The following is a 72,089-nucleotide window of genomic DNA, read 5'->3' as shown; positions in this document are numbered from 1 at the left end:
CAGCATCCCAAGGTACTACTGACCCCTTCAACCCTTCTTTGCTTGGCAAGCCTATGCGGGTCAAGTCGCACTCCCAGATCCAGCTAGAAGACTCTTCTGGCAGCCGACAGTCGATAGGAGGGAAGTATGTTGCCTTCTCACCATCTTTTTCTGGTGCAGATCTATCCCCTCGCTGGCCAGATCTTCAGCCATACGCTCGGGCCATGCTGAAGGCGGTCCCAAAGGAGGAGAAGGAGGCGATCCCTGGGATCAACACCTTCAATGCCGACCGGGTCATGGCCGGCTTGGCCGATGCATGCTCTTCAACTTTGATCTTTCATTATCTGTTAAAAATTTTTTACCGTCTGACCCCTCTTAACACCGTTTGGGTTTTTGCAGTCAATGCTGCGCGTGGAGGGCTCAAGAAAGCCTACGCCCGCAAGTGTGAGGAGGTAATACGGGCTAAATGGGATGCGTCTGATGCTCATAACGTTGCCCAGTATTCCGTAATTATGCATGAATTGAAAACTAAAAGCATAATCATGCAACAGGCGGATTCCATCAAGGCGCTCCAGAAGGCGCTCAATGAAGCCGGCACCAAGCTCCACAATCTCCAGGCGGAGAAGGAGAATGCCGAGGCGGAGGCGAACAAGGCGTCAGATTCGGTTAAGTTCCTAGAGCTTGCCAAAAAGGAGAATACGACGCTCCCGGCTGACAATGTTCGCCTGAAGAAGGAGGCGGCTGCTGCCAGCCAGAACTTCCAAACCACGCTGGAAGCTGACCAGAGCCGGCTCGTTGAAGAGAATGAGCAAGACTGCGCCAACCGAATGCAATTGGCTTGGTCCCTGGTGCACCCGGATACGGAGTACGCCGTTTGGGAGCTTGCCTACAAATACGCAGATCTTGCCATTGATGCGCAGGAAACGAACCAGCCGGCTCCAGAGCCTTATGAGGAATGGGTTAAAAAGCAGATCGATGCCATGCAGGAGAAGATCGACTCAGAGGGGGGAGAGAACCAGGATGAAAATCAAGAGATAGTCCCCCCTGCTCCAGAAACCACCTCCAAGGATCCGGCTGGGCCTCAACCTTAAGCTTTATGTCTTCTACTTTTTTCTCTCCGGTTTGCGAGTCGTGTATTTCAATGTATCTTTCACCGGACAAGGGGTCCGGTTAACACTTGAATAAATTTGATGTTATTTATATATATATATATATGCCGACTGAGTCGGTTTTCTTTGCAATACTTGTTCAATTTCCTTCATTTTTGCAACTTATTGAATTTCTGCTATTTTGCGTGTTGTTAATATTGCCGGATGTGTTGGCTATGTCTGCCCCTGGACGGGTGGTTGTTTAGTGCCAACACTAAGCAAGTAGCCGTCCATAATTATCCGGATCAATATATAACTGGTTTGCCCGGCTGAGTTCAGGCGGATTAGAGTCAGACGCATGCAAGGACGCTGATTGCCACCTGAACTGGTCTATTGACCGTTTGCACGGGGAGTCAGGGCCGGCTGGGGTGCCTTTGGGCAAAGGCCGGCTGACGGCAGAAGTGTACCTTACCGCCTGTTTTGCCTTGGAGCAATGAGCGGTTGCCACTTGAAATGTGATCTTCCCGGCTGGGTTATCCTGGGGAAACAACCAGTTGAGATTTTTCGATATTACTTGGAAGTCGATGTTTTGAAGTCGACTAATGGGCGTGGTAGCCGGCTGGGGTGCTTTTGGGCAACAGCCGGCTGCCCAACAAGATTTAATTTACCCTCTGTATTGCTTTGGGCAATAACCGGTTCTATCTTGTTTGCAATAGGTCAATCATACGGCCATAAACTTAACCAAGGCGGTTAAGACCGTTTGAGTTTTTGACGCTTAGAACAATGTACCACCCGGAAGGGAGATGTTCTCTTCGACAAATTCACTCGGAAGGGCGTTGTCGGATGCCTGCTCATGGGTAGAGCAGGCGGTTTAAATATGTTGGCTCTGTGCTTTTAAACGGCTAAGTTAGGTACTTAGCATTTTGTTTTTAGTTTGGGCAAATAGATGCCCGGTTGTGCATTTGCACAAGTAGGTTTTAGAAAACGCCCGGATGTGTTGTTCACATTAGGACTTAGAAGATGCCCGGATGTGTTATTCACATTGGGACTTTGGTACACAAAAAGAAATTGGAATAAAGTATTTTTCTCATTCATTTACTCTATTTACAAAAAATGATTACATCTCCTTAGAAGTAGTACTTTTTCAAGTTATCTACGTTCCAGGTTCTGGCTTACTGCCTGCCGTCAGGTGTTTCCAGGCGGTAGGTGCCGCCTCTAACTTCTTCCGAAATCCGGTAGGGGCCTTCCCAGTTGGGGGTTAGCTTTCCCTGCTCGTTTGCCCTACCGGTTGCTTCCATTTTTCGTAACACAAAGTCCCCAACTTTGAGGGGCCGCTTATGTACTCTTTTGTTGTAAGCCCTCGTCATTCTCGGACGGTATATCTCATGACGCAAGGCGGCATTGCCCCTGCGTTATGGGAGTGAATCCAATGCAAGACGTGAAAGGAATGGTGTCCTTCCAACAAGTGTATTCTTCCGATAGAGGGTTCAGAATTATTACAAAGTTAATTCTTCAGTAAGATCAAGTGATCAGAATGCCTAGGTGGAGGCCGCTTCCGGTCAGTAATATCGAGGTACAATTGATATTACAGCTTAATCTTAACTGAACCCTTCGGGTCGAACCCAATCGAATCACCGATCCGAGACGACGAATTAATCTGAAAGGATTTAATGAGTCGACAGAGTTTTACGAATGCAGACGTCGGATATCGAGCCTAGGGCGTCGAGACCGAGCATCACGAAATCACAAAGCGACAAGTATGAACATAGCCCTAGCACCACACTAGCCTAGCCATGTGGATGCTAGGCTAGTTCGAGCTAGCATGCACCTAGCATGGCTAGGCGCAAGCCTAAGCACACTTGGTGTGCTAGGCGCACCATCGCAGCCTAGGCGCACCTTCGCTAGCCTATCGCAAGCAATAGGCGCACCATGCGCACCTGGCAGCCTATCGCAAGCAATAGGCGCACCAGGAGCACCTAGCAGCCTATCGCAAGCAATAGGCGCACCAGGCAGCCCATCGCAACATGCGTGCTGGCTTGCGTGCTAGCCTTTGCATGGCAGCACCAAGCAGCGCACCATGCGTGTGCGAGGGCCTGGGCGGCAGCACATTGCTAGGCCACGCACAGCAGCCCAACATCGCTACGCACCAAGGCTGCTAGGGGATGCGTGGGTGTGCGTGAGATGCTAGTGCATGTGCGTGTGCGAGAGGTGCTGCGAGGCTGATACGTATGGTGCGAGGCAAGGGGGCCAGCATGCGTGGCTCGCTAGCGGCACACATGCTGGCTATGCGAGCATGTGCGAGAGGTGCAGCGGGGATGCGTGTGGTGCGTGGGATGCTGGGGCCAACGCCAGCACAATGTGCTAGCAGCGCCAGGCGCTAGCACAAAGCACCAGCACCAGCACAGCCCAGCACCAGTGGCACTGGCTAGCTAGGATGCTGGGCAGCAAGGCAGTGCTAGCTGGCAGCACTAGTTGGCACGCTAGCTGGCAGTCAGCTAGCCCTCCTAGACCCATTTTTGTGTATGCATGTGGGGACCAATCAAGGGCCTTAGGGAGCAAGGCAAATGGTCCCCCTTAGCCTTGGCCATCACTCATTTGCATATGATTGTGCCACTTGTCGCAATGTGATTAAGTTGATTATTTATTTAATTTGGAATTAAATAAATTGTTGATTTTACCAACTCTCCCACATTGATGGGAGATTGGAAATCAGGGGTGCATTTCCCTATAAATATCAAAGGCATGGTATTGGGAAATACACAACCTTGAGTGGAATTAAAAAGGCAACTCTTGTAATTAGAGTAAACCTTTGATTCGTAAAACTCATAGTTTTGTTTTGTCTGGGTCTTGACTAAACTTCAAGACTTAGGACGCTCGGGTCGGGTCGAGGGTACGATCCGTCGGAGATCTCATAGTTTCGGGTTTTGAAGTAAGAGCTCTTCGGGAGTGAAGCACGCAACAAAGGTATAATTCTTGTTCTTAATATTGTTTGATTAAGTTTATTATGCTTGTTAATTGCTTTAATTAAGGGGCGGGTCTTGGGGGGTTTCCTTCCGCGTAGTGTTGGGTCACTACGAAACCCTACAAGACGCATGGCCTCCCAGTTAGCCTCTTCATCATAGAGCATGACTCAGAGTGTTGGCTCATAAATTTCAATTGGCAAGACAACTTCTGTGCCGTATGTCATGAGAAACGGGGTTTCACCAGTTGCCCCCTTTTCAGATGTTCTGATGGCCCAAAGGACGTGAGGTAACTCATCCGCCCAAAGACCACCGGCTCTTTCAATCTTCTTTTTTATGCCGTCTGAGATGAGTTTGTTGAAGGCTTCAACTTGACCGTTTGCTTGGGGCCGGCCAACGGATGCCAATGTGAGATCCCCTGATCTCCCAACCAATCCTTGAGGGCAGACGTTTCAAATTGAGGACCGTTGTCAAAAACCATAGACATAGGCACCCCAAACCGGGTGATAATGTCCCTCCAAATGAAGGAGATGACGTCCTTTGTCTTGATGCCTTTGACCGCCTCGGCCTCAACCCATTTGGTGAAGTAATCTACAGCCACCAGAATGTATCTTCTGCCGCCTGTGGCAGGCGTATAAGGACCCAAGATGTCCATGCCCCATTTTGCAAAGGTAATCGGGCTGTAGATAGCCGTCAGATCTGTTGCCGAACGGTGTATGAGCCGGCCAAACTTCTGACACTTGTCATACTTCTTCACTAAGTCTATGGTGTCTGCCTCAAGAGTAGGCCAAAAGTAGCCTTGCCTCCTGGCTCTCTTTGCTAGAGTCCTGCCGCCTATATGTGAAGAAAAAAAGCCCGCATGCAGATCCTCTAGCACCTTTTTTCCCCTCTGGGGTAACGCACTTCAGCAACGGTTGGAGGTAACCCTTTCTGAAGAGTTCCCCCTTGTACATTTCAAAGCTTAGAGCTCGCTTTTTAAATGCTGCCGCTTCTGATGGGGCATCCGGTAGAGTGCCGTCTACCAAATAATCCCGGATGGGGTCCATCCAGGTAGAGCTTTGGTCAAGGATTCCAACGGGATCATGTTCAATGCTTCTTTTTTCCATGACTTCCAAGAAGACTGACCTAGGCGTATCACAGGTGGCGGATGAGGCCAGTTTGGACAAAGCATCCGCCTGATTTTTCTCTGATCGGGGCACCTGACATTTATGGAACTCGTCAAATGTCCCCGCCTCATCTTTGATCGCCTGCAAGTATTTGATCATTGCCGGATGGGTGGCTTCATAGTCACCATTTAATTGGCTAACAATCAATTGAGAGTCCGAGCAGGCGTCAACTTTTCTTTCCCTTGCCGCCTTACACATGCGTATACCGGCTAGTACGACCTCATACTCAGCTTCATTGTTTGAAGCTTGAAATTTGAACCGTAGTGCATATTCGTATGTATCCCCTTCCGGAGATTTGCAAATCATGCCTGCACTACAGCCGTTTACTGTAGAGCTTCCGTCTACGAATAACTTCCAAACCTGATCGGTATTTTCTGGCAGAGCTGGCCTAGTCATTTCGACAATGAAGTCGGCAAATGCCTGACCTTTCACTGCCTGCCTAGGTTCAAAAGTTATCTACAGGCTTTGCATTTCAACAGCCCACTTGATCATTCTGCCGGATGACTCTATGGTAGTCATTGGACGCTTGAGTGGCTGATCAGTGTAGACAGTCATCGGATGGGCTAGGAAATATGCCTTCAGCCGCTTGACTGCCTTGTAGAGAGCCAACCCAAATTTTTCAATCATTGGGTACCGGAGCTTAGAATTTCTGAGAATGTGGCTAATGAAGTACACCGGAAGCTGCTTGCCGTCTCTCTCAGCAAGGAGAACGACACTAAGGGAGTGATCTGAGACGGCTAGGTACATGTAGAGAACCTCCTTGGGCAGGGGGCTCACTAGCCTTGGCAAAGAGTGCAAGCATTGCTTTAACCTCTGAAATTCCGCCTCAGCCTGTTCTCCCCATTCAAATCTAAAACTCTTCCTGATTGCTTGGAAGAAGTAAAGGCACTTGTCACCTGACCGGCTGAGGAATCTTCCTAATTCCGCCAGGCAACCAGCTAATTTCTGGGCCTCCTTGACGGTTCATGGTGATTGCATGTCAATCACTGCCTGTACTTTTTCCGGATTGGCCTCTATGCCTCTTTGATCAATCAGAAATCCGAGAAAATTCCCAGACTCAACACCAAAGACACACTTCTTGGGGTTAAGCATGACCTTGTGCCGCCTGAGTGTGGTGAAGGTTTCTCGGAGGTCGGCTAGGTGACCCGCTTGGAGCTTGGATTTGACTATCATGTCATCAATATACGCCTCTACATTCCTTCTGATTTGATTAGTGAAAACCGTGTTGATCATTCGTTGGAAGGTAGCAGGCGCATTCTTCAACCCAAACGACATCACCGTGTAGCAGTACAACCCCTGATCAGTGACGAAGGCCGTCTTCTCCTGATCCTTCTTCCATAGGGGAATTTAATGGAAGCCTAAGTAGGCGTCCATGAAGCTCATCAGGGCATGGTTGGCTGTAGAGTCAACCAGGCTGTCAATCTTAGGAAGCGGGTAGCTATCCTTCGGACATGCCCTGTTCAGATCTGTGTAATCTACACACATCCGCCAGGTACCATTCGGCTTTTTGACGAGAACATCATTTGCTACCCAATCTGGGTAGTAACAGTGCCGAATGAACCTAGCATCCAGGAGTTTTTTGACCTCGGCGGCAGCCGCCTAAGACCTCTCCTCGCCATGATCCCTCTTCTTTTGCCTAACCGACTTCATCTTGGGATCCACGGCTAGCTTGTGGACGGCTAGATTCGGGCTGACGCCTGGCATCTCCTCCACTTTAAAGGCAAAGAGGCCTTTGAACTCTCTCAGAATTTGAAGCAAGTCTGCCCCCAACTTTTCAAAAGCAACCGTCCCAACCTTGACTGTTCTGTCAGGACGGCTGTCATCCAGGACGACATCAATGCTCTCACCAGCCGGCTGGGGTCGGGAGTCATCCGGCCTTTCCCCGGCTAGTGATTGCTATTTCATTTTTCTGGCGGGGGCCAGTTGGTTCGCCTTTCTCTTTGTACCGTCTGCCTTAGGGGCAGGCCCATCTTCTTTGTCAACGAGGTTAGTAGGTTCCTCGCTGGGGCCAGCTGCATGGGCAGTCGGCTTGACGTCTGAGAGATAGCACTCTCTTGCCGCCTTTTGGTCCCCGTTTAGGGAGCCTACTGACCCATCATCCCTCTCGAATTTTATCAGCATGAGAGAAGGGATGATAACAACTTTGGACTCGTTGAGGGTCGGACGACCCAATATGAGATTGTAGGCTGTCAATTCCTCGACCACCAAAAACTAAACGACCATGTCGCGTCCTTCCCCTTTGCCTCCCAGCCGGATGTGTAGGTTAATCCTACCCACCGGATGCACTACCTCACCCCCAAAGCCGACTAGAGGGTGGGGAGCCTTGTGCATGTTGTTGGGCTTGTACTTGAGCTTCGTCAAGCAGCGATAGCTTATCAGGTCAGAAGAGCTCCCTGTATCGAATAAGATCCGGCCAACTCGTTAATTGGCGACTTTACATTCGATGACGATAGGGTCATCATGGGGCAGCATGACCGTACCGCTGTCCTTCTTAGATATGAAGACCTCATGGAAGGTGTCATTCGACGCCTGGCCTTCATCCTCTGAGCTAGACAACTTTCTGATGTTGTCCTTGGCACCCCGGATGGAGGGACCCCTGCTAGCGAAACCGCCTGCAATGGTGTAAATTTTCTCCTCATTAGTGTTAGAGCTTACAACCGGCTTCTTTGACGGTTGTCCACTGTTTTTGGGATTACCCTTGGACTTCGTCAGATAGGACTTTAAAGCCCCCTCATCAGCCTGACGGTCCAATAGCCGCCTGAGGCTGTAGCAACCATTGGTGTCATGGCCAATGTCGTCATGGAATTGACAATACTTGCTCTTGTCTTGATTCTTGACAGAGCTCTTCAAAGGAGCCGGTTTCTCAATGGTCAACCGGTCTTTTATCTCCAAGAGGATGGAGGAGCAGTCCTTGTTGAACTCGTAATTGGGGACGTACGGTTCCAACTTCTTTTGCTTTTTCTGGGACGACCGACCTGGGCGGTTAGCTGCCCAGACTTCCTTTCTTTTCTTTTCTTCTTTGGGCGGTCACCTGGGCTCTCTTTTTTGTCAGATCGCATGGGTTCTGACGAATGCTTGATGACACAGAGTTCCGTTGCCTGTATGTAAGCTTCGGCCTCCATTAGTGCCTCTTGGAGGGTAGCAACCCTCTTGCGGACCAGGTCAAACTTGAATGTTGACCCATCCTTCAGACCCTTGAAGAAGTTTGTGTACGCAATTTTGTCAGACAGTCCTTGTATCTGAATTCTCATCAGATTGAACCGCCTTACATAGGACCGGAGTCCCTCCTTGTCTCCTTGCTAGATAGCCCCTAGGTCGAGGCTAGTCTTCTTGGCAGGGATATTCATGGAGAAATTGGACGCAAACAGATATGCAAGCGTCTTGAAATTATTGATGCACCCAGCTGGCAGGTTACCAAACCACCATTGGGCTATGCCCTTTAGCATTGCTGGGAAGCATCAACACCAAGCGGCATCATCCAACCCTTGTAGGTACATGAGGTTGGTGTATGCCATTAGGTGGTCTTCCGGGTTGGTGGTACCGTCGTAGGTACCTACCAACACGTTCTTAACTTTGGCCGGCTGTGCCGCCTAGGTTATTTCCCGGGAGAAAGCCGAAGGATGTTACCCTAGGTTTAGCAGCCGGAGCTGCCAGTCCATGAGCTGGACTATGTTTGCTGCCAGTCCTCCAAAGGGGACAACTGCATATAGGGTGATCCGGGTCCATATGGTTGTTAGGGCACATATGGAGCCTGATGGATCACATGAGGAGCAATACGTACGGACGTGCCGTGTGACTGGCTCCCTGGGTTGGTTTCCGAATGCTTCATCAAAGTATTGCGGAAACTGTCTGGGTAGGTCGACGTAGAAGCCGACTAAGACATGCTCTGACTTCTATTTTCTCATGGATTAAAAACCGGGCGTCAGAGAAAGTCTTCTTTGACCCATCCGGCTGTATATGCCGGATGGCCTTTCGCTGCCCTGATTCAGGGAAACGAATTATTTGAAAGGTCGATCACCCCTTGGGCTTCGGGTGAGGAGTAGGCACCCGGTCTTTAATTGGCTTCTTCCCGGAAGCCTTCTTGGCCAACTAACCCTTGCTGGAGCCAGCTGACTTCTTGATAATGTCTTTAATTTCCCCTTTGAAACTAGTCATGAGATTCATGAGTTCGTCTCTAGTGACGGGGGAAGGCCCCTCCGCCGCTTGGGGTTGTCCAGGGTGCTTGCCGCCTGGGTTGTTGGGACAGGCTTTGTCTTGGCCCCATTCCCTCTTTTCCTTGGAACGGGTGTGCCTAGAGCGGAATGACCCGTCTGGGGCCATGTAGGTTTCGACATTGTAGTCGTCACCACTGCCACTTTCATGGTCCGTATGGACCTCAGGGTCAGCCGTGGGCCGGCTGTCCTCTGCAATTGGTACATTGTCGGATGTCATCTCAGTGGTACTCTCCCCACAGACAACGCCAAATGTTTTGGGGTTTCCTGAGGTGTCCTGCGGGAGAGTTACAACACCAAGTATGCATGCCTGACTTCTGTACCTGCAAAACCACGAAACTCCGGTTGGGTGGAGTTCCGCCTCCGAATATCAAGTTAGTATGATTCCGGATGAGATTACGTGCGGAAAGTAAACGGGTATTTCTCTCGGATTCTGGGAGATTCTGCAATTAATATTGCTTGGGTTTGGTGTGCGTATTTATGAATGCCAATAAATGAGGATAATTCCTCTATTTATAGCAGATGAGGATCTGCTCCCCCATTGGGGGTACAATGCCACGTGGCATCCATTGGTTGGATGCCCATTGTGTTATAGGAGGGTGACACGTGTCAGGCCCTCATTGGGCCACGTGTCTAGGGTAATTTTTACCCTTAACACAAAGCATATCATTAATATTCATCGCCCTTCTGCCTTTGTGTTTCTGGAAACAAAATATGATGATTTACGTGCGAGGCAAGTTATGTTACAATTAGGGTTTCATGATTTCAAGAAGAGGAGGTATTCGGGTTTTCTGGAAAAATGTGATGGATTTGGTTATTTATTTTTGATAGAATATATGATAAGATATTTTGTTATTTAGGATATATGTGATATATTTTGTATAATTATATATTGAGGGATCCTAACACTGTTGGGACTGATATTATAACCCTATATATATTGATCAATGGAAATCACTCCAATTTGAACAGTTTTCACAAATTCTAACATGGTATCACAACTTTAGGTTTCTATCTAGCTTCCTTAAATTATTTTTACTAGATGAAAGCCCGTGCGATGCACGATTTTTCATACATATATCTCAATAAAAGATATTTTTCTATATACTCTAAGTTTGTATATATATATATATATATATATATATATATATATATATATATATATAATTATTTGATTTATTTACAATTTAATAATTTCAGAAAAGAATAAAAAACAATTAATAATTTAATTAAAATGATATTGCCAATTACAAAAGTATAATTTTTTTAATGTAATTTATATTGCGACTTAATTTATTGTTGTTTTGTATTTTATTCGTTGTTGTTAGTTATATGACAATAATATGATATCTTTCAAAAAAAAAAAAAATTGTAAATATGATATTTCATTGATTACATATTAGGATAAAATCTTTAATGTGGAAAGATAATAATTTTTTATTTTAAAAATAATTTTGAATCCTAAATCATTATTCATTGCTTTTTACACTTGAAATTAAACTGTCAAATCTATATATTATTTTTAGAGAAATAATTTTTGTAATTATATCATGCTCATAATATTTTTGATTACTTTGCTATTGTTTGTTAAGAATAATTTTTTATTAATTTTATGTAATATATTCCCCTAATAAATATTTTGATAAGAACATTAAAAATAATAGTTATTAGATGTAATATTTCGATGTAAAAAAATTTGTATTAAAGAAAAAAATCGATAGGATCACCAACTTTGTTCACAACCATATCTCTTCCATCTAATAAAAGTGGATAAATAGAACATGTTAGCAAAAATAAAATTTATATAAAATTAATCTTTATAGTCTTATAAAATAAATTAAAATATTTACCGGAAAGTGAATAATTGTTGTGGAATTAATCTAAAAATTGTAATTATACAAAATTAAATCTATACATTGGAATTTTTTCATCGTCCCCAACCGCCCAAACAATAGCATTTTGGAAAATTGAATCATTATTTTGTTGTCGCTAACAATGCAAGCGATATTGCTTCTTATTTGTACCGTCTGAAAAGTATCTAATGGAGTAAACTTTTCCTTCAATCAATTTTGAACAAAATTGTAGAACAAAGTTGACTTTAATTGAGGCATGAACGTAATCACCCTGTAATTAAAAATAAACAATTAAGTTAATTTTATGACTTAATTAAGCTACCTAAATCACAAAATTTGTTTTAATCATAAAAATAATTGATAAAAACTAAAAGGTTCATGAAAAGATTTAATAAATGTAAACGATTTATAAAGATATAATACCTCCTCATCCAAATCTGATTATCAGGCGAGAAACTCGTACTTTGATATTCCAAAGATTTTTGCTCGAATATAATTCTCTGATTAAATTAGATCTGCATGTAAAAACAAAATTCAATAAACAAAATATAAATATAAAATCATTAAGTATCCCAAATAAACACAATTTAAGCAATAATCACAAATATACATTTAAACATAGGTTTTAAAAATTAGGCTAAGAATTACCCAGTCATTGATGACCTAGTAAAACTGACACAAAATTAATGACACAAAATTTGCTTGGTTTACTTTTGTATTGATAAGAAATTTTGTTGGTGTCATATGATGCGTCAATTTATAATGGTAAATATCAAAAATTTTAATTTAATTATAATTAAGGAATAATTTTTATTTCTTATCATAAACACTCTCAAAATTAAAATTTATCTTATAATAGTAGGTATATAAATCCTATATCTAAAGATGATTATTTTAAAAGATAATTTTAGTTTTTTTTAAATAAATTAAATCCTAATAAATCAATATTTGTTGTTTTTACTTACGTGACAAAATTCTTAAATCTCATTTGTCACTTTTGTTTAGGTGGCAAATGAATTTTTTAATTCCAAAATAAAATAGATCTAATTTTTAATTGGTCGAAAATATACCTTTGCTTATGTGGCGCGCCGAATGCTCTTAAAAAATGCCTACTTTATTTATAAATATTAGATTTTTTCTTTAGCCCATCCCAATTTCCATTCATAATCTTCCAACTTTTCCACAGCAAAAGTTAATTTAGTGCGCCTAACTTCTCTCCTTGTTCCCTATTATTGCTTTTGTGTTTACTTTAGTGCACCTAATTAATTTCTTGCTGCCACCATGGGTAAAGACGGTTAAGATCGTAACAACATCAAGAATGCTATTCCACTTATTCTTGATTGGGAGAAAGTCCAATATTCGAATTGGGCTGAACTATTTGAATGTCATACTCATGCGTTTAATGTTCTAGACCACATTGACCCCAAAACACCTAAGCCGTCGGGATTATCGGATGCTTTGTGGAAAATACTTGATCCAGTCGTCAAGAACTGGATCTATGGTACTATTTCGACCGATTTGTTACAAACAATCATGGCTAGAGGGGATAAGACTCAACAAATTTGGGACAACATAAAGGCCCAGTTTCAAGATAACAAGACTACCCGTGCCGTATATCTTGAAAATCAATTTAATACTTTGCATATGTCAAAGTTTTCTAACATCTCTTCTTATTGTTGTGAGTTAAATATTTAAAAGATCAACTAGCCAATGTTGATTAACCCGTCTCGGAGCAAAAATTGGTAATTCGCTTAGTCTCGGGTCTTGTGAATACCGATCTTGATACAGTTTCAACCATGATTCAACAAACAGAGTCGTTAAATAAAAGAAATAAGGAAGCTTTTCCAAAAGAAGTAAAACAAGTTAGATTACTTAAAGAAACGAGTAGATAAACATATGACAAAAGATACAAATGCATTCCATTAATTAAAGGATAGAGTCAGGTCTACAATTGTACAAGTTGAAGGAGAGGTTATTTCCATGGTCATACAATTGGAAAAGACGAACGATATTCGATACATGCTATGTGATAAACTACACCGTCGATTGGCTAATAAGCCCAGGGAGACCACGAAAGCTAAAAGGAAAGCTTAAAAGAAATGAAATGCTTGTTGTTGAGTTATTTGCTAATGTCCTTCTTTCTGTCCCTGCACCTCAATTTACAGGAAAAATTGAGCGGTTATGGCTGACTCCCATAACTGTTGTACAGTTATGCTTCTTGGCGCCAACACTACTTTGAAAATTAAAATCATCCATTAGCCTTCTTATCCAGTCTATGTAATATTGGGCCTTAGTGCGATATCAACCCAGTGGCTGTTATGTTTTAATCAAACTAGCCCAAAAGACCCTTCACTAACTCTGGGACTTCTCAACTCGGTCAAAGTCAAGAAAGTCAATTAATAGTCAAAAATCTAATTTTTTGGTGTAACATGCTCTTTCTCTCTCTAAGGCCCATCCTTATCCTTCTACCGCTTCCCTTTTTTCTCAGGCCCTGCTCGCCGGCGATTGGTGTCCATCTCCTTGCCATCGCCGGTGAGCTTGGTTCTGTTTAGTTTGCTTTTAATTTTTGCCTTTTCTTTTAGTATTTTCAATAAAGAAAACAAGGCAAATTGCTCCGTCAATTTCATCGAGCTTTATTTTAAGTATTTTGGTGCGGCTGTCGTCAGTGTTTAGTTTCAATTAACTAACAAAACAAGAAGCCAAAGGCTAGTCTTAACGCCACCGTCGAAAGGAATTTTGTCAACCGTTTTCCCGGCGGTAAGGGTAAAGTTAAGGTTAGGGTTTTCCTCCCTTAATTCAAGGTTAGTTTTAGGTGAGGCGATTCTTCTTGCTTTTGCCTTTGACGGCTGATCTTAGTGGTTGGTTCTGAGTTGGACGGTGAGGTTTTTCTTGCAATCTTCTTCTAGTTGACTCACTAATAGTTCTTTGGGTGTTTTTTGTTTTCTTTGCTTTTCCTAGTAGTTTTTGTTGTTGCTCCAAGTTAATTTATGTTTTCCTGAGATAGTTTGGTTTATTTGATGTTCCTTTTTTCGGCTTTCAATAACAGCCCTACTACTGCTTTGGCTTTTTGTCTTTGGGTTGGTTTACTTATGGTAGCTATAGTTATGGAGGTTGAAGGAGTGTTGTCTTTGGAGTCTTGCTGGCGAGTTTTGCCCTTGGTTTTAGGGGATGCAAGTTTTCTTACTATCGTGTTTGTTGGGTTGGGGGTACTTTTAATTGCCTTCGTGGGGTATGACTTAGGTTTTCTGGGAGTTTCAAGAATTCGGGTGCGTGAGAGCTCTCGAATGAATTTAGTTCCTTCTTTCGTGAGTAGTATTGCGAGCTTTCTTGGTTTTGTCTTCTAGGGAGTGGTGTTGTTTGTGCAGAGGGAGGGGTTACCCTACATTTGGAGTTTGCAAGAGGAAGGGGTTGTTGAGGAGGAAGGTGTTTTGGCTTATCCTTTTGTGTCTTGGTTGTCGGATGATATAAGTATTCATTCAGTTTTTTTCATTCCATTGTTAGTCTTTGTGAAGACAAAGTCGGTCATCGCTGGTAATCAAAATCTAGAAGGAGGCTCCCCATCTTTAATGTTTGGGGTGAGCAAAGTCCTACATTTTCTTGTACTCTCTGTTGGTAGAGTTACATGAAGAGAAACTGTAATTCAGTATACAGTTTCTCATGGTAGAGTCATTAAGAATGATGACTCCCTTAGGTTTACTGCTAGACTCCTAGGTAGCAAAGGTTTCCGATCCCTGGGAGTGAAACGGTGTCGCAGGTCTGTTTTTGATGAGTGGGCATTTATGCCACAGTTTCACCCTCTTTCATTAGAGAATTCCCCCGATTTACCACTTGTTTATGCCTCTTCTTAACACTTTTTTGTTGGGTTTCGTAGTGACCCTCACTACGCGGAAAGAAACCCGCCAAGACCCGCCCCCATAATAAATGCAATTAATCAAGCAAAACATAATTAAACACAATAAAGGATAAAAGATTATACCTTTTACGTGTGCTTCGCTCAACAATGAGCTCTTCCTTGAACCCCGAAAATACGAGGTCTCCAACGGGATCGTACCCTCGAACCCGACCCGAGTGTCCTAAGTCTCGAACGTTAGTCGAGACCCTGACAAATAAAACTATGAGTTTTACGAATCAAGGTTTACTCAAATCAAGAGTTTCCTTTCAATTCCACTCAAGGTTGTGTTTCCCAAATACCCAAGCCTTTGGTATTTATAGGGAAATGCACCCTTGATTTTCATTTCCCAACCAATGTGGGAGAATGAATAATTTTGACAATTAATTTAATTCCAAATTAAATTAATAATTAAATCAATCACAATGCAAAAAAGTGTCAAGGGGAGAGAGAGAGTTAAGTGAGGACCATGAAGAGGTGGGGGGGATCATTGCCTTGCTCCCCAAGGCTTTGCCCAAGCTTGGTCCCCACCCTCACAAATCGCCTCAAGCAAAGGGCTGCTAGGCTGCTGCCAGCTAGCACGCCAGCTAGCAGTGCCAGCTAGCCCAGCTAGCTAGCACCAGCCCAGCCAGCAGCCTCGTATCCCCAGCCAGGCAATGCGTGCTGGCGCTGAGCGATGCTTGTGCTGCTGCTGCGTGCCAGTGCTAGGCGCTGCTAGCTGCTGGTGCTGGTCCTTGCCTCTCTCGCCATCGCACACGCACACACCCTCTCGCATAGCCAACACAGCTAGGCCAGCATACGCATAGCCCAGCCAACGCACTTACGCACGTAAGGCCTAGCATGCGTGCTGCTAGCGAGCCACGCATGCTGGGCTTGGTGCTGCTTGTTAGCTCTTCCTCGCATACACTCGCATTTTGCTGCTGCGATGCCCTCCACGCATACGCACACGCACACAAGGCCTAGCGTAGTGTTGTGCTTGTGCGAGAGGCATGTGATGGTGCCTAGCACCCTAGCACGCATGCTGCGATGTAGTGCCATGCGAAGGCACGCATGTGCGCAGCCATGCTGCTGTGATGGTGCGGTAGGCTAAGGCACAAGCACACGCACACACGCACAAGCCTAGACATGCGATGGTGTTGTGCTTGTGCTGCGATGGTGCGATGGGCTGCGATAGTGCCTAGGCTTGCGCCTAGCACGCATGGCGCGCCTAGCACACCATGGTGCGCCTAGGCTTGCGATGAGCTAGCCTAGCCTAGCTACGACTATGCTCGTACTTGTTGCTTGTGATTTTGCGACGCTCGGTCTCGACGCCCTAGGCTCGATATCCATCGTCTGTATTCGTAAAACTCCGTCGACTCATTCGTCGTTTCGGATCGGTAGTTCGATTGGGTTCGACCCGAAGGGTTCAGGTAAGATTAAGCTGTAATATCAATTATACCTTAATATTACTGATTGGAAGCGGCCTCCACCAAGGCATTCCGATCACTTGACCTTACTGAAGAATTAGCTCTGTAATAATTTTGAACCCTCTATTAGAATAATACACTTGTTGGAAGGACACCATTCCTTTCAATCTCCCACTTGTCCTTTCGGACAAGTGTGCATACAGTGTATAGCCCATTTCCTATGTCACTTAATGTCTCTTCGTGAACTATAAGGTAAGATTCATCGTCATCCTTATTACGTTCAGAAGTGTTTCTCGATCTCCGAGTTCGACTGTCAGTAAGCAGATGATTTCTAAAATCCATCTGCGCACGGCCATGTATTTTCACAGTCTCGCTCATCGAGCGGCCTTGTAAACAACAAATACATATTCCCTATTGTTAATAGGGTGATATTCCCAGTCTTGCATTGTAAGTTTCTCTTACTAAGAGGACCTAATCTCCCGAGTGTTCCCGTTATGATCCCCAGTTACGGCAGACGTTAGGCAACATCAAAGAGGCTAGTTCTCAAACAAGAAACTTCACAATACTCATGGTCGAGGAAACGAGTTCCGATAGCTATAATGAGAAATGTACTTATGACAACTTTAAATCTCTTAAAGTACTCTCATAGGTCGATCCAGTGCAGTTCCAAACATGCACCTGTGCAAATGATTTATGACCATCATATCCTTGCAGCACAAGAAACGGTGCTGTAAACCATACTACACTAATCTCTGGTGGTCATCAATCGTCCATCAGTTAGATGACCTCGATTAGGGATAACTTTTGATTTAAATATCCAATGTTCACTTAACAGGTGTTTCTTTATCCAAGACATGGTCTTGATAACCTGTTTTGAATATTTCCATAAATCGAATGGACTCATTATTTAATTTTAAACCACAATTAAATAGCAATGGAGTGAATGATAATTTTCCAAAAAAATTAATTACTCCATTAATGAATGGTTTCAATACAGTCTTACATTAAATCAACCAGTTTAATTAAAACACATGTACAGGGAATTTCAAAGCCAATCTCCAACGTGCTTGATTCCCATTGCCTCAACGTGCTTGTTGTGTTTCACTTGAGGCAAAGGTTTAGTCAAAGGATCGACCACATTATCATCCGTGCCGATCTTACAAATTCTTATTTCACCTTCGGACTTCCATTCCCTTATCATGTGAAATCGCCTTTGGACATGTTTGACCTTCTGGTGCTCTCTTGGCTCTCTAGCCTGAGCGATAGCTCTATTGTTGTCACAGTAGAAATCTATTGGACCCTTGATGGAGGGTACAACACCAAGTTCACTAATGAACTTGCGAATCCAAACAGCCTCCTTAGCAGCTTCCGAATCAGCCAGGTATTCGGCTTCAGTTGTAGAGTTTGCAGTTGTGCTTTGCTTGGCACTCTTCCAGCTAAATGCTCCTCCATTTAGGCAAAATATGTACCCTGACTGTGACTTGAAGTCGTCTCTGTCAGTCTGGAAGCTAGCGTCGGTGTAACCTTCAACAACCAGATCTTTGTGGCCACCATAAACCAGGAATTTATCCTTGTTCCTTTTCAGGTACTTCAGGATATTCTTGGCCGCAGTCCAATGCGCCTCTCCTGGGTTTGATTGGTATCGGCTCGTAGCACTCAAGGCATACGAGACATCTGGCCTGGTACATATCATGGCATACAAGATCGACCCAATTAGCGAAGCATATGGAATCTGATCCATTCTCTCTCACTCAACAGATGTCTGTGGACACTGTTTCTTGCTGAGAGTTACGTCATGGGACATGGGTAGATGCCCTCTCTTGGCATTCTCCATGTTGAATCGTGCCAGTACTTTATCAATGTAAGTACTCTAGCTCAATCTAATCATCCTCTTAGATCTATCCCTGTATATCTTGATGCCCAATATGTACTGTGCCTCTCCTAAGTCCTTCATTGAAAAGTCACTCCCACTGACCTTCTTGTATACACAAGATTCATCTAGATTCTTGATAAAGCCAAACTTGCAGATGGCTTCATTAAATCGCAGATTCCAACTCCTACTGGCTTGCTTTAGTCCATAAATGGACTTCTTAAGCTTGCAAACCTTTCCGGCGATGCTCGGATCGACAAAACCTTCTGGCTGTGTCATGTACACACTTTCTTCCAAAATCCCATTTAGGAAGGAGTTTTTGACATCCATCTGCCATATTTCATAATCGTAATATGCAGCAATCGCTAGAATAATTCGGACAGACTTTAGCATTGCAACTGGTGAAAAGGTTTCATCATAGTCAATCCCGTGGACTTGCCTATAACCTTTTGCCACCAGTCTAGCCTTGTATATCGATACATTTCCATCCTTGTCTGTCTTCAATTTGATGATCCATTTGCAACCAATGGGTGTGTAACCCTCAGGCAAATTCACCAAGTCCCAGACTTGATTTTCAGACATGGAGTCCATCACGGATTTCATGGCTTCTTGCCATATAGCAGAGTCGGGGCTCGTCATAGCTTGCTTGTATGTCGCTGGCTCATCTCCATCCATAACTAGGATGTCCTGATTATCGGTTAAGACAATACCAAGGTATCTATCTGGTTGAGATCTTTGCAGTTGCGACCTATGAAGGGTAATAGGTTGAGAATTGACATTTGAAAGGAATGGTGTCCTTCCAACAAGTGTATTCTTCCATTAGAGGGTTCAGAATTATTACAGAGCTAATTCTTCAATAAGGTCAAGTGATCGGAATGCCTAGGTGGAGGCCGCTTCCGATCAGTAATATCAAGGTACAATTGATATTACAACTTAATCTTAACTGAACCCTTCGGGTCGAACCCAATCGAATCACCGATCCGAGACGCCGAATTAATGCGAAAGGATTTAATGAGTCGACAGAGTTTTACGAATACAAACGTCGGAAATCGAGCCTAGGGCGTCGAGACCGAGCGTCGCAAAATCGCAATCGACAAGTATGAGCGTAGCCATAGCTAGGCTAGGCTAGATCATCATAGGCACTAGGCGCGCCATTGCAGCCCTAGCAGCATGCCTAGGAGCTGTCGCAGCCCTAGCATGATGGCTAGGCACCATGGCTGGCTATCGCTAGCACCAGGCGCGCCAACACAGCCCTGGCATCGTGCCTAGGCGCTATCGCAACCCTAGTATGATGCTGGGCACCATCGCAAGCCATCAGCCCATCGCAGGCCTATACGCATCACTAGGCGCACCATGCGTGGCCTAGGATGGCTGGGCGCCATCACAGCCAAGGCAGCATCACTAGGCGCACCATGCGTGCCCTAGGATGGCCTGATGCCATAGCAGCCCTAGCATAGTGCTGGGCGCATGGTTGGGCCACACACACCAAGCATAGCTAGTGCTAGGCACTAGCTCATGCATGGTGCGTGGTGCCTGGGCGAGGCATGTGCGTGCATGGTGCACAGTGCCGGGGCTGATGCGTTCGGATGTGCGAAAGTGTGTGTGAGGTGCTGGCAAGCTAGCAAGCAACGTCAAGCCAAGCATGCGTGGCTTGCTAGCAGCACGCATGCTAGGCATTGTGTGCGAGAGAGATGCGTGGTGCGCATGGTGTGGGAGTGCGGTGCGTGGCGAGAGGCTAGCATGCGTGGCTCGCTAGCAGCATGCATGCTGGGCCATGCAAGCAGCGATGATGCGTGGGATGCTAGCACCAGCCCCAGCATGCACCATTGTCAGCGCCAGCACGCACCAGCCAGCACCAGCGCCAGCACGCACCAGCACGCGTTAAAGGTATAATTCTTGTCCTTAATCTTGTTTGATTAAGTTTATTATGCTTGTTTAATTGCTTTAATTAAGGGGCGGGTCTTGGTGGGTTTCCTTCCGCGTAGTGTCGGGTCACTACGAAACCCTACAGCGGTATCGGAGCCACGCTCCTTTTAATTTTTGCAATTACTGTTTAATTAAGGTGTTTTAAAGAATTTAATTTTCTGGTTCATGTTCATCTAATTAGATTAGATACTCGTTTTAATTAATTTTTAAAACTCGATTTTATTTTCGATTTGGCTGTCGAACCCAGATTTTGGCTCAAAAATAGTGATTTTTGGGTGGAATCGACATCCTGGAACTGTTTCATTCCTTTTAGGATTGTCCAGAAGCCAAATGCGAACTAGAAACCCAATTTTTCTGGGGTTTTTCGTTTTTCAACGAAAATTTTAATTCTTTTTAAGCCTTGATTAATGCAAGCATTACAAAGTTAGATTAAATGCACATTTGCATCAATAATCTACTGGTTTTAAAATATCCTTGAGCATAATAATGGAGTGTTTATTAGTGCTTAAGTTGATATACCAATTTATCACATAAACTTGTTTTTCACAAATTTTGCAAATAAATTGCAATAAGGTGTGAAAGCTTGTTGTGATTTTGTATTTTAAGATCCCAAGTAATGTTAAAGTTCTAATCTTTAAAGGTTTAAATGATTGGAACCCTAACCCTAAATTTCACGTTGAACAAAGTTTGGATTTTTCATGTTTTGGTTGATTAAAATCCATTAAGTTCAATTACTTGTGAGTGAAATTTGATTAATCTTCATATTGGAAGATGTAATCTTGGTATTTTACACAAGTATGCAAGTTGGAAAATTTTATCATTGGATAGTTAATTTATTTTTCCAACTCCCATTTGTCAAATCCATTGTTAATTTGCATATTGGCAAGATCAATTTTGGACATATTTCATTTTTTTTAAGCATAAAGTTTGACCTAATTTTGTTCAAAAAAATTGAAATTTTTGGATAAATTTAGGCTTGTGCACCAATAAAATAAATTTGTTTAAGTTAGACTTAATATTTGTTTTATTTTATTTTCCCTCAAAAATTAATTCTAAAATTTGATTTAGAATTGATTATTGTCACACACAAATCGGAATTAAATTCCGAGTAAAATGCACGCAAAACAATGCAAACCGCACGCGTCACCTAGGCTAGCCGGGCTGCCTATCAGCCCACATGTAGGTTGCCTGTGGTGCGCATATGGCTGTGCATCGCTTGGTGCGTGACTGTGTGGCGAGGAGGGGTCTGCTGTGTGGTGTGTGTGTTGGCGCATGGGGCCTTAGGCTGCTGGTACGCTTTTGCTGCTGGGCAGCGAGGCAGCAAGCCCCAGCCAGCTAGCCCTCTGATGCTTGTGCCAGCAAGCTACTAGCATGCGTAGCATACGTAGTATGCTGCTGGTGCTAGCTGCCAGCACCACGCACCATGGCGCAGAGGCCATGGGCTGCCTAGCAGCCATGGTGCGCCATGCATCATAGGATGATGCCCTTTTTTCTTAGTACTTGAGCTATGATTTTGCGATTTTTCCCGTGTTAATAATTTTAATTAATTATTTTAACGAGGCTAAAAACCTCGATTTTCGTTTTTGCAAATTTTGACAAATTATAGGTTATGCCGACTTAATTAATCGGATTAATTAAGTACGGATGCGGAATTTAGTGGGAGCTTAATTAAATGCGTTAGCTTTTTGCGTTTAGAAATAATGGATTAAACCACTTTGACTAGTTTTAATTAGGCGCGTTAATTGGATTAACGACCTAAGTTAGTTACTAGTTTTGCGTGTTTAATTATGTATTTCGTAAAAATTGCATGTGCCGTTCACAAATCGTGAACGGGTGGATGAAAGATTGCTTTCAAAACAGGTTCTTTGAAAATGGCAACTAGTGGGGCCCGACTAGGATAGAAAATACGGACTACGTTCCGTATGTATTTTTGTAAATATAAATACGGTCTGCGAACCGTTAAGTATTTTTGTCCTAATTAGATTAATCTTAGTCGTTCTAGCTAGCTTCTTTTATTTCATTTTGGCCAAGATGTCTCAAGATGGCGTTTCGACGAAGACGAGCCAAGATGAAGACCCATGGAAATTGAAGATTTCAAGGGGTCATGCTAGTTGCCAAATGCATCTATTTTATGCCTTATATATTGCTATTATATATAAGATTGCTGGATGCATGTCTAGGATTTCTATTATGTTGCGATGATTAGTTAAGTTCACTTAAATCAACCAACATAGAAACCCTAGATCCCTTAATAATATTGAGCTAAAATTTGCCGTTCCAAGAACAACACTTACCGAACTAATGCGCGTATGTGATGGATTACGCCAAAGCGAGGCATCACTACTTCCCTAGGAACATAAGGTATACTAGGTATACAAGTTGTCTTGGTTAAGCTCAACGATATCAGTAAGGAGTCCTTAGATGTCGTGGCAAAAGAGATAAAATGTCAAGAATGCATTAGATGCGACATTTTATCAAACCGAGAGTAGCTTGGAGCTATTAGCGATTGGATTGCTTACCTTAAGATATTTAATGGTTAAGACAAGCCAAAGCATGCTTGACCATTTCTTGATCTTTGGGATCTCGGAATCATTTTATTCTCGCCCATGAGGGACAATCTTAAAATGCGTGGATAAAATGTTCAATAAGTTCGAATATGTGCATCAACGCTTTAAATTTCAACTTATTGATATATGAATGGTTTTTCACTTCAAATTCTATCAATTGTAGAACAATGTCTGCAAGTAACTCGAACAACAACCAAATGTGCCCGGAACTCCCCGAAAAGTTTGCCTTTCTCTTAAACTTGGTCAACTTTAAGGAATGGGAGGAGGAACTCAGGAGAACTCTCCGGAATTGTTCCTTGGAGTATACTCTTGATACTCCCTTTCCAAGCTTCTTTGCCAAAGGGATCATGACCGACGAGGCTCATGAAGAATGGTCTTCCAATTGCAAAAGGGTATCACGACTCATGGCAAATTCCATCCCGGAAGACTGGAAAGAAACTCTTTCCTCCTACCTTCCGGACATGTTCCTCAAAGCACTTGAGGACGTTGTCAATGTAAGAGTCACCAAGAGTGACAATGGCAACTTTGATGGACTCGTGTTTGACTTGACTAGGTCACTCTCAAACATGAGGATTAAGCCACCAAACGTTGGATATCTTGCTAAGGAAAGGCGACGGCTTTGGACCAAGGTCTACAATGCTAAATTGAGACCCGGCATGCCCCTCCGACCTCATGTGCTTGGTATGACTAGGCTCTTCAAGCACATGCAGCTTCTTGGAATTCCATTGGAAGATGAGATGGCGGGGCATATCTTGCTTGCTTCACTCCACTCGGGCTATGATGCACTTAGAGTGCATATCGCTGCGGGAAAGGAGACACACTCCCTCAAGGAGGTGGTGCAACTACTTAGCCAAGCCACTGCCTATGTAATGACCAAAAGGCCCTTGAGAGCTAAGAAGAAGGAGTTCAAGAAGGTCAAGGCAAAGATGAGATGCTTCCATTGTGGCATGCAAGGCCATTAAAAGAGGGAATGCATGCTCGTCAAGGAAGAGGGGATCACTCCGACCACCTCAAGTATCTTCCTTAACACTTGTGGATTAAGCTTATCATAACTATTAGATACCAAGTATGACTCACTTAAATGTTGCCTTTTCAGGGACCAAGTGAGAAGCTTATCAAGTAATGGTGCAAGAGCAAGAAGACGACGAAGATGGTTTTCGGTCGTGCTTGCATGCACTATTTTGTCTTTGACATTTAATTGAACTATTTCTAGTTTTCATCATGCTTTGAACATATTATGATCCATGGTGTTGGACACCTAGGAATTTCAAGTGTAAGACTTTGACAATAGTTGTTTCAAGTTTGTCTTACAAATTCATGTTCAATTAAATTGCATGTTTTACCTATGATTAGACAAAAGTTGATACCACTAAGCTAAGACCATCGAGTCAAATCAAACCTACTTGTGGCATTGTCGTCTTGGCCATATTAACATCAAACGCATCAAGAAACTTCTTCAAGAAGGTGTTCTTGACTCATTCGACTTAGAGTCGTTTGAAAATTGCGAAGGATGCTTATTTGGCAAGATGATAAAACAGCCATTCTCCAAGTTGGGAGAAAGGGCAAGTGACTTATTAGGTCTAATACACACGGATGTATGTGGACCTATGAGCACACCCGCAAGGCAAGGTTACCGATATTTCATCACTTTCACCGACGATTATAGTAGATATGGCTATATCTACTTAATTTCTAATAAATCTGAATCCTTTGACAAATTCAAAGAATTTCAAAAAGAAGTTGAAAATCAACTTGGCAAGAAAATTAAAGCACTTTGATCGGATCGAGGTGGCGAATATTTGAGCCATGAATTCGACGATCACTTAAAAGAAAATGGCATTCTTTCAGAATTGACACCTCCCGGAACTCCTCAATTGAATGAAGTGTCCGAGCGGAGGAATCGGACCTTGTTAGACATGGTTCGGTCAATGATGGGTCTTAGTGAACTCCCTATCTCGTTCTGGGGACATGCGCTACAAACAGCAGCACTAACACTGAATAGAGCTCCGTCAAAAGCTGTTGAAAAGACTCCATATGAATTATGGACTAAGAAACCTCCTAGGTTGTCTTTTCTCAAGATTTGGGGATGCGAAGCATATGTCAAGCGATTAATTTCGGACAAACTTCACCCCAAATCGGATAAGTGTTTCTTTGTGGGATATCCAAAAGAAACCAAAGGGTATTACTTCTACAATAAATCCTAGAACAAAGTGTTTGTTGCTCGTGATGGTGTCTTTTTGGAGAAGGATCACCTTTCCAAAATGACAAGTGGGAGGAAAATCGAACTCGACGAAGTTCGAGAGGACGAGCAACAATGTCAACCTGACAAAACTGACAACCTAGATACTTTGGAAGCATTTAAGAAGATTGGTCAGAGTCAAACAGGCAATGTAAATGCTCAACCAACTCCCCCTACGTAGGTCGCAACGGCAAAGATCTCAACCAGACAGACACCTCGGTATCGTCTTAACTGATGATTAGGACATCCTAGTTATGGATGGTGATGAGCCGACGACATACAAGCAAGCTATGACGAGCCCCAACTTTGCAAAATGGAAAGAGGCCATGAAATCTGAGATGGATTCCATGTCTGAAAATCAAGTCTGGGACTTGGTGAATTTGCCCGAGGGTTATACACCCATTGGTTGCAAATGGATCTTCAAAGTGAAGATAGACAAGGATGGAAATGTATCGATATACAAAGCTAGACTGGTGGCAAAAGGTTATAGATAAGTCCACGGGATTGACTATGACGAAACTTTTTCACCAGTTGCAATGCTAAAATCCGTCCGGATCATCCTAGCAATTGCTGCATATTACGATTACGAAATATGACAAATGGATGTCAAAACCGCCTTCTTTAATGGGATTTTGGAAGAAACTGTGTATATGACACATCCAGAAGGTTTTGTCAATCCAGGCAACGCTGGAAAGGTTTGCAAGCTGAAGAAGTCCATTTATGGAGTAAAGCAAGCCAGCAGAAGTTGGAATCTGCGATTTGATGAAGCCATCAGCAAATTTGGTTTTATCAAGAATCCAGATGAGTCTTGTGTATACTAGAAGGTCAGTGGGAGTGATATTGCATTCCTAGTCCTGTATGTCGATGACATACTGCTCATTGGAAACAGCACAAAATTATTGGAGTCCGTAAAGGGCTTGTTGGGAAAGTGCTTTTCAATGAAGGACTTAGGAGAGGCATAGTACATATTGGGCATCAAGATCTACAGGGATAGATCTAAGAGGATGATTAGATTAAGCTAGAGTACTTACATTGATAAGGTACTGGCTCGATTCAACATGGAAAATGCCGAAAGAGGGCATTTACCCATGTCCCATGGCATAACTCTCAGCAAGAAACAGTGTCCGCTGACACCTGTTGAGCGAGAAAGAATGAATCAGATCCATATGCTTCGCTAATCGGATCGATCATGTATGCCATGATATGTACAAGGCCGGATGTATCATATGCCTTGAGTGTAACGAGTCGATACCAATCGAACCCAAAAGAGGCGCATTGGACTGCGGCCAACAACATCCTTATGTACCTGAAGAGGAACAAGGATAAATTCCTGGTGTATGGAGGCCACAAAGAACTGGTTGTTGAAGGTTACACCGACGCTAGCTTCCAGACTGACAGAGACGACTTCAAGTCACAATCGGGGTACATATTCGGTCTGAATAGAGGAGCTGGAAGAGTGCCAAGCAGAGCACCACTGCAGACTCTACAACTGAAGCCGAGTACTTGGCCGCTTCGGAAGCTGCCAAGGAAGCTGTTTAGATTCGCAAGTTCATTAGCAAACTTGGTGTTGTACCCTCAATTAAGGGACCGATAGACCTCTATTGTGATAATAATGGAGCTATCGCTCAGGCCAGGGAGCCGAGAGAACACCAGAAGGTCAAACACGTGCAAAGGCGATTTCACATGATAAGAGAATGGAAATCCGAAGGTGAAATCAGAATTTGTAAGATCGGCACGGATGATAATGTAGTCGATCCTTTGACTAAACCTTTGCCTCAAGTGAAACACAACAAGCACATTGAGGCAATGGGAATTAAGCATGTTGGAACTGTCTTTGAAATTCCCTGTACATGTGTTTTAATTAAATAGGATATTTAATGTAAGACACTGTATTGAAACCATTCATTAATGGAGTAATTAATTTTTGTAAAATTATCATTCACTCCATTACTATTTAATTGTGGTTTAGAATTAAATAATGAGTCCATTCGATTTACGGAAATATTCAAAATAGGGTATCAAGACCATGTCTTGAATAAAGAAACACCTGTTAAGTGAACATTGAATATTAAATCGAAAATTATCCCTAATCGAGGTCATCTAACAGATGGACGATTGATAACCGCCATAGATTCGTGTGTAGTATGATTTACAGCACCGTTTCTTGTGCTGCGAGGACGTGACGGTCATAAATCATTTGCACAGGTACAATTTGGAACAATACTGGATAAGACCTATGAGAGTAATTTAAGAAAATTTAAATTTTGTCATATGTACATTTTTCATTATGACTATCGGAACTTATTTCCTCCGACCATGAGTACTGTGAAGTTTTCTTGTTTGAGTACTAGACTCTTTGATGTTTCCAAATGTCTGTCGTAACTGGGGATCATAACGGAAACACTCGGGAGACTATGTCCTCTTAGTAAGAAGAACTTACAATACAAGACTAGGATTGTCCCACTACTAACAATAGGGAAAATGTTTTGTTGTTTACAAGGCTGCTCGAAGAGTAAGACTGTGAAAATGCATGGCCGTGCTCAGATGGATTTTAGAAATCATCTGCTTACTGACAGTCGAACTCGGAGATCGAGAAACACATCTGAACGTAATAAGGATGACAAAGAATCTTACCTTATAGTTCACGAAGAAACATTAAGTGACATAGGAAATGAGCTATACACTATATGCACACTTGTCCAGAAGGACAATTGGGAGATTGAAAGGAATGATGTCCTTCCAACAAGTGTATTCTTCCGATAGAGGGTTCAGAATTATTACAGAGCTAATTCTTCAGTAAGGTCAAGTGATCGGAATGCCTAGGTGGAGGCCGCTTCTGATCAGTAATATCAAGGTACAATTGATATAACAACTTAATCATAACTGAACCCTTCGGGTCGAACCCAATCGAATCATCGATCCGAGACGACGAATTAATGCGAAAGGATTTAATGAGTCGACAGAGTTTTACGAATACAGACGTTGGAAATCGAGCCTAGGGCGTCGAGATCGAGCATCGCAAAATCACAATCGACAAGTATGAGCGTAGCTATAGCTAGGCTAGGCTAGCTCATCATAGGCACTAGGCGCCCATCGCAGCCCTAACAAGATGGTTAGGCACAATGGCTGGCTATCGCTAGCACCAGGCGCGCCAACACAGCCCTGGCATCGTGCCTAGGCGCTATCGCAGCCCTAGCAAGATGCTGGGCGCCATCGCAAGCCAGCAGCCCATCGCAGGCCTATACGCACCACTAGGCGCACCATGCGTGGCCTAGGATGGCTGGGCGCCATCGCAGCCCAAGCAGCATCACTAGGCGCACCATGCGTGCCCTAGGATGGCCTGATGCCATAGAAGCCCTAGAATAGTGATGGGCGCATGGCAGGGCCACACGCACCAAGCACAGCTAGTGCTAGGCACTGGCGCATGCGTGGTGCGTGGTGCTTGGGCGAGGCATGTGCGTGCATGGTGCATAGTGCCGGGGCTGATGCGTGAGGCTGTGCAAAAGTGTGTGCGAGAGGCTGGCAAGCTAGCAAGAAACGTCAAGCCAAGCATGCGTGGCTTGCTAGAAGCACGCATGCTACGCATTGTGTGCGAGAGAGATGCGTGGTGCGCATGGTGTGGGAGTGCGGTGCGTGGCGAGAGGCCAGCATGCGTGGCTCGCTAGCAGCACGCATGCTGGGCCTTGCGAGCAGCGATGATGCGTGGGATGCTAGCACCAGCGCCAGCACACACCAGCCAGCACCAGCGCCAGCACGAACCAGCAAGCATCAGCGATGCTGCTGGGCTAGTGCTAGCATGCTGAGCTAGATGGCACAACCAGCTGGCACGCTAGCTGGCAGCTGGGCAGCAGCCTAGGGTGAGGCGGTTTATGAGGAGAGTGGGGACCAAGGCTTCGGGAAAGCCTTGGGGAGCAAGGCATTGGTCCCCCCCACCTCCCCATGGTCCTCACCTAATAGTCTCTCTCTCCTTGACACTTGTCGAATTATGATTGCATTTATTTATTGATTTATTTTAGAACTAAATTAATTAGCAAATAAAACATTCTCCCACATTTTTTGGGGAATGAGAATCAAGGGATCATTTCCCTATAAATACCAATTTTGGTATTAGGATTTGATACAACCTTGAGTGGAATTAAAAAGGTAACTCTAAGAAAGAGTAAACCTTTGATTCGTAAAACTCATAGTTATTTTTGTCCGGGTCTTGACTAACCTTCAAGACATGGGACGCTCGGGTCGGGTCGAGGGTACGATCCGTCGGAGATCTCGTCTTTTTGGGATTTTGAAGTAAGAGCTCTTTGGGAGCGAAGCACGCGTCAAAGGTATAATTCTTGTCCTTAATCTTGTTTGATTAAGTTTATTATGCTTGTTTAATTGCTTTAATTAAGGGGCGGGTCTTGGTGGGTTTCCTTCTTCGTAATGTCGGGTCACTACGAAACCCTACAACATTGTCTGTTTGATTCTGACCAATCTTTCCAGCTGCTTCCAAAGCACTTAGATTGTCAGTTTTATCAGGTTGACATTGTTGCTCGTCCTCTCGAACTTCGTCTAGTTTGATTTTCCTCCCACTTGTCATTTTGGAAAGGTGTTCCTTCTCCAAAAAGACACCATCATGAGCAACAAACACTTTGTTCTCGGATTTATTGTAGAAGTAATACCCTTTGGTTTCTTTTGGATATCCCACAAAGAAACACTGATCTGATTTGGGGTGAAGTTTATCCGAAATTAATCGCTTGACATATGCTTCGCACCCCAAGTCTTGAGAAAAGATAACCTAGGAGGTTTCTTAGTCCATAATTCATATGGAGTCTTTTCAATAGCTTTTGACGGAGCGCGGTTAAGTGTTAGTGCCGCGGTTTGTAGCGCATGTCCCCAGAAAGAGATAGGAAGTTCACTAAGACCCATCATTGATTGAACCATGTCTAACAAGGTTAGATTCCTCCGTTCGGACACTACTTTCCGTTGAGGAGTTTCGGGAGGTGTCAACTCTGAAAGAATACCATTTTCTTTCAAGTGATCGTCGAATTCATGGCTCAAATATTTGCCACCTCAATCCGATCAAAGTGCTTTAATTTTCTTGCCAAGTTGATTCTCAACTTCTTTCTGAAATTCTTTGAATTTCTCAAAGGATTCAGATTTATTCGACATTAATTAGATATAGCCATATCTACTAAAATCGTCGGTGAAGGTGATGAAATATCGGTAACCTTGTCTTGCGGGTGTACTCATTGGTCCACATACATCCGTGTGTATTAGACCTAATAAGTCACTTGCCCTTTCTCTCAACTTGGAGAATGGTTGTTTTATCATCTTGCCTAATAGACATCCTTCGCAATTTTCAAACGACTCCAAGTCGAATGAGTCAAGAACACCTTCTTGTAGAAGTTTCTTGATGCGTTTGACGTTAATATGGCCAAGACGACAATGCCACAAGTAGGTTTGATTCGACTCGATGGGCTTAGCCCTTTTGGCGGTATCATCAATGTTATAGACTTGTTTGTCAAGAGAAAGCACATAAAGACCATTTTCTGAATATGCTTTACCATATAAAACATTATCGAAATAAAATGAACAACTATTGTTCTTAATTCGAAATTCAAAACCTTTGGCGTCCAACGCCGATATTGAAATAATGTTTTTGGTAACTCTAGGAACATGATAACAATTGTCAAAATCTAAGATAAGCCTAGAGGGCAATGAAAAACTGAGAGTTCCAACGGAGACGACAGACGTTCTTGCTCCATTGCCGACCCGAAGCTTGACCTCTCCCTTTTGTAGCCTCTTATTTATCCTTAGTCCCTGAGCATTGGAACAAAGGTGTGAGCCACATCTGGTATCTAATACCCATGATGTTTTGCTAGCGAAGTTTAAGTCTATAACAAAAATACCTGATGAAGAAGCAACGGTGCCGTTCTTCTTATCTTCCTTGAACTTGAGGAAGTCCCGTTTCCAATGTCCCTTCTTCTTGTAGTAGAAACATTTGGAATCGGACTTGGAAGAGGCTACCTTCTCGTCCTTGCTGCGCTTGGCAGTGTTTGACTTATGCGGAAAATTTCTCTTTTTCCCTTACTATATAGGCAAGAACTCACTTCAAAAATGGATGCGAGCGACACGCTTCCGTTCCATCCGACTACATTGAACTTAAAGCTCTTCTTCTTGCCCGGACATTTGAATGGCTTGCCCTTCCTCACCATGAGCATGTCATGCTTGACCTCATCCTTGAGGGTTTGCTCGGCTTGCTTCAACATACCATGAAGCTCGGTGAGGGTTTTCTCCATGCTTTGCATATTATAGTTCATTTTGAACTGATCATAGCCTTTGTGAAGCGAGTGGAGAATGATGTCAATTGCCATCTCGGTTGAATACCTAACATCAAGGCTTTCCATGTTCTCAAATAATCCAATCATTTTGAGGACATGCGGGCTGACTGGCTCTCCTTTCTTGAGCTTGGTCTCAAGGATCTGCCTGTGGGTTTCGAACCTTTCAGTTCGGGCCTGCTCTTGAAACATATCCTAAAGCTCAAAAATGATCTCCAAAGCCGTCTCTTTTTCAAAGAAAGTCTTTTGATGGTCCGGAGACATAGTGGCCAACATGATGCATTTGACATCCCGATTGGCACTTTGCCATCGGTTAAGGGCAGCCTGAGTGACCTCCTCATTGGGAGCGTCGGGCATTTCCTCATCAAGGACGTATTCCTTTTGCTCTTGCATTAGTACAATGGCAAATTTCTTTGCCAATCAAGAAAATTTGGCTCGCTCAACTTCTCCTTGTCGAGAATTGAGCGTAAAGAGAATTGGTTGTTGTTTGAGTTACTTGCAGACATTGTTCTACAATTGAAAAACTTTTAAATGAAAAACCATTCATAAATCAATAAGTTGAAATTTTAAAAGCGTTCATGCATATTTTCAATCTTATTGAGCATTTTATCCACGCATTTATAAATTAGTCCCTTTTAGGCGAGAATAAAATGATTCCGAGATCCCAAAGATCAAGAAATGGTTAAGCATGCTTTGGCTTGTCTTAATCATTAAATATCTTAAGGTATGCAATCCAATTGCTAATAACTCCAAGCTACTCTCAGTTTGATAAAATGTCGCATCTAATGGATCCTTGACATTTTATCTCTTTTGCCACGACATCTAAGGACTTCTTACTGATATCGTTGAGCTTAACCAAGACAACTTGTATACCTAGTATACCTTACATTCCTAGGGAAGTAGTGATGCCTTGCTTTGGCGTAGCCCATCACATACGCGCATTAGTTCGGTAAGTGTTGTTTTGAAACGACAAATTTTAGCTCAATATTATTAAGGGACCTAGGGTTTCTATGTTGGTTTGATTTAAGTGAACTTAACTAATCGTCACAACATATATGCATCTAACATTCATATATAACAACAATATATATATATATATATATATATATATATATATATATATATATATATATATATATATATATAGCATAAAATAGATGCATTTGGAACCTAGCATGACTCCTTGAAATCTTCAATTTCCATGGGTCTTCATCTTGGCTCGTCTTCATCGAAACGCCGTCTTGAGACATCTTGACCAAAATAAATAAACTAGCTAGAACGACTAAGATTAATCTAATAGTACAAAAAATACTTAACGGTTCGCAGACCGTATTTAGATTTACAAAAATACATAACGAAACGCAGTCCGTATTTTCTATCCTAGTCGGGCCCCACTAGTTGCCATTTTCAATAACCTTTTTTGAAAACAGTATTCCATTCATCCATTCACTATTTGTGAATGGCCCATGCAAATTACGAAATACATAATTAAACACGCAAAACTAGTAACTAACTTAGGTGGTTAATCCAATTAACGTGCCTAATTAAAACTAGTCAAAGTTGTTTAATTCATTATTTCTAAAAGCAAATTGCTCACGTAATCAAATAAGCTCCCACTAAATCTCGCATCCATACTTAATTAATCCGATTAATTAAGTCGGCATAACCTATAATTTGTCAAAATCAAAAATTTTGCAAAAGCAGGAGAAATCGAGGTCTAACCTCGTTAGAATAATTACATAGATAATTTAAAACGGAAAAATTTTCGCAAAATTACATAGCTCAAAATTAAGCAACGAAGCCTCATTCAAGCATGGTGCATTGCGCACCATGGTTGCTAGGCAGCAGTGGGCTGGCTAGCTGGGGCTTGCTGCTTTGCTGCCCAGCAGCAGCACAAGCTCGTTAGCAGCCTATGCCACATACACACCAGCAGCATCAAGGGCTGTGCTGGCGCCTGGTGCTAGCATGCTACGCCCGGCACAACACACTACGCTGGCCAGCACCACGCATGCCTGCTCGCATGCTGGCGCCTGCCAGCAAGTGGGGGCTGGCTGGTGCTTGCTATCACGCTGCCCAGCAGCACCCCAAGGAGCCAGCAGCCAATGCCACTTCCCTAAGCCCAGCCTTAGCACCCCTCGCCACACAGCCACGCACAATTGATGCTCAGCCATGTGCGCACCACATGCAGCCTAAAAATGGGCTGCTAGGCAGCCCGACTAGCCTTGGTGACGCTTGCGGTTTTACATCGATTTGCGTGCATTTCACTTGGAATTTTAATTCCGATTTATGTGTGGCATAAATTAATTCTAAATTATATTTTTAGAATCAATTTGAGGAAAAATAAAATAAAATAAGTCTAACTTAAATAAATTCAATTTACCGGTGCACAAGCCTAAATCATCAAAAATTTATTTTGAATTAATTTAGGTCTTCCTTTATGCTTAAAATTGAAATAGCTATGTCCATAATTAATTTTTCCAATATGCAAATTAATAATGGATTTGACAAATGGGAGTTGGAAAAATAAATTAACCATCCAATGATAAAATTTTCCAACTTTCATACTTGTGTAAAATACCAAGATTACATTTTCCAATATGAAGATTAATCAAAATTTTACTCACAAGTATTTGAACTTCATGGATTTTAATCAACCAAACATGAAAAATCCAAACTTTGTTCAATATGGAATTTAGGGTTAGAGTTCCAATCATTTAAACCTTTAAAGATTAGAACTTTAACATACTTGGGAACTTAAAATTACACATTCACATCAAACATTCACACATTATTGCAATTAATTTGGAAAATCGTGAAAAATCAAGTTTATGTGAAAAAGGCATATCAACTCAAGCACTAACTAATACTCCATAATTATGCTCAAGGATAATTAAAATAGCAGTAGATTAGGGATGCAATAATGCATTTAATCTAACCTTGTAATGCTTGCATTAATCAAGGCTTAAAAAGATTTAAAATTTTCGTTGAAAAAACGAAAAAACCCCAAAAACTTGGGTTTCTGATTCGAATTTGGCTTCTGGACAGTTTTCGAAGAGGGATGAATCTGTTTCAGAATGTCAATTCCACCCAAAAATCACTATTTTTGAGCCAAAATCTGTGTTCGACAGCCAAATCGATAAAAATACGAATTTTAAAATTAATTAAAACGAGCTTCTAATCTAATTGGAAAAGCAAAACCAGAAATTAAATCTTACTTTAAAACACCTTAGTTAATCAATAATTGCAAAAATTAAAAGGAGCGTGGCTCTGATACCACTTTTGGGTTTCGTAGTGACCCTCACTACGCGGAAAGAAACCCGCCAAGACCCGCCCCCATAATAAATGTAATTAATCAAGAAAAATATAATTAAACACAAGAAAGGATAAAAGATTATACCTTTGACGCGTGCTTCGCTCAACAATGAGCTCTTACTTGAACCCCGAAAATATGAGGTCTCCAACGGGATCGTACCCTCGAACTCGACCCGAGCGTCCTAAGTCTCGAAGGTTAGTCGAGACCCGGACAAATAAAACTATGAGTTTTACGAATCAAGGTTTACTCAAATCAAGAGTTGCCTTTTAATTCCTCTCAAGGTCGTGTTTCCCAAATACCCAAGCCTTTGGTATTTATAGGGAAATGCACCCTTGATTTTCATTTCCCAACCAATGTGGGAGAATGAATAATTTTGACAATTAATTTAATTCCAAATTAAATTAATAATTAAATCAATCACAATGCAACAAGTGTCAAGGGGAGAGAGAGATTTAGGTGAGGACCATAAAGAGGTGGGGGGGGGGGACCATTGCCTTGCTCCCCAAGGCTTTGCCCAAGCCTTGGTCCCCACCCTCATAGACCGCCTTAAGTAAAGGGATGTTGGGTTGTTGCCAGCTAGCGCGCCAGCTAGCAGTGCCAGCTAGCCCAGCCAGCGAGCACCAGCCTAGCCAGCTAGCACCAGCCCAGCCAGTAGCCTCGCATCCCCAGCCAGGCAATGCGTGTTGGCGCTGGGCGATGCTTGTGCTGCTGCTGCGTGCCAGTGCTAGGCGCTGCTAGCTGCTGGCGCTGGTGCTGGTCCTTGCCTCTCTCGCCATCGCACACGCACACACCCTCTCGCATAGCCAGCACAGCCAGGCCAGCATACATATAGCCCAACCAGCGCACTTACACACGCAAGGCCTAGCATGCGTGCTGCTAGCGAGCCACGCATGCTGGGCTTGGTGCTGCTTGCTAGCTCTTCCTCGCATACACTCGCATGTTGTTGCTGCTGCGATGCCCTCCACGCGTACGCACATGCACACAAGGCCTAGCATGGTGCTGTGCTTGTGCGAGGGGCCTGCGATGGTGCCTAGTACCCAGGCACGCATGCAGCGATGTAGTGACATGCGAAGGTACGCATGTGCGCAGCCATGCTGCTGTGATGGTGCGATAGGCTAAGGCACAAGCACACGCACACACGCACAGGCCTAGCCATGCGATGGTGCTTTGCTTGTGCTACGATGGTGCGATGGGCTGCGATAGTGCCTAGGCTTGCGCCTAGCACACATGGTGCGCCTAGCACACCATGGTGCGCCTAGCACACACATGGTGCGCCTAGGCTTGCGATGAGCTAGCCTAGCCTAGCTACGGCTATGCTCGTACTTATTCCTTGAGATTTTGCGACGCTCGGTCTCGACGCCCTAGGCTCGATATCCGACGTCTGTATTCGTAAAACTCCGTCGACTCATTAAATCCTTCGGATTAATTCGTCGTCTCGGATCGGTAGTTCGATTGGGTTCGGATCGAAGGGTTCAGTTAAGTTTAAGCTGTAATATTAATTATACCATAATATAACTGATCGGAAGCGGCCTCCACCTAGGCATTCCGATCACTTGACCTTACTGAAGAATTAGCTCTGTAATAATTCTGAACCCTCTATTAGAATAATACACTTGTTGGAAGGACACCATTCCTTTCATTTTTATTCTATTTTAGTTAATTTAGCTCCCTCTCGTGTTTTCCCTTCACTTATATCTGTTCTTCCACTTTTTACCTTTTATTTGTGTGTTTTGATAGCTCCTAGCACTCGTGGGCGAATTATGGATTGCTAGATGGAGTGGAGATGCTAAGGAAGCTTGCCAAGGAAGTGGAGATGCCAAAAGGGAGAGGGCGCGCTGATATGCAAGGCCGCGGGCATGGACAGGGATGTCCTGAGCAAACGCGAGTTTCTAGAGATGGCGAGCTGCGGGTGCGGCGCAGAGGTCTGCCGGCGCGGCAGAGAAGACCCGCGGGCGCGGCATATACCCTCGCTGGCGCGACTGTCTAGTTTTGGCGAATTTATTACCCGGCTTGGAGAGGGAACGACAGCTTGTTTGGAGAGCCCCTCTCCCTTGCCCATTTCCTCATTATAGTAGAAGACTATAAATAGTCTTAAGCTTGAGTTTTTCATTCATTCACTATTCCATTGGCATCAAAAACACTTGTAGAGAAAGAAAATCCATGTCTTTTAGAAAGAGAAAACATTAGTATTCAAGATTCAATCTTTGTAATCAAATATTCAAGATTTCCTCTAGATTGTTGCAACAACTTTGATGATTGGGTAATCCTTCAACTTTTATAATAGTAATCTTTTCTCTTATTTCCCTGATACTTAGTTTTATTGTTTTTACTCATGTTTTCTTCATAAATATTCATGCTTTATTAGTTTCTTTAATTTCTCTTTAACTTAGAATCATGCTAAGTTGCATTAGGATTGAATACTTGTTTAGCTTGGTTGTCATGGGTATTTTCCTTTCTATAGCTTAGATTTTTAGCTACGGAAGGGGGTGAAAATCATGCTTATTTGAGTTCCTACTGATTATTGATTGGATTCTACCTTGAGTTGGTGATTTGTGCTTAAATATTCTTGGAGTTATTGTGTGCACCTATAACCCCATTGTTGTAGTCCTAGATTAGATGCATGAGAATGATCTAGTTTAGGGTTGATTGATTTCATCAACTTGCTTTAAGTAGTTGCATGAGAATGAATTTCTTTGAGTAGAGTTTGAACTCCCTGGTGTATTTCCTTATTGATTCTCATTAGTGTCTTGTTGGTCATGATTGGAACCCCCTCTCCCTAGCGCTTTTTTCCATTGATATCACTATAATCTTGTCTTTTGTTTTCATTTAGAGTGCCTAGTTCAATCCCTTTTTCTTTAGTTTAGCTTAGTCTTGTTTTTAGTAATTAGATTGATCATAGAAATCTTCAACATCAAACCATAATACCCCTTTTTCTTACCACTAGCAACTTGTCCTAGATATCGTATTGATTGTGCTCAACCCCCGTTTCCTTGGGAATCGACCCTAGCTTGCCACTATCTTAAGTAAAATTGATAGAGTTGAGTTAGGAAATAAAAATTTTAAATTTGATCTAGGATAGTAGACCAACGACCTATTGCCCACCGATCAAATTTTTGGCGCCGTTGCCGGGGAGACGGCTTGTTTTACACTCTTAATTTGCACTATTGTTGGATTTGTTGCTCTTTACTTTGTTCTTTTTCCACTTGCTAGTCATTGGTAATAGTTTGCTTAGCTTTGGTGGATGCAAAGAAGATCTCAGGGACCTCCTACTCGCAGCATTGATCACGAAATTGACCGCACCTTGAGACAAGTCTGTAGACTTTATCAAGAAGAGGGGCGAGGTCTTGGTGCTATTTTTGATAGTGAGAGTGATTCTTGGTCCTCACACTCCTAAAGCGAGGAAATGGCGGGACAACAAGTGGATTTTTTATTTCGTGAGTTTAGTAATCCGAAAGATTATGAGCTCACCGATGGGATATTGCTACCCGTCACGGAGACCAACTTTACCATCCATCCACAATACACAAGAATGGTCCAAGAGAAGCAATTTTCGGGTTCCCCAAGTGAAGATCCTATTGAGCACCTTGATAGGTTCCTCGAGCTTTGTGCCATGATACAAACCAATCAAGTTTCCCAAGAATACATCCGAATGCATCTATTCCGACAATCTCTTGTGGGAAGATTGTCCAAGCATTCCTCACAACATGGAGGGAGATTGTCCAAGCATTCCTTAAAAGGTTCATTTCCGAAGAGAAGACCGCCGAGATGAGGAGGAAGATTGCATCATTTGAACAAGAGGCGGATGAAAGCCTTAGTGAAGCTTGGGAAAGGTTCAAAGAGTTGGTGCAAGCATGTCCCCATCATGAATACAATCAAAGCTTGCTCATGAGGTTCTTCTATGATGGTTTGGAACCTATGTCTAGAGCTAACTTGGATGCGGGGGCGGGTGGAAAATTGATCAAAATCCCTCAAAACAAAGTTGAAGCAACAATCGAAGAGGTAGTGAAGAACTACTCTTGGGGCGGTAGAAGGAGGAATCCACCGAAGAAGGGTGGAAAGTATGAGTTGGAAAAGGTCGATCAATTGCAACATCAAATTGAGCTTTTAACAAAAGGGCTTGCAAAGTTAAACACCAATGTCAATAGTGGTGCAAGCTCATCCCAAGCCAACTCTTTCTCTTGTCAAAATTACGGAGGTACAAACCATGATACATCTTATTGTGGAGGTTTGAGCCCGGAGCATGTAGCGACATACAATACAAGGCAAGATGGATATATGGGAAATGGCGTTGGAGTAGCTTAGAGACAACCACCAGCCGGAATTGTAAACCAACCTCAACAATGGAACCAACAAGCTCAACAACCATACAATTCCAACTCACATTTTCAAAACCCTCCTCCATACCAAAACTAATACCAAAACCAAAACCCAAGGGGAAACTACCCAAGGAACCACCAACAAAATAATCAACACCAATACAAAAATCAAAATCAAGTGACTCAAAGGAGTCAAGAGCAAGCATCTCAACCTGATTCCACCCAAACCTAAATTCTCCAACAACTTCAAGCCATAAATCAACAAATGCAAGAGGTCAAGGCTCATAACAAGATGGTTAATTCACAACTAGCTCAATTGGCCGAGAGAGTTCATTTCAACTCATCTTCTACTCTACCCGGGCAATCACAAACCAACCCTTCCAACATTGTGAAACCCAACTCTTGCAAGGCAATCACATTGATATCGGAAACATCCTATGAGGGTCCCAAGGAGGGGGATGGCAAGGAAAAGAAGGAAGGAGAAGAGAGTGTGAGTGAATATAAAGAAGTTGAAGAAGAGAAGGTTGATGAGAAAGAGTGAAGTATGGAGAAAAAGAAGTCTAAGGATGTGGTGACATCCTCAACTTCTAGTGAGGCTAGAAATCTTGATGGACTGGTTCCTTTTCCCGGTCGACTTGCGGAGAGAAAATCAAATGACAAATTTGCAAAGTTCCTAAGTGTGATGAAGAACTTGCACATAAGCCTCCCTTTCATCGAAGTTGTCACACAAATGCCTTCATACTCCAAGTTCTTGAAAGACATTCTCACCAACAAGAGAAAGCTCAATGATGAGCTTATCACTCTCCTCCATCAAGTGAGTGCACTTGTTCAACATAAGATGCCCAAGAAGCAAAAGGATCCGGGAAGTTTCACCTTGCCGATTAAGATTGGGAACAAGGAAGCTAGGGCTTCCTTAGCCAATCTTGGAGCAAGTGTTAATTTGATCCCTTTATCCATTGCTCAAAATCTTAATATTGAGATGATCCCCACAAGGAAAACCACTCAATTGGCCGACCGCTCGGTGAAGCTACCTTGTGGTGAGCTTGAAGATGTCCCTATTTAGGTTGGGCACATCTATGTGCCTTGTGATTTTGTAGTGATGGATATGGAGGAAGATGTGAATTCTCCCTTGATTTTGGGCCGTGAAGCTCTTAAGACCTTGGGGCGGTAATAAAGTGCAAGAATAACACCATTACATGTGAGGTAGCCGATGAGAAAATTGTTTTTGAATTCTCTAAGTTACTTAAGACCCCCATGGTGGAGAAGCGCTATAGGGTTGATGTTGTGAATGAAGAATTGGATCGTTTGGAAGGGTTGTGATGAGCCCTCAAGATCCAATGGTTGAAGCTCTTACATACGAAGAAGAGTACCACTCTTAAGAGGCAAAGGAGTTTGTCATGACCATTGAAGAGGCCAAAATGGAGGAAGAGGATGATCCTAGGGATGAAGAGCTCGAACTAGCCGAGGAAAAATTGGAGGAGAGTTCCAAGCCTCCTCCCAAGGTAGAACTCAAACCCCTTCCCCCATCTTTGAAATATGCTTATCTTGGAAATGAAGGGGAATACCCTATTATTGTCAATGCTACACTTGATGGGCTTGATTTGGAAAAATTGCTTGTTGTTTTGAGAAAATATAAAAATGTGATAGGGTATAGCATTGATGATATCAAGGGTATTAGCCCTTCTTTGTGCATGCATCGTATTCACCTTGAGGATGATCAATCCACCTCAATTGAGCCTTAAAGGAGGTTGAACCCCAACCTCCAAGAGGTTGTCAAGAAAGAAATTTTGAAATTACGTGAAGCGGGTATAATCTATGCTATCTCCGATAGCAAGTGGGTTACCCTGGTTCACGTGGTTCCAAAGAAAGGGGGAATAACCATAGTCAAAGGAGAAGGAGGAGAGGAAATCTCCACCCGGACGGGGACCGGGTGGAGGATGTGCATCGATTATAGGAAGTTGAACAAAAACACCAAGAAAGATCATTTTCCTCTCCCCTTCATGGACCAAATGTTGGAGAGACTCTCCCATCATGCTTTCTTTTGCTTCTTGGATGGATATTCCGGCTTTTTCCAAATTCCTATCCATCCCAGTGATCAAGAAAAAACTACTTTTACATGTCCATATGGGACATTTGCATACCAAAGAATGCCATTCGGGTTATGCAATGCTCCCTCAACTTTTCAACGATGCATGACTTCAATTTTTTCTGAAATGCTTGAGAATGAGATTGAAGTTTTTATGGATGATTTTAGTGTTGGAGGCTCGTCTTTTGACACATGTCTTTATAACCTTGAAAAAGTTTTGAAAAGGTCTCAAGAGACGAGTTTGGTGTTGAATTGGGAGAAATGCCATTTTATGGTCGAGGAAGGTATTGTCCTAGGCCATAAAGTATCAAGAAAGGGCATTGAAGTTGACTCGGCTAAGGTTTCGGTGATTGCTAAGTTGCCCCCTCCTACTTTCGTTACGGGAGTGAGAGCTTTTTTAGGGAATGCCGGTTTTTACCGGTGGTTTATCAAACAATTTTCATCAATCGCCAAACCCTTAACCGAGTTACTTAAAAAGGATGTTGTGTTTAGCTTTAATGAGGCTTGACTTGAAGCATTCCAAAAGCTCAAGGAAGCCCTCATCTCCTCTCCTGTTGTGCAAGCTCCGGATTGGAGCTTGCCTTTTGAGCTAATGTGCGATGCAAGTGATTTTGCAGTAGGTGCGGTGCTTGGTCAAAAGAAAGATGGAAGATCCCATGTCATCTACTACGCGAGTAGAATGCTCGATGAAGCTCAAAAGAACTACACTACAATGGAGAAGGAAATGCTTGCAGTCATGTTTGCCATGGATAAGTTCCGGTCTTACCTGATATGTTCAATGTTGATTGTGTACACGGACCACATAGCAGTCCGCTACCTCATGACCAAAAAGGAAGCAAAACCGCGTCTTATCCGTTGGGTTCTTTCGCTCCAAGATTTCGACATGGAAATGAGGGATAAAAAGGGAGCGGAAAATTATGTCGCGGATCATTTGTCTAGGCTTCCTTTTGAGAATTAGGAAGATGTCCCAATCAATGAGGAGGTGGGATTTGAAACCCTCATGGCCGTGGCTTTGACACCTAGCCCTTGGTACGCGGACATCGCTAATTATCTAGTTTGTGGAGTTGTTCCTCCAGAGCTCTCTTCTCAACAAAAGAAGAGGTTTTCAAAGAAGTGAGGAGGTATTTTTGGAATGACCCTTACTTTTTCAACCTATGTGGAGATGGCCTTTTCCGAAAATGTGTCCCGGATCATGAGATCGAAGGAGTTCTTGAGCATTGCCACTCATTGCCTTGTGGAGGTCACAGAGGAGTCGATAAGACCGTGGAAAAGATCTCTCATTCTCTTCTTTGGTGGCCAACAATGCACAAAGATGCTCACAAGTTCGTTTCAAGGTGTGACAAATGCCAAAGGAGTGGTGGCATAACAAAAAGGGATGAGATGCCTCAACAAAACATTTTGGAAGTGGAGCCATTCGATGTTTGGGGTGTTGACTTCATGGGTCCTTTTGTTTATTCTTGTGGGAATCTATATATCTTGGTGGCGGTGGATTATGTGACAAAATGGATTGAAGCTACACCCTCCCCCACCAACGACCACAAGGTGGTGCTCAAGCATCTCAAGAAGGTCATATTTCCACGGTTTGGGGTGCCTAGAGTGCTAATCAGCGATGGTGGTTCTCATTTTGCCAAAAAGCAATTCAAAGCTCTCCTCAAGAGATATGGGGTTCATCACAAGGTTGGTCTACCTTACCACCCACAAACTCAAGGACAAGTGGAGGTGTCAAATAAAGAGATCAAGAACCTTCTTGAGAGGATGGTGAACAAATCTAGAAAATATTGGTCTCTCAAGCTCGATGACACGCTTTGGGCCTTAAGGACGGCATACAAGACCCCTATTGGTACAACCCCCTACCGGTTGGTCTATGGGAAGGCTTGTCATTTGCCGGTCGAGTTGGAATACAAGGCTTGGTGGGCGATCAAGGAGCTTAACATGGACATGACATTGGCGGGTGAGAAAAGATTGCTTAAGCTCAATGAGCTTGAGGAGCTCCGATATGATGCTTATGAGAACTGAAGGCTCTACAAGGAGAGGACTAAGAGATGGCACGACCGACATATAAGAAACAAGAGCTTCAAGGTTGGAGACAAGGTTTTGTTATTCAACTCTAGGCTTCCATTGTTTCCCGGAAAGCTTAAGTCCAAGTGGTCGGGGCCTTTCACGGTTTCGAGGACAACTACTTACGGGTCTTTTGAGTTGGAGGCGGAAGGGAACAAGTTCATGGTTAACGACCACCGTTTGAAGCTCTACCATTGCAATGATCAAGTTGGCATAATTGAGTGCGTGAGGCTCGATCCATCGAATCCTAAGCCACTTTATTGATGATGACGTGTTATGGTCAAGCTAATGACCTTATAAAGAAGCGCTTCTCGGGAGGCAACCCGAGTTCTCAACACTTTTCGTTTTGTGTTTCTTGTGTTTGATTAATTTTGGATGATTTTTCTTTAGTTCCTTGTTGTGTGTGTTTTGCTCTTCTAATAGGTACTTGGATCTTTGGGAATTTGGTCTACAAAGTTAGGTTTGGAGAATTTAAGGAGGAAGAAGGCAATGAAAGTGGAGATGCCCTAGAGAAGCCATGGAGAGGGCGCTCCATCGAGGCCTGCGGGCGCGTCATTGCACCCCGTGGGCGCGGCATTGAGCGTTTCAGAAATTCCCACAAACTGGAGATGCCAAGGAGCGAGCGCGGCCCTAGGACCCGCGGGCGGGGACAGGAAGACCCGCGGGCGGGGCCTTTACCCCTGCGGGCGCGGCCCTGCGGGTCTGCGAATTTTTTCTGATTTTCTCAGCAACAAACCGAGACTCAAACTCACCTAAAATCAGAAACTTTCGCCCCTTTCCATCTCTAACTTTCACTCTCTTCAAACCCTAACTCATACTTCATCAAATCCTCACCCCAAATCATCAAACTCCATCACTTTTCTTCAAATTTTCTCAACAAAAATATGAAATTTCACTCTAAAAAACATCCAATTTCGGTGTTCCTCTTTGTGTGGGACTTGCTTTCACCATTGAAAGGTTCTTGAAGGTGTGCTTTGTTTCTTCTTCGAAGGTTAGTTGGACTGATTCTTGGTACTCATTGTTGGTATAAATTTCTCCCTTACTATAATTTTCTTTGAATTTGAAGTATATTTTTTATTGAGAAAATTTTATGCTTGTGATTTTTCATGTTGGAATTCTTGATGGTTGCATGCCTATTTTGTGTTATTCATCCTATTTTGCATTGTTAATTGTTGAGTTGTTGTTGTCTTGTTAGTTGATTGTTCAATTAGGTTGCTTGGTTTGAGTTGTGCTTGGTGATTTTGGAAGTGTGCTCATTGTTGTGGTTGATTGAATTTGGGGAATTATTGTGGTGTGATTGTTGTGGCGTATTGTTGAGGTATTGGATTGCTTATAGCTATTGGTAAAAATGGTTTTCGGCTCAAAGAAAAGAAAAAGTGGGAAAGAAACTCAAGGTTTAACATCCTCAAACCCCCAACAAAGGGAACAAACCGCTCCACCACCCTTACCACCCCTCAAATTTCACAATAAAAACCACAGACCCATCTATGACAACCTCCAAAACAGAAAGTTGAGACCAGCCAAGCACTACCACCAACCCACCACCACCAAGCTTGACATCGATGACGATTGTTGGTTCCTATTTAACAATCTTAGGTTAGGCTCATTTGTGACAACTGCCTACCGGACCTACAAGAAGTCCACTTATGAGTTCCTAGCCTCTTTTGAGTGTCATGCTACGGGGGATAAGGACCTCACCATCTCCTTCCAACTCTTTAACAAAAATGAAACCCTCACCCTTCGCCAGTTTAACCAATTATTAGACCTATACTTGGATGCTGATATGTTCTTCCCCGAGCATGAGGGACTCCATGCCTATGAGCCCTTTCATTAGTGGAAGGTCATCTCGAGGATGGACGCTTTCAACTCCAAGATTCCTTGGCCAGCTAAATCATGCACCCAACCATCAGACTTTTGCATCGAATTCTCGGGTACGTGGTCTTTAATAAGCAAGACTTGGGGAAGATTACAAACAAGGAATTCCGGATATTATGGCTAGCTACGCAGCCGGAGATTGGGCATAGAATGAACTTCGGGTTTCTATTTACTAAGTGCATTGAAGGTGTCCTCTCGGGTACAAAGAAGGGGGAGATCCATTTTGGCGGGATGATCACTCGGATAGCCGAGAAGTTAGGTCATATGGATAAATTGGAGTCCTGCACCCCTATGGGGAAGAGTGATGGGAGCGATATTTGGCTCGACCTCGATCAGTTAAAGACCATGAAATTCATCGCAGATACTGAGGATCGAGGAAGGACTTGGAGCTTGCTTGTCTCTCATGAGCACCATTGCTTCCTCCCCAAGTCGGAGTTCACTTCCTTCACGAGGGAGGGGGTAAATTACCCTTGGTAGGTAAAGAAGGATTCAGGTATCCTCCCTAGTGCAAGGATGGAGACGGGTGAAGGGTCCGGTGAAGGTTTTGAGCATGAGGAAGATGAGAGTGTGATGAGGGCCACCCCTCTAAGTCAGCAACAACAACAACAACAATATTCCCTACAACAAGGAAGAAAGAAATAACAACAACAACATCAACCCGACTACCAACAACAAATGGAGGCAATGAGAGCCCAAATGGAAAGCATGCAACTTGGCATGCAAGGTATGGTTGCTTCCCATCAACAACTTTCTTTCCAAACTAACGCCCTATATGATGCTAGTGTACGTAGATGGGATGTCACTCCCCCGGTTAACTACCCTTATGTGCTGGCCCAACAAGGGCCCGTGCCATCTTGGGGGGGTGACAACCATCCTACGTACCTCTATTGGCAGGGGTCCTCGAACCCCAATGTGCCTAGGCGTGAGTTCCCCAATGATTCCGGTCAATATGACTACCGGGTATCGGGTGGGAGTGGTTATAGGGGTGACCCTAACTACCCCTACCTTGATCCCTCTCACCCCTCACCTCTAGTCCAACCCGAGCCTTTTGACCAGTTATCCGCATCTCAACTCGACCTTTTCAAAGGTCATTATGGGTGGCCTCCCGGCTATACCGGAGGTTGGGACCCATATGGCCCCCCTCGGGTTTCTCCTACGACAGTTGGAGTGCGGATGACGGCGGTGCCGGCCCTAGTGGCAACTAGTTTCCCCCTTGGTCTTTTTATTCCCTCCCTTTGTTGTCCCTCCCCTTTTATTCCATGTACTTGTGACGCATCAAGGACGATGATTTACTCTAGTGTGGGGGGGGGGGGTTTGAATCAAAAGAGAGTGTTAGGGAATGCTTTAGGTAAGTGTGGGGGAAAGGCACCTAGGACTCAAGGGACTATTTAGGGGTTTTGGGTGTAGGTGTTGTTGGTAGCGTTGTTGTTGTTGTTTGGTGTCTTTGTTGTTCATTTCTATGATGATGATACGATGATATTGATTTGATGATGATGATTTCATGATGATGGTATGTTTGGGTAGTAGGTCATACCCAAAAAGTTGAGTTCATGGATTTTTCTCTCTCTAGTACTAACATTTTTTTCTCTTTGTAGTGCTTGTCTAGTTTTTCTTTTCTTTTCTCTCTCTTGTAGCTTGGAAGAAATTGGAAGCGACATGTGGAGACACGGTAAATTGCATGGTTGCTTTATTCTTTCTTCAAGAGACATGGGTGAGATCTTTCCTTTACCTTTTTTTTTCTTTCTTGTGTTGTATTTAGTTTAGGATGTAGTCTAGGAAGGAGTTGAACGCTTCGAGGATGTTTGCATGAGGTTCCAAGGAACCTGGGATCGTTGGTTTTGTTACCGAACGATCACTTGTATGTCGATTGGGATTTATTTGGATCTTTATGCCTCATATGTGAACCTTCTTGAATTCTTCCTTCTTTTGTTTCATTTTCTTTCGTGTGACAAACATGACCATGGCATGATGATATAGTTGTTTTTCCTTTGGAATTTGCATGGCACATTTGGACTCTATTTCCGTGATGATGCGCCCTAGAATGCTTGTCTTTTCATAATTTTGTAATGAGATGCACATTTTGAGATTGCTTTTTGTTGAATTAGACGAGCCTTAGCTAAGGTAGCAAGGGTAAGAACTTGTGAGGGCGTTTGAACCCCTAGTTCATGGGATGTGGTAACATGGAGTTGCTCCCTGTAGTGGATTTGAAGCCCTCTAGTTGGTATTTTCTTACTTTTCTCGTCCCTTGTGAGGTTCACTTTGTTCAAGCCTTCATCAATTTGTTGAGAGGCGTTTTAGGATCCTCGACTATGCATGTTTGAATCCTTGTGTTGATTTCTAGCTCTCGAGATCGTGACCTAAGACTCTTAGGGGAGGAAAAGGGCACTATTTCTCATTTTTGTTTATATTTCCTTTTATTTAGTTACAAATTTGATTTTCCTTTTTGCATCAACCTTCTTGCCAACCAATTTGAGCCTAATGTTTCCTATTCTTGTCTCAACCCCATTACAAGCCTAACGACCTATGTGTACCAACCCTTTTAGTTAGTAAAGCATTTGGCTTATGAGGCTAGTGTGAAGAGCGTCATGAATATGAGCATGAATCATTTATGGAATTGCTTTGGAAGCAAAGATTTAAACGTAAGCGTAAATATGGGAATGCAAGAAAAATTTGAGAAGAGTGATGCAAAATGATTGAAAAAAAAAATGGAAAAAATGGGATGAGAAAATTATTTATTTTGTATATACTTGAATAAGGTTGGTAATGCAATGAAATTGAAATGTTGGTTGACCGTTTGAGTTGTGGTTGTTTCTTGAGTTTTGTCCATGAGAATTGGCCACTCTCTTGCTTCACTTAACACTTACCACCACTATTTCTAATGTTCTCCCTACCTCTACCTGGAGCCGAGTCATTACAACCCTAGTGAAGACCCTTAGACTTTAGGGGTGCGTGGTCAATAACCAGTGGAGGGAGATGGTTTTCAACCCTATGGAGAGAGCATGCTTAGTTGAGATGTCGGGATGATCTTTTACCTCCTCAAAATGAATCTTTTTCCGGTTCCTTTGTGGAATCATGAGGAGCCATCTAAGGGACCGATTTGAAACTAGTGGGGAGAACGCGGACCGCTTTAGAGGGGACTAGGGCGGAGAATGACTCACTAGTTCTTTATGCTTAGCTTAGGCTTGACTCTTGCAACCATTAGCATCTTGAAGCGTGCATGCATCATGTAGTTGAGAAGGACTAGTATTCTTTGACGTTTGTTCATCATGGTTGAGTCCGAATGAAGAATTTGTTCACCTTGAAATTTGATGTTGCTTTTCTAAACCTTGTCATGTTGTGTTTGTCTTTGTAGTGTTTGTTTTGTCTTTCTTCTCTTAGTTTTTCTTGAGAACAAGCAAGAGGCAAGTGTGGGGGATTTTGATGAGTGGCATTTATGCCACCGTTTCACCCTCTTTCATTAGTGAATTCCCCCGATTTACCACTTGTTTATGCCTCTTCTTAGTACTTTTTATTCTATTATAGTTACTTTAGCTCCCTCTCGTGTTTTCCATTCACTTTTAACTTTTCTTTCACTTTTCACCTTTTATTTGTGTGTTTTGATAGCTCCTAGCACTCATGGACGAATTATGGATTGCGTGATGGAGTGGAGATGCTAAGGAAGCTTGCCAAGGAAGTGGAGATGCCAAAAGGGAGAGGGCACGCTGATATGCAAGGCCGCGGGCGCGGACAGGGATGTCTTGAGCAAACACGAGTTTCCGGAGATGGCGAGCCGCGGGCGCGGCGCAGAGGCCCACGGGCGCGGCGTTATTGTCCGCGGGCGCGACATATACCCCCGCGGGCGCGGCTATCTAGTTTTGGCGAATTTATTACGCAGCTTGGAGAGGGCACGACAGCCTGTTCGGAGAGCCCTCTCCTTGCCCATTTTCCTCATTATAGTAGAAGACTATAAATAGTCTTAAGCTTGAGTTTTTCATTCATTCACTATTCCATTGGCATTAAAAACACTTGTAGAGAAAGAAAATCCATGTCTTTTAGAAAGAGAAAACATTAGTATTCAAGATTCAATCTTTGTAATCAAATATTCAAGCTTTCCTCTAGATTGTTGCAACAACTTTGATGATTGGGTAATCCTTCAACTTTTATAATAGTAATCTTTTCTCTTATTTCCCTAATACTTAGTTTTATTGTTTTTACTCATGTTTTCTTCATAAATATTCATGCTTTATTAGTTTCTTTAATTTCTCTTTGACTTAGAATCATGCTAAGTTGCATTAGGATTGAATACTTGTTTAGCTTGGTTGTCATGGGTATTTTCCTTTCTCTAGCTTAGATTTTTAGCTAGGGAAGGGGGTGAAAATCATGCTTATTTGAGTTCCTACTGATTATTGATTGGATTCTACCTTGAGTTGGTGATTTGTGCTTAAATATTCTTGGAGTTATTGTGTGCACCTATAATCCCATTGTTTTAGTCCTAGATTAGATGCATGAGAATGATCTAGTTTAGGGTTGATTGATTTCATCAACTTGCTTTAAGTAGTTGCATGAGAATGAATTGCTTTGAGTAGAGTTTGAACTCCTTGGTGTATTTCCTTATTGATTCTTATTAGTGTCTTGTTGGTCATGATTGTAACCCCCTCTCCCTAGCGCTTTTTGCCATTGATATCACTATAATCTTGTCTTTTGTTTTCATTTAGAGTGCCTAGTTCAATCCCTTTTTCTTTAGTTAAGCTTAGTCTTGTTTTTGGTAATTAGATTGATCATAGAAATCTTCAACATCAAACCATAATACCCCTTTTTCTTGTCACTAGTAACTTGTCCTAGATATCGTATTGATTGTGCTCAACCCCCGTTTCCTTGGGAATCGACCCTAACTTGCCAATATCTTAAGTAAAATTGATAGAGTTGAGTTAGGAGATAAAAATTGTAAATCTGATCTAGGATAGTAGGCCAACGACCTATTGTCCACCGATCAGTTTTTCGTCAACAGGGTTCATTCATCTTTTGGTTGTTTCAGATCTCAACAAGTTCAATCACAAATTTGCATTCATGGGTTTGCAAGTTTCAGTTTTCTTCCCTAATTTCAACCTGCATTCAAGGTCCATCATAAGTTTTTCGGCTAAGTTGGCATATTGGTTGAGAGAGCTGGTAAGTTTCTCTGGGTGTTCCAGGTTCTGAAGTTTACTGAACAAAGCACGACATTATTGGAGCTGGTAAGTTTCTCTAGGTGTTCCAGGCTCTGAATTTAATTGTCACCTCTTCCACTAATCTCGCTATGTATGCATATACATTTCCACATTTGTTAGTTTTCTCCTTGAAAACTAATTTGCGATTGATGGGTCTTTACCCTTCATGCAAATTAATCAAGTTTCAAACATGATTTTCAAATATGGAGTCTATTTCGGATTTTATGGCCTCTAACCATTATTCGGAATTTTGATTTATCGTAGCTATTTTACAAGACACTTCCCTTACCATCTAATAGTAAAAAGTATGCTTGTAAGGCTTAGGTTTATTCTAACTTAAAAGAAATTTATAGGATTCAATCCAAGTCTTTGGTGAATTCTATGCCTATACGGGGTAATTGCATCAAATATTGAGTTTCAAGGCGCTTTTAAAGCCCTTTGATTATGTTGATCTTACTCTGACACTTCTAAAGTTTGTGAGTAATGAATTCTCACATAAGGCACTTGTAAATTCTTTTTGAGTATTCTTGATCAATTATTCTCATGAAGCCCTTCTAAATTCTTCCGAGATTCTCAGTTCTAGTTTGTTGCTAATCTCGATGGTCATCGAGTTCATTTTCCTCCCACTTGTCGTTTTGGAAATGTTTTACTTTCTAGAAAGACATCACTCAGAGCAACAAATACTATGTTCTCAATTAGGTTGTGGAGGTAATGCCCGTAGTCTCACTTGAATGCTTACAAAGAGACATATATATTGTCTTTGGGTAAAAGTTCGTTGTGAAACAAACAGTTAGCTCCCACTTGAGCTATCTAAGCCTTTATTGAGCCACTGAGCTCCCATTGAGTCACTTAGCTCCCATTGAGCCGGTGAGCTCCCATTGAGGCTAAGAGCCTTAGACATATACTTGAAAAGACGTCGGAAACTATTTCTATCCATAACTGAATATGACATCCTTTCTTAGCATCGACATTTTATTTAGTGTACCATTTGTCATTTGTGCAAATCTTTTAAGAACTTTATAGGAAGGGATGTGATCCATCGAGTCATTTTCACATGGCATCGAGTTCTCCGTGAAGACATACTATATTCTTTGTTGAGCTATTTATGAAATTCCAATTTCATAACTTTAAGATGATCACACTTGGCTCAAGCAAACATCGCTCGATCTAATCTAGACGTTTCGATATCTTGCCAAGTAAATTCTATACGTCACTGAACTTTTGAGCTACTCAAGGTCCAGTTTGTTCACATTTGATGAATATAGGCACATTCTTTCAAATTCTTGTGACACGTTGAAGTAATGGAATCCTCTTTAGCTTTCGGAGTCAATTATCTATACCAAGCACAATAGCTCCATTATTTGTCGATTTCAACAAGTAAGACTTGCTTGTCTTAGAACGATTCTGAATCGATCAACTATCAAGAGTCTATCTAATAGAGCCTTGAGTACGTTCTGTCGATGTGACATTGCTAAAGATGTTTGGAACACAAATCATGTCCATGACTTGAACCTTGTGAGTTTTCATCTTAGAGAAATGTTTGTTTATAATCAAGCATCCTTGACTCATAAATAATTCCAACAACTATTGCTCTTTTACTTTGAATGTGAGTATTTTCGTGTGTAAACGAATCGTTTGCTGATTATGGAACACAAGAACCATTATTTGTTCCAGCCTTAGCTTTAAAAGGTCTTTAAACAAAGCAGATGACCTTACAACTGATGTAACACCACTTGCTTCATTCCAAGCTTGTGAGTCAATAACTTAGCTTAAGTTCATTTGTTTTGAGGTCACTTTGAAAGTGGAACTCTCAAGCAGTATCTAATACTTGTGAAGATAAGTTGCTAAGTTTAACTACGATAACATGAACTCTTAGGTATAATTGGAATCTCAAATTCCTTTTTTTTTATTTTTTTTGGTAAGTAAGTAAATTTTATTACCAAAATGTCAAAATGTTACAACTTACAAAAAAATACAAGCTGTAACTCTCCTCACTACACAAGCCTAACCAAAGGCACACAACCTCCTAACAAATCCCTAACCTACAAGAGACCAGCTTCTAGGAAGGTTTCTCAAAAAAGGGAAGGGAAAACAAGCTGGAATTAATGCAGTGGCACCTTCTAGGAAGGGAATACCCCACTAGACCTAGCACAAACAAAACAGGAACAATATACAACTCTAGCTACAATAAGATACTTGTAAGCTATACAACCATTTACAATGCTTTCTCTGCCATTTACAATTGATTAGCTGCCTGCATCTCATCACAATATCAGCACAGATTACCTTGCACACTTCCCTTGGGTGAATAATCGCCTTTAACCAGAAAGCTTTATTTCTTGCATACCAGATATGATAAACCACAACAACCAACACAGCATAACAAACTTTCCTTTTAATAGGATCCTTCACCTTCTCTTCCCAATATTTCCAGGATGTATCAATGTTGAACAAATACTCAGGTATATTCAGCCAAGAACTAACAGCACTAATGCACTTCCTGCTATACTCACAGTCAAAGAACAAATGCTTCCTGTCCTCAACAACATTATCACACAGTAAGCAAGTACTGTCTTGGCAGATACCCCAGTCTTTTAGCATGCTCCTAGTTCTCAGGCTATTCTACATAGCCAACCCAAGAATAAAAGAATGCTTGGGAATGTTGTACTAATTCCACACCCAAGGAGTCAAGGTAACCTCTTGCTGGGAGCCCTGAAGCCACTGATAAACACTTGAAACGCTAAATTTCTGATTCAGCCAACCATTACTGCTAAACCCCTCCCTCAAACTATCCTTAACTTTGCACAGCTTTTTCCAAGCCCAACTAACACTCTTCTTTGGCTTGTACTCCCACCAATCCTTTTCTTTTATATACATAGCATGGACCCATTAAACCCATAAAGAGTCCTCTTTCTAAGCTATCTTCCAAATATACTTGCCCAGAGCTGCTGAGTTCCAAGTTACACAGTCTCTCATACCCAGACCACTAGCTTTCTTAGGCTTACATATCCATCCAATCCCAGGATAAAGGGGGGTTTTCCTCAACATAGCATCCCCACCCCAGAGGAAAGCTCTACATAATTGAGTAATTCTCTTAATTACACCAGCTGGGAGCAGGACACATCGAGCCTAGTAAGTGTGAAGACTAAGAAGCACTGAGTTAACCAGCAAGGCTCTAGCTGCATAAGACAAGTTCCTATTGGACCAACATGTTATCTTAGCCACCATTTTGTCAATCAAGCTATCAAAGTCCCTATTTGATAAGTTCCTAGAATTTAGGGGTATGCTAAGATATTTAAATGGAGTAGAGCCCTCAACAAACCCAGAAACCTTCAAGACATCCTGTTTCACATTCTGAGGTACATTCCCAAAATATATGGTTGTTTTCTCAGCATTGACATGAAGACCAGAACACTTCTCAAAAGTTTTCAAGGCCCTCACCAAGAGTGACACATAGCTCTTATTACCATAACTAAACAGCATAAGGTCATCTGCAAAAGCCAGATGGTTCAGCTGGATCACTTTGCATCTTGAATGAAATTTGAACCCTCTCACATCTCCCACTTTCCTCAGCAACCTGGACAGGTATTCCATAACAATTACAAACAAAAGGGGGGGACATGGGATCACCCTGCCTTATACCTTTCTTCCCCTTAAAAAACCATTTAAGCCCCCATTTATGATTATAGAAAAGGAGGGGGAAGAGACACACTACATGATCCATTTCACAAACACATCAGGGAATCTAAGACCAACTAGCATGTCCTGAATGAACTCCTAACTAATAGAGTCATAAGCTTTCCTGAGATCCACCTTTACAGTACACCTAGGGGCCTTCTGCTTATCATTATAGTCTTTTAGAACATCCTGACAAACTAGCACATTATCCAGGATAGATCTACTAGCTACAAAGGCACTCTGAACCTCACTAATTAAACCAGGAAGCACTTCCTTGAGCCTAACACAGATCATTTTGGAAATGATCTTATACATCACATTACAGCATGCAATAGGCCTAAGTTGACTAACCTTAGTTGCATTCTCAACTTTAAGGGCCATGGTGAGCATAGTAGCATTAATCTGACTCAACAGTCTTCCTTATTGAAAGAAGTTTAACACAACTTCAGTAATATCTCCTCCCACAATGTGCCAGGTTACTTTGAAAAACTTATTAGAAAACCCATCTGGCCCAGGGGCTTTTTTCTCATCAATATCCCATAGGGCCTTCTTAACATCAGCAGCTGTGAAAGGTCTACAAATAGAGATGCCCTGCTCCTCACTTAAAAACTCACCCATGCTCAGAACACCTTGATGCACCCTCCTGTGCATGACCCTAGAAGATCCCAGCAAGTGCTTATAGAATTCAATAAAAGCCTCAGCAATCTCCTCAGGCTTCTGAGACATCCTACCATCCTCCCACTGAATATTGCAAATGCTGTTTTGCACTCTCCTTTTCCTCAGACATGCATGAAAATAGGTAGAGTTTACATCCCCATTTTTAAGCCAATGAAGCTTTGCTTTTTGCTTCAGGAATTGCTGTTTTCTACTTTGAGCTACATTATACTTATTCCTAACTTCATGCTCCTGAGCAATCAGCCTCTCATTTACAGGATCAAGGTTCAGTTGAGCTTGCACCTTAATCAACTTAGCCTCCAAAGAGACATCATCACTTAGAACAGAAGAGAAATGCTTCTTGCTAAATGCTTTTAGAGCATCTTTGACCAGCTTGAGCTTCTTTACAACAGAAAACATGGGAGTGCCTTGAATATGGCAGTTCCAAGTATCAACAACTAAGTTCAGAAATCCAGGATATTTAGTCCACATGTTGAGAAACTTGAAAGGTTTTTTAGCAGAACCAACATTTCCCAAGATATTAATCACACAAGGACAATGATCCATGAGACCCTCAGGTAAAAAGACTGTGCTAGCATTCTGAAACCTGTCCAGCCAAGCTACATTCCCAAGCACTCTATCTATTCTTGAACACACTCTCCCAGCCCCAAACTACTTATTATTCCAAGTGTAGAAAAGACCATCAGTTTTGACCTCACACAGATTATTATGTCTAATGCAAGACCTGAATCTTTCAACTTCAGTCAAGGTCATAAGGGATCCAACTCTATCTTCAAGGTTTAAATCATTATTGAAATCACCACACACCACCTAAGGATCAACCAGATTATTCCCAAACTGACCTAAATGGTTCCATAGACACTCCCTGCCTTCCTGATCATTAACCCCATACACCATTGAGCAATAGAACCATACTCCTAAAGCAATATGCACAACTTTGACATGAATCACCTGCATCTCTATTCTTATCACATCAACACTGAAAATCTCAAGCCTCCAAATGATCTAAATTCTTCCATGACCACCCTTGCCATAATTGGCTACAACTGACCATTCATTATACAGACTAGTGAAGACTCTCTCAAACTTAGCAGCCTTCACTTTGGTTTCCAGGAGCCTAAACAAACCTATCTCATGATTTCTAAGAAAAGACAGAACATCATTAATTCTTCCAGGCTTGTTCAGACCCCTTATGTTCCAAAATCCCCACTTATTCATGAGGGATATAGGAGAAACCTCCTCCCCCCCTCACCACCATACAATACCCTTTCATTTCTCAAACTTAGGCTACTGGTTTTGCCATTCCCAGTCTCACCTACCAACTCCTCCACCAACAATTCAAATCTATTCTGAATCTCAACATCATATCCATTGTCCTGCTCCTCCCTAGGTTGATGGTTCCTCCTGTCTTGCTGTTTCCAGACATTCTGGTGCTTTTCCAAGAGGTTGCCTAGTATAGGATCCTTATTCATACTCCTAGCATCCTGCTCTCATGCTCTAACCCTCCCCATAGACATCTTTCCTTGATCAGGTCTAGTCTTGGGACCAGGCTTTTGCACTGGATCTGGCACAGAATCCTGCACAGGATTTTGCACAAGTTTATGCACTGGTTTTTGCACAGGTCTCCACACTTTCTGAGCCTTCTGGAATCTTTTCCTCTGATGCTTATCACTGCCCATTCTCACACTAGGACATTGCTCAGCCATATGACCCATTCTAGAGCATTTAGAGCATCTGATTGGCCTCCATTTAAACACCACCTTCTGAGAGACTTTAGCTCCATTCTCATCAAGGAATTCAATAGAGTAAGGCAAATCACCATTAGTCTGCACCTCAATTAGCACACGAGCATACTCAATTAAGTCCTTTGCGAAAGTGGCCCTATCCATTTTAATCGGCTTCCCAATCAACCCACTAAGCTTCATGAGAGCATTATGGCCCTAAAATCTGAGATCTAACCCTGGAAACCGCACCCAGATTGGTACTGAATCCAGTTTTTCCTCAAGAAAATTAATTCCAGGCCTCCATCTCTTTAAAATGACTGGTTTCCTATTAAAAGCAATAGGACCTGCTTCAATAGCCTTTTCCCTGCCATCCAGATTCTTGAAATGCACAACAAACACACCATTCGCCATTGAACAAACCTTATCAACACCATACATCCCCCAAACTCGTTTAATAAAACCTTGAAACATTGACCATAGGGGTTTAGAACACAACACATAGCAAACAACAGCTGAGTTCCATAATTCAATTTCTTCAGAAACGTCTTCCAAATAAATCTGGACAAGGTTGGACTTATCACAAACACCTCCATTCCCATTCAAATTTTCCTCAAAGAACTTCCCATTATCAGCTACATCTTTGAATTTATCTCTCCAGGTCGAGCCTAATCCCGAAACATTCCCACCAGACCCAAAATTACTACCCCGTAAAACAGAGCAAGCAGGAATTGGGGAAGAATTCAAAGAATGGTGAGACCCAGAAAACTCAGGACTCAAACTAGAATTACGAATCATCATAATAGGGGTAGGGTTCACAATATTATCATCAACATCATCAAGATCATCAATATTCTCATTACTACCCAAATTTCCAGATTCTGGAACATATCCAGAAACAGAGCCATTCACCAAAACAGGGGAAGAAATTACCTGTAACCACTGATTGAGCTCAAAACGATGTCGAGCCTTGACTTCTTCAGAGACCTCATTAATGGGGATATCATCCACTCTATCAAGCCAGCTTCCAATTGAACCCACTTCCGTCACTTCTTGGTCCACCTTTTTGCATGATCTAAGCTTATACCGCTGCTTCTTCTTGGAATTAGAGGAGGGATTTGAGCCAGAATTCTTCTTTGCTTTTCCTTTCTTATGGTTAGCCATGAAAACAGTGCATTAATGCATTAAAATGGCGGCAACGAAGATTTTCTCTTGCAAATTTTCTCAAATTCCTTTTCTTTGTTCTTTGTTTCTTATATTTCTTGTCACACATCATCTCATAACTTTAAGAACCATTTCTTTAAGTGTTTTGACTTTTATAATTTGATAAGCATAATTAAGCATCTAATGCACCGTAAAACAAAGTTCCTTCTTTTCCTTTAATTCGTACTTGAATTACTACATCAATGAGTCCTACTCACTAGTGTATGAAGCGAAAAGATATGTTGGTTGTAAACTATTGACAATTTGAGTTTTTCCACTTAATACTTCATGTTCATCAAAACTACCTAGTATTTTGAATACATGATGTTCAACCGTCCTTTTGGACTAAGCTATATAAGTCATTTATGAGAAGTTGTATTTTAGAAATGCCTTTTCTTTCGTTGAGAACCATTCTCATAAGATTTCCTTTTACCAATCGTTGGAAACATTATATTAGAACTCTACAAATATAAGTGCAAAGTATTACCATTTATCAAGATAACATAATAAGCATTGAAATACATGCAAACAAGGAATTTCAATCTTATTAAGCATTTTATCCACACATTTAAGATTTGTCCCAATTAGGCGAGAATAAAATGATTCCAAGATCCCAAAAATCAAAAAGTGATTAAGCATGCTTTGGCTTGTCTTAAAACTTAATATTTTAGGGTAAGTACTCCAATTGCTAATAGCTCTAAGCTACTCTTGGTTTGATAAAACGTTGCATCTAATGCTTTCTTGACGTTTTATCTCCATTGCCACGACATCTAAGGACTCCTTACTGATATCATTAAGCTTAACCAAAATCAACTTGTATACCTAGTATACCTTACGTTCCTAGGGAGATAGCGATGCCTTGCTTTAGTTTAAACTTGTCGTTTGCTTGATTTCTCATCTCGTTGAATCCTAAATTCGGTTCCACTTACGACGCTCGGTTTCGACGCTCTAAGCTTGATATCCAACTTCTTTGTTCGTAATACTCTAATGACCTCTTCTAATCCTTTGGATTAATTCGCCATTTCGGTTCGATTACTTGATTAGGTGTGATCCGAAGGGTTCAGTCAAGATTATGCTGTAATATTAATTATACATTAATATTACTGATCGGAAGCGGCCTCCTGCTTGGCATTCCGATCACTTGACCTCACTAAATAATTAGCTTTCTAATAATTCCGAACCCTCTATCGGAATAATACACTTGTTCAAAGGACACTATTCCTTTAAACTGGGTCTGGGAACAGGGCAGCTGGCTGTGCCCGCGGTCAAGTCGCGGTGTAGGCGCGGCTACATTCTGCCTCATATCTAGATTTTTGCTGCTTGTTTGCACGCCCGTGCTAAGTTCTGAACTGCCGTGCCATAGAAGGAACCGCCGCGACACGATAGGAACTACCGTGACCCAACAAGACGACCATGACAAGGCAGAGTCAACCGTGACACGGCTGAAACCACCGCGCCACGGCAGAATTACCCGTGCCTTGACAATAAGCCATTGCCGAGTTGTAGGGCTTGTTGCTTTGCATATATGCTGCTGCTTCTCGTTGCTTGGTGCGAAGGATACTGCTTGGTGCGAGGGGCTGGTCGGGCAGGTAGGGATGCTAGGGCGAGCATCATAAGCATGCCTTAACTTGCTTAGCTTGTGTTTAGCTTCTCGATCTTGGTTTTGTTGACTTCCTTGGTTATGTTTGAGCATCCTCTTCGCTATTTGTATCCTAGAAAACCCGACACACCTACAAAACAAGTTAAAGAAACGGAGAAGCGGGAGAATATCCGAAAAATGCGTAAAAAGGATAACAAATTCATTAAAAACATGCAATCCCTTAAACTCACACACAAACACGCAAAGCAAGCATTATTACCTAAAAACACGACATAAAAGGCTAAAAACGTGCATAAAACTATGAAGAAATCTACCCTAATTGGCACTCATCATGTTCCAGGCTCTGAAGATTACGGTATAAAGTACGACATTATTTAAGCTCTCATTCACTTCCTTTTCCCTCCAATGGTGGTCATGGCAAGCCTTGTATGTGGAATGGTTTAAGTGTTTGTCCTCAGAAATCGTTCTTAAGTTTTCCCCTTAATGTTTGTTTGTGTAGTTTGATGTATTTGGTTGTTGTTTTAGTTTTGTTTAGAACTTATAGGTTGTAATTTCTATCTTCATTAATAAAATTCCTTGTAAAAAAAAATAAAAAAAAATTCAACTTGTATAGTGATGAGGAACTAGGTTCACATGCTTTACATGCCTTTAATTAATGTAATCTATAATTTCTCTTTCTGGCATAAAAACAATGTTCATCCTCGAAATGACTGATGAGTGACATTTATGTCACCCCTAGGGTAGTCATTTCTAGTAGTTTTAGTAATAATTTGGTCCATTTTAGTATGTTTTTGCTATGATTCGCCTAGTTTGAGTATTTTACCTTTGTGATGCGTATCGTATATCCATATGGTTTAGGTAGTCAATACTCCCCTTCCCCTTCATTGTATTACGCTTTACCTTCCTATTTCATGATTGTAGGTGTATGCCGTTGATTCGGAGATGGAAGGAACAAGGGAAAAACGGGAGAATTCCAAACCAGGCCAATGGCGCGGGCGCGCAACCTTGGGCGTGGGCGTGCCTCCCTTGAGCGCGGGTGCGTTGATGAGTTGGACCAACCATTAAATACCCATTTTGGAGCGGGCGCGCATTTCGAGAAGCGGTCGTGCCATCATTTAGTGTGCGGGCGCGCCAATATTGGGCGCGGGCGTGCCTGTCTGTTGCGGATTCAAATCTCGAATTCAGTCCAAAGAACAAAAGGGAGGAAAAACAGCTAACATTCAAGAGCATTCTATCATTAGCATACTTTAGCATAGAAACCTTGTATGAGAGCTTTTTAGGGAATATTTCTAGATTATTGTTTTAGCCACTTTTGTATTGAAGAATCCTTATAGTTTTTAGTGTAATTTCATTTCCCATCAACACCAGTTTACTCTTAGTTTTTGAAGAAGTATTTTGCAACATTGGTGTATGGTCAAGCTTGGAGCTTGGATGATGTATGGTTCTTTACTTGGATTTTAATGAAGCTTTTGGTATATTTCTCTATATTCTCTTGTTTTTATGATTAAAGTTTCTACCTTTGTTAGTTTAGTTGATAAAAATCTTGTCTTTCTTACTATTTCATTGGTTATAATGTTGCTTAGCATGATTGTAGTTGTAGTTATGGATAGTGAGAAGTTCCTTGTTGCTAGGGGTTTGGTGATGGCGTGCTTTGAGTTTGATGTATGTTAGGCTAGGTAAATTTTGATTATTTGTGATTAAATCTTCCTTTTGCTTATACTTATTGGCTACTCCATGTTTATGGCCATATGCATGTTGTGGTTGAGTGACTTGAACTAAATCATGACGATAGTGTGATTTAGGAATAGACATTAGGTGATTGATTATTGCATGACCTTAGTTTGTATGCCTTATGACGATAGTGTAAGTGTATGCTAGCTTGGAAAGCTCTTAATCCCGATAGGCGATTAGAGAGTATTCTTGGTATTGCCCTGTATGGGTTGCATGTAAACCTATTTTTCGATGCCTAACTTCGTTGAGTTCATAGCATGTTTGATCCTTCCCCTAGTGCTTATTTTAATTGATATTTCATTCCCCTTAGTAATTACCCATCATATTTCTTGAATGAACTAGATTGGCATTAGGAGATAAATAGCGGTGCTTAATCGTTTCCTTGTGTTCGACCCTTGACTTGCCTCTATACTCGTTTAGTTGCATGTTTAGGACTACAAATTTCATTTGATAGAGGTATCTTAGTAACGACCTAAAATACCGCCTGCCAATGATCCTAAAACAAATTTAAATAAAAAAGCTGTAGGGTTTCGTAGTGACCCGACACTACGCGGAAGGGAACCCACCAAGACCCGCCCCTTAATTAAAGCAATTAAACAAGAATAATAAACTTAATCAAACAAGATTAAGGACAAGAATTATACCTTTGACGTGTGCTTCGCTCCCAAACAGCTCTTACTTCAAAATCCCGAAAAGACGAGATCTCCGACGGATCGTACCCTCGACCCGACCCGAGCGTCCTAAGTCTTGAAGGTTAGTCAAGACCCGGACAAAATAACTATGATTTTTACGAATCAAAGGTTTACTCTTTTCAAGAGTTGCTTTTTTAATTCCACTCAAGGTTGTCTCAAATCCCAATACCAAGCTTGGTATTTATAGGGAAATGATTCCTTGATTTTTAATCCTCCACCAATGTGGGAGAATGTATTTTTGCTAATTAATTTATTTCTAAAATAAATTATTCAACAAAACTAATCACAATGCAACAATTGTCAAAAGGAGAGAGAAGGTTAGGTGAGGACCATTAACCTTGGAGGGGGACCATTACCTTGATCCCCAAGGCATGCTCTAGGCCAATTGGTCCCCACTCCCTCAAACCGCCACATATAAGGGGCATGCTGGGCTGCTACCAGCTAGCACGTCAACTAGCTTGGCGCTGGCCAGCCCAGCCAGCTAGCATGGTGCTGCCCAGCAGCCTCGCATGCCTGGTGTCAGGCCATGCTAGGCGCTGGTGCTGGCCCAGTGCTAGGCGCTGCTGCTGCTGGCAGCCTAGCACTGCTTATCGCACCACGCACACTCTCTCTCGCATCGCATCGCAGGCACTGGCCTCGCATGCTACGCACTGGCTGGTCGCACATGCATCACGCACCAGCCATGCACTACGCACCATGCACATACTCGCGTCCCTCGCTGCACCTCACGCATTGCCAGCCCACACGCATCAATGCGCCTGTGGTGCGAGGCTGCTTGTGCGAGGCCTAGCATCAAGCTGGCGCGCAGCCTCTCGCATGTGCTGCGATGCTTGGTGCTGCCATGCGAAGGCTAGCACATAAGCATACGCACATGGCGCGCCACTGCCAGGCAGCCAACCATGCCAGCACTTGGTGCTTGCGACGGTGCTGCCAAGCCAGGCACGCACGCACGCAGCACCTAGTGCTTGCCATGGTGCGCCTGGTGCGGCCATTACCTGCGATAGGCGCCATATGCACCCAGGCACCACGCTAGCATGCTTGCTAGCTGCTATGGGCTGCCTGGTGCCTGTATGGCTTGCGATAGCTTCCATGCGCACCTAGGCACCCATGCTAGCATCCTGATAGCTTGCGATGGGTTTCCAGGGTGCGCCTAGGCTGCGATGGTGCCTAGCACAAACATGGTGCGCCTAGGCTTGCTATAAGCCAGCCTAGCCTAGCTTTGGCTGCGCTCATACTTGTTACTTGTGATTTTGCGACGCTCGGTATCGACGCCCTAGGCTTGATTTCCGACGTCTGTATTCGTAAAACTCTGTCGACTCATTAAATCCTTTCGGATTAATTCGACGTCTCGGATCGGAGATTCGATTGGGTTCGACCCAAAGGGTTCAGTTAAGATAAAGCTGTAATATCATTTGCACCTCGATATTACTGATCGGAAGCGACCTCCACCTAGGCATTTCGATCACTTGACCTTACTGAAGAATTTGCTCTGTAATAATTATGAACCCTCTATCGCAATAATACACTTGTTGGAAGGACACCATTCCTTTCAATCTCCTACTTGTCCTTACGGAAAAGTGTGCATATTGTGTATAGCTCATTTCCTTTGTCTCTTAATATTTCTTCGTGAACTATAAGGTAAGATTCTTTGTCATCCTTATTACGTTCAGAAGTGTTTCTCGATCACCGAGTTCGACTGTCAATAAGCAGATGATTTCGAAAATCCATCTAAGCATGGCCATGCATTTTACATTCTCACTCTTCGAGCGGCCTTTTAAACAAAAAAACATTTTCCCTATTATTAGTAGGGGGACAATCCCAGTCTTGTATTGTAAGTTCTTCTTACTAAGAGGACATATACTCCCGAGTGTTCCCGTTATGATCCCCAGTTACGGCAGACGTTTGGAAACATCAAAGAGCCTAATACTCAAACAAGAAAACTTCACAGTACTCATGGTCTGAGGAAATAAGTTTCGATAGCCATAATGAGAAATGTACTTATGACAAAATTTAAATTTTCTTAAAGTACTCTCATAGGTCTTATCCAGTACAGTTCTAAACTGTGCCTGTGCAAATGATTTATGACTGTCACGTCCTGGCTGCACAAGAAACGGTGCTGTAAATCATACTACACACTAATCTATGGCGGTCATCAATCGTCCATCTGTTAGATGACCTCGATTAGGGATACTTTTCGATTTAATATTCAATGTTCACTTAACATTTGTTTCTTTATCCAAGACATGGTCTTGATACCCTGTTTTGAATATTTCCGTAAATTGAATGGACTAATTATTTAATTCTAAACCACAATTAAATAGTAATGGAGTGAATGATAATTTTGCACAAAAATTAATTACTCCATTAATAAATGGTTTTAGTACAGTGTCTTACATTAAATCAACCCGTTTAATTAAAACACATGTACATGCAATATCAAAGCCAGTCTCCTATGTGCTTTATTCCCATTGCCTCAACGTGTTTGTTGTGTTTCACTTGAGGCAAAGGTTTAGTCAAAGGATCGGCTACATTATCATCCGTGACGATCTTACAAATTCTGATTTCACCTTCGGATTTCCATTCCCTTATCATGTGAAATCGCCTTTGCACGTGTTTGACCTTCTGGTGTTCTCTCGGCTCTCTGGCCTGAGCGATAGCTCCATTATTATCACAATAGTGGTCTATCGGTCCCTTGATTGAGGGTACAACACCAAGTTCACTAATGAACTTGCGAATCCAAACAGCTTCCTTGGCAGCTTCCGAAGCGGCCAAGTACTCGGCTTCAGTTGTAGAGTCTGCAGTGGTGCTCTGCTTGACACTCTTCCAGCTGAACGCTCCTCCATTCAGACAGAATATATACCCCGACTGTGACTTCAAGTCGTCTTTGTCAGTCTGGAAGCTAGCGTCGGTGTAACCTTCAACAACTTGTTCTTTGTGGCCTCCATACACTAGGAATTTATCCTTGTTCCTTTTCAGGTACTTAAGGATGTTTTTGGCCGCAGTCTAATGCGCCTCTCCTGGGTTCGATTGGTATCGACTCGTTGCACTCAGGGCATACAATACATCTGGCCTTGTACATATCATGGCATACATGATCGATCCGATTAGCGAAGCATATGGGATCTGATTCATTCTTTCTCTCTCAACAGGTGTCTGTGGACACTGTTTCTTGCTGAGAGTTACGTCATGGGACATGGGTAAATGCCCTCTTTTGGCATTTTCTATGTTGAATCGAGCAAGTACCTTATCAATGTAAGTACTCTGGCTTAATCCAATCATCCTCTTAGATCTATCCCTGTAGATCTTGATGCCCAATATGTACTGTGCCTCTCCTAAGTCCTTCATTGAAAAGCACTTTCCCAACAAGCCCTTTACGGACTCCAACAATTTTGTGCTGTTACCAATGAGCAGTATGTCATCGACATACAGGACTAGGAATGCAATATCACTCTCACTGATCTTCTTGTATAAACAAGACTCATTTGGATTCTTGATAAAACCAAACTTGCTGATGGCTTCATCAAATCGCTGATTCCAACTCCTGCTGGCTTGCTTTAGTCCATAAATGGACTTCTTCAGCTTGCAAACCTTTCCAGCATTGCCTGGATCGACAAAACCTTCTGGCTGTGTCATATACACAGTTTCTTCCAAAATCCCATTAAGGAAGGCGGTTTTGACATCCATTTGCCATATTTTGTAATCGTAATATGCAACAATCACTAGGATGATCCGGACGGACTTTAGCATTGCAACCGGTGAAAATTTTTCATCATAGTTAATCCCGTGGACTTGTCTATAACCTTTTGCCACAAGTCTAGCTTTGTATATCGATACATTTCCATCTTTCTCTGTCTTCACTTTGAAGATCCATTTGCAACCAATGGGTTTATAACCCTCGGGCAAATTCACCAAGTCCCAGACTTGATTTTCAGATATGGAGTCCATCTCGGATTTCATGGCCTCTTGCCATTTTGCAGAGTCGGGGCTCGTCATAGCTTGCTTGTATGTCGCCGGCTCATCACCATCCATAACTAGGATGTCTTGATCATTAGTTAACACAATACCGAGGTATCTGTCTGGTTGTGATCTTTGCCGTTGCGACCTACGTAGGGTAATCGGTTGAGCATTTACAATGTCTGTTTGACTCTGAACAATCTTCTTAGATGCTTCCAAATTATCTAGATTGTCAGTTTTGTCAGGTTGACATTGTTGCTCGTCCTCTCGAACTTCGTCGAGTTCGATTTTCCTCCCACTTGTCATTTTGGAAAGGTGATCCTTCTCCAAAAAGACACCATCACGAGCAACAAACACTTTGTTCTCGGATTTGTTGTAGAAGTAATACCCTTTGGTTTCTTTTGGATATCCCACAAAGAAAAACTTATCCGATTTGGGGTGAAGTTTGTCCGAAATTCATATGGAGTCTTTTCAACAGCTTTTGACGGAGCTCTATTCAATGTTAGTGCTGCTGTTTGTAGCGCATGTCCCCAGAACGAGATAGGGAGTTCACTAAGACGCATCATTGACCGAACCATGTCTAACAAGGTCCGATTCCTCCGTTCGGACACTCCGTTCCATTGAGGAGTTCCAGGAGGTGTCAAATCTAAAAGAATGCCACATTCTTTCAAGTGATCGTCGAATTCATGGCTCAAATATTCGCCACCTCGATCCGATCGAAGTGCTTTAATTTTCTTGCCAAGTTGATTTTCAACCACTTTCTGAAATTCTTTGAACTTTTCAAAGGATTCAGATTTATTCGACATTAAGTAGATATAGCCATATCAACTATAATCGTCGGTGAAGGTGATGAAATATCGGTAACCCTGCCTTGCAGGTGTGCTCATAGGTCCACATACATCCGTGTGTATTAGACCTAATAAGTCACTTGTCCTTTCTCCCAACTTGGAGAATGGTTGTTTGATCATCTTGCCTAATAAGCATCCTTTGCAATTTTCAAACGACTCTAAGTCGAATGAGTCAAGAACACCTTCTTGAAGAAGTTTCTTGATGCGTTTGATGTTAATGTGGCCAAGACGATAATGCCACAAGTAGGTTTGATTCGACTCGATGGTCTTAGCCCTTTAGGCAGTATTCTCGATGTTATAGACCTGTTTGTCTAGTGACAGCACATAAAGACCATTTTCTGAATGTGCCTTTTCATATAAAACATTATCAAAATATATAAAACAACTATTGTTTTTTATTCGAAATTCGAATCCTTTGGCGTCCAACGCCGATATTGAAATAATGTTTTTGGTCACTCTAGGAACATGATAACAATTTTCAAGTTCTAGAACAAGCCTAGTGGGCAAAGACAAACTGAGAGTTCCAACAGAGACGGCAGACATCCTTGCTCCGTTGCCGAACCGAAGCTCGACCTCTCCCTTCTCTAGCCTCCTACTTATCCTTAGTCCCTGAGCATTGGAACGAAGGTGTGAGCCACATCCGGTATCTAATACCCATGATGTTTTGCTAGCGAAGTTTAAGTCTATAACGAAAATACCTGATGAAGAAGCAATGTTGTCGTTCTTCTTATCTTCCTTGAATTTGAGGCAGTCCTTTTTCCAATGTCCCTTCTTCTTGCAGTAGAAACATTCGGAATCAGACTTAGAAGAAGCTGCCTTCTTGTCCTTGTTGCCCTTGGCAAACTTTGACTTAGGCGGGAATTTCTTCTTCTTCCCTTTAAAGCTCTTCTTTTTGCCCGCACGTTTGAACGGCTTGCCCTTTCTCACCATGAGCATGTCATGCTTGCCCTCATCCTTAAGGGTTTGCTCGGCTTGCTTCAACATATCATGAAGCTCGGTGAGGGTTTTCTCCATACTATGCATGTTATAGTTCATCTTGAACTGATCATAGCCTTTATGAAGGGAGTGGAGAATGATGTCAATTGCCATTTCAGTTGAATACCCAGCATCAAGCCTTTCCATGTTTTCAAATAATCCAATCATTTTGAGAACATGCGGGCTGACTAGCTCTCCTTTCTTGAGCTTGCTCTCAAGGATCTGCCTGTGGGTTTCAAACCTTTCAGTTCGGGCCTGCTCTTGGAACATATTCTAAAGCTCAGAAATGATCTCAAAAGCTGTCTCCTTTTCAAAGAAAGTTTTTTGAAGGTCCGGAGACATTGTGGCCAACATGATGCATTTGACATCCCGATTGGCACTATGCCATCGGTTAAGGGCAGCTTGAGTGACCTCCTCATTGGGAGCGTCGGGCATTTCCTCATCAAGGACGTATTCCTTTTGCTCCTGCATTAGTACAATGCGGAGATTTCTTTGCCAATCAAGAAAGTTTGGCCCGCTCAACTTCTCCTTGTCGAGAATTGAGCGCAAAGAGAATTGGTTGTTGTTTGTGTTACTTGCAGACATGATTTCTACAATTGAAAGAATTTGAAGTGAAAAACCATTCATACATCAATAAGTTGAAATTTAAAGCGTTCATGCACTTATTCGCACTTATTGAACATTTTATCCACGCATTTTAAGATTGTCCCTTATGGGCGAGAATAAAATGATTCCGAGATCCCAAAGATCAAGAAATGGATAAGCATGCTTTGGCTTGTCTTAACCATTAAATATCTTAAGGTAAGCAATCTAATTGCTAATAGCTCCAGGCTACTCTCGGTTTGATAAAATGTCGCATCTAATGCATACTTGACATTTTATCTCTTTTGCCACGACATCTAAGGACTCCTTACTGATATCGTTGAGCTTAATTAAAACAACTTGTATACCTAGTATACCTTACGTTCCTAGGGAAGTAGTGATGCCTTGCTTTTGGCGTAATCCATCACGTACGCGCATTAGTTCGGTAAGTGTTGTTCTTTGAATGGCAAATTTTAGCTCAATATTATTAAGGGACCTAGGGTTTCTATGTTGGTCGATTTAAGTGAACTTAACTAATCATCGCAACATCATAGAAATCCTAGACATGCATCTAGCAAACATATATATAATAACAACAATATATAAGGCATAAAAAATAGATGCATTTGGCAACTAGCATGACCCCTTGAAATCTTCAATTTCCATGGGTCTTCATCTTGGCTCGTCATCGTCGAAACGCCGTCTTGAGACTTCTTGGCCAAAATGAAATAAAAGAAGCTAGCTAGAACGACTAAGATTAATCTAAATAGTACAAAAATACTTAACGGTTCGCAGACCGTATTTAGATTTACAAAAATACATAACGGAACGCAGTCCGTATTTTCTATCCTAGTCGGGCCCCACTAGTTGCCATTTTCAAAGAACCTGTTTTGAAAGCAATCTTTCATTCACCCGTTAACTATTTGTGAACGGCCCATGCAATTTTACGAAATACATAATTAAACACGCAAAACTAGTAACTAACTTAGGTCGTTAATTAAACAAGCTGTAGGGTTTCGTAGTGACCCGACACTACGCGGAAGGGAACCTACCAAGACCCGCCCCTTAATTAAAGCAATTAAACAAGCACGATAAGCTTATTCAAACAAGATTAAGGATAAGAATTATACCTTTGACGCGTGCTTCGCTCCCAAAGAGCTCTTACTTCAAAATCCCGAAAAGACGAGATCTCCGACGGATCGTACCCTCGACCCGACCCGAGCGTCCTAAGTCTTGAAGGTTAGTCAAGACCCGGACAAAATAACGATGAGTTTTACGAATCAAAGGTTTACTCTTTTCAAGAGTTGCCTTTTTAATTCCACTCAAGGTTGTCTCAAATCCCAATACCAAGCTTGGTATTTCTAGGGAAATGATTCCTTAATTTTTTATCCTCCACCAATGTGGGAGAATGTATTTTTGCTAATTAATTTATTTCTAAAATAAATTATTAAAAAAAACTAATCACAATGCAACAAGTGTCAAATGGAGAGAGAAGGTTAGGTGAGGACCATTAACCTTGGAGGGGGACCATTGCCTTGATCCCCAAGGCATGCTCTAGGCCAATTGGTCCCCACCCCCTCAAACCGCCACATACAAGGGGCATGCTGGGCTGCTGCCAGCTAGCATGGCGCTTGCCAGCCCAGCCAGCTAGCATGGTGCTGCCCAGCAGCCTCGCATGCCTGGTGCCAGGCCATGCTAGGCGCTGGTGCTGGTCTAGTGCTAGGCGCTGCTGCTATTGGCAGCCTAGCACTGCCTATCGCACCACGCACACTCTCTCTCGCATCGCATCGCTGGCACTGGCCTCGCATGCTACACACTGGCTGGTCGCACATGCATCACGCACCAGCCATGCACTATGCACCACGCACATACTCGCGTCCCTCGCTGCACCTCACGCATTGCCAGCCCACACGCATCAATGCGCCTGTGGTACGAGGCTGCTTGTGCGAGACCTAGCATCAAGCTGGCGCGCAGCCTCTCGCATGTGTTGCGATGCTTGGTGTTGCCATGCGAAGGCTAGCACACAAGCATACGCACATGGCGCGCCACTGCCAGACAGCCAACCATGCCAGCACTTGGTGCTTGCGATGGTGCTGCCAAGCCAGGCACGCACGCACGCAGCACCTAGTGCTTGCCATGGTGCGCCTTGTGCGGCCATTGCCTTCGATAGGCGCCATATGCACCCAGGCACCACACTAGCATGCTTGCTAGCTGCTATGGGCTGCCTGGTGCCTGTGTGGCTTGCGATAGCTGCCATGCGCACCTAGGCACCCATGCTAGCATGTTGCTAGCTTGCGATGGGTTGCCAGGGTGCGCCTAGGCTGCGATGGTGCCTAGCACACCATGGTCCGCCTAGGCTTGCTATGAGCCAGCCTAGCCTAGCTACTGCTGCGCTCATACTTGTTGCTTGTGATTTTGCGACGCTCGGTATCGACGCCCTAGGCTCGATTTCCGACGTCTGTATTCGTAAAACTATGTCGACTCATTAAGTCCTTTCGGATTAATTCGACGTCTCGGATCGGAGATTCGATTGGGTTGGACCCGAAGAGTTTAGTTAAGATCAAGCTGTAATATCATTTGCACCTCGATATTACTGATCGGAAGCGGCCTCCACCTAGCCATTTCGATCACTTGACCTTACTGAAGAATTAGCTCTATAATAATTCTAAACCCTCTATCAGAATAATACACTTGTTGGAAGGACACCATTCCTTTCAAAAGCCATTTTGACGTAGGGAAAACTAGGTCGTTGACTAATCCACCCTAAGGTCAAACAAATTTATTATCACTTATCAAACCTAAACACAAGTATAGAGGTAATTCATGGGTAGAACCACTAGGAACGGTTATGTTTAAGTGCTTCCAATCAATGCCTATGCTAGGTCGAAGTTAAGAGTGAAGAAAGACTAAACAACTACCAAAACAAATAAGAATCAAACAAATGAAACACTAGGGAATGGGGATCAACATGTAATCATGACAATTGCAACAACTTGGGAAGGTTAAGCCAATCAATGAAGACTAATGATAAGAGCTATCAATTGGAATCAAAGAGCTATCAGGTAATCACCAAGCTAGGTTTCCTCTATGAATGATAAAGTAAGAGAATCACAATCCAAACCAATAAACAATTGCAAATCCTAAATCAAGTGGTCATGTCATTAGGATCTACAATGCAATCTAGCATAGTTCTCAAGGTCTAATCAAACTAAGCACATGCAAACTTACATTAATCACTTTAATCTTAACACCAATCAACATAAGTCCCAAATGAATCACAATCAATCAATCATACAAGTTTTAGCCAAACTCTAACAAGCAACTCACTACAATCAATCACAAAATAAAGGCAAGTAAATAAAATCAAGAATCAACAAATATTGAAGAACAACTACACTAATCAAGAATCAATCATCAAAACCAAATCAAACAAACATGAAATTAAAGGAAAGCAACTAAATGAGATAGAGTAAGAAATGTTCATTGATAATAGTGAAGATCTTCAAGACAATTGTCTCTCTTGCATCTTCAATCTCTCAAATCACCATTGAAATCACTCACTTTCTCTCTCTAAAACTACTTCTAAAACTAAGCCTGAAACTAGATTGAGAAACTCTCCTAAGACTAGCAAAATGAAATCTGGAAAGGTCTTCTTTAAAATGGGAGGATCGAGCCCCTTTTATAGTTTTCCCAAAAGAAAAGGAAAATCGAATTAAAATAAGTCGAAACCCGTAGAGCCGCACCCGTGGAAAAGTGGGTCTGGGAACAGGGCAACAGGGCCGCGCCCGAGGTGGTAAGGTCGCGGTCCAGGCGCTGCTACATTCTGCCTTTGTTCTGGATTTTTGCTGTTTTGCTTGTGCCCCCACGCCAAGTTCTGAACTGCAATGCCACGGAAGGATTGCCGCGACACGGCAAAGACGACCGTGACAAGGTAGAGTCAACTGTGACACGACTGAAACCACAAAGCTTAGGCAGAATCCGTCGTGCCACGATAGTAAGCCATTCGCCGAGCAGTTGCGCTTGTCGCTTTACATATATGCTACTGTTGTTCGTTGCTTGGTGCGAAGGCTGCTGCTTGGTGCAAGGGGCTGGTCGGGCAGGTATGGATGCTAGGGTAAGCATCATAAG

The sequence above is a fragment of the Chenopodium quinoa genome, unplaced genomic scaffold (genome assembly GCF_001683475.1).
Source record: "Chenopodium quinoa cultivar QQ74 unplaced genomic scaffold, ASM168347v1, whole genome shotgun sequence".
Classification (NCBI taxonomy): Eukaryota; Viridiplantae; Streptophyta; class Magnoliopsida; order Caryophyllales; family Amaranthaceae; genus Chenopodium; species Chenopodium quinoa.
This window is presented reverse-complemented; position numbering follows the sequence as displayed.